The sequence below is a fragment of the Suncus etruscus genome, assembly GCF_024139225.1.
Source record: "Suncus etruscus isolate mSunEtr1 chromosome X unlocalized genomic scaffold, mSunEtr1.pri.cur SUPER_X_unloc_4, whole genome shotgun sequence".
Classification (NCBI taxonomy): domain Eukaryota; kingdom Metazoa; phylum Chordata; class Mammalia; order Eulipotyphla; family Soricidae; genus Suncus; species Suncus etruscus.
Window position 1 is genome coordinate 79,275 of NW_026060324.1, and position 65,564 is coordinate 144,838.

At 43.6% G+C, this 65,564-nt stretch overlaps 1 protein-coding gene, 2 non-coding genes and 2 pseudogenes across 3 annotated transcripts; 2 read left to right on the forward strand and 3 right to left on the reverse strand.

Annotated features, from left to right (window-relative positions):
* Window positions 1-7,211: 7,211 nt before the first annotated feature.
* Window positions 7,212-7,336, reverse strand: LOC126000632 (small nucleolar RNA SNORA40). Its single transcript, XR_007492826.1, has one exon. It is a non-coding gene; the product is annotated as a small nucleolar RNA SNORA40 (small nucleolar RNA).
* A 3,691-nt stretch (window positions 7,337-11,027) lies between these two features.
* On the reverse strand, window positions 11,028-11,663 carry LOC126000625 (ribosomal RNA-processing protein 7 homolog A-like; annotated as a pseudogene).
* Window positions 11,664-28,904: 17,241 nt separating this feature from the next.
* Window positions 28,905-30,844, reverse strand: LOC126000628 (cleavage stimulation factor subunit 2 tau variant-like; annotated as a pseudogene).
* A 4,831-nt stretch (window positions 30,845-35,675) lies between these two features.
* On the forward strand, window positions 35,676-35,887 carry LOC126000631 (small nucleolar RNA U3). The gene has a single exon (XR_007492825.1). It is a non-coding gene; the product is annotated as a small nucleolar RNA U3 (small nucleolar RNA).
* Window positions 35,888-39,405: 3,518 nt separating this feature from the next.
* LOC126000626 (dolichyl-phosphate beta-glucosyltransferase-like) lies at window positions 39,406-46,202 on the forward strand. Its single transcript, XM_049767825.1, is given in 2 exon segments — window positions 39,406-39,460; window positions 45,168-46,202. Coding segments are annotated over 2 exon segments (987 nt in total). The 3' UTR covers window positions 46,100-46,202.
* Window positions 46,203-65,564: the final 19,362 nt, after the last annotated feature.

Genomic DNA, 65,564 nt, shown 5'->3' on the forward strand with positions numbered 1-65,564 from the left:
CCATGGTTGTAGGGGATGTGGGCGAGGCTTCAGTCAGAGGTCCTATTTCAACACACTAAAGAATCTGTCCCTGATTAAGTATTTCTGATCAGCATGTTGCATTCTTAATAAATTGATTCCTAGGCTTAGGCAGAATTATGTTTAAGAGGATTTATTTGCATGAAATATATCTCCTGGTAAATAAAGCCTTTTGTATATTTGTGTTTTGCTTTGCAATAACTCAGGCATTCTCCATGACTTACCTTTAACTTAGAAGCTGTATTATATGTGGGAATTCCTCATCTTGTGTTACGCCCTTCAGTATGTGTGTGTTATTGCCTGCATCAACGTTTGTTTGGCCCTGTGGTCCAATGCCCTACATTTGGGGCATGAAGTTTCCACTTGAGTTGATACCATATTTCTTATAGTTAATCACTCAGCATATACATCTTTTGTGCAGCAAAATCTCACACTTTAGTTGTATATAGGATTCTTGGAAATCATTTAAGCTAACAAGAGAACAGGGCTGTTAAGGAGTGGGGTGTGTGGCAGGGAAGAGAGATTTAAAAAGCATTCATGTTAAAACCAGAGCCACAGGAAATTTTCTTTTCACATCGCTGATCTAGGATAGACCTTGGTTAGATCCCTAGCATTCCATATAGGACCCAAAGCAGGTTTTTTTCAAAGCTGCCTATATTCTCAAAGGGCATTTGGAAAATAAGCTTGTACTCAGGCATTCGGACCCTGAAAAGCCTTGATTGCCTATCCATGAGACATTTAGGATAAAAGGGGATATAGCATAAAAACGAAGACATGACTTCAGCTGACATTTCTTTTTGGGTTTTTTTTTGGGGGGTCACACCCGGCCGCTCAGGGGTTATTCCTGTCTCTACGCTCAGAAATCGCTCCTGGCGGGCTCGGGGGACCATATGGGGATGCCAGGATTCGAACCACCGTCCTTCTGCGTGCAAGGCAAACGGTTTACATCCATGCTATCTCTCCGGCCCCTCAGCTGACTTTTTTTTTTTTGGTTTTTGGGCCACACCCGTTTGACGCTCAGGGGTTACTCCTGGCTATGCGCTCAGAAATCGCCCCTGGCTTGGGGGGACCATATGGGACACCGGGGGATCGAACCGCAGTACTTCCTTGGCTAGCGCTTGCAAGGCAGACACCTTACCTCCAGCGCCACCTACCCGGCCCCCCTCAGCTGACATTTTAAAGAATACTCAGATATATAAACACAGCTTATTAGGGATATTCGCATAGATTCAAGTATTTTCTATTTAGTCTTACAGAACAATTACTCTGAATTCTAACTTTGCTGTTAGCCTACGTGCTAAGTTCAGAATGTAGGCCTGAGAGATTGCGTGGAGGTATGGCATTTGCCTTGCATGCCATGCATGCATGCAAGGAGGGTGGTTTATATCTCAAAATCTCATATGGTCCTCTGAACCTGTCAGGAGCAATTTCTGAGAGTATAGCTAGGAGTAATCCCTGAGCACTGCCAGGTGTGACCCAAAAACCAATAATCGGGGAAAAAAAAGGAATAAAACTGCCCTGCATCAGAAATATGTCTGAAAAATTTGCCTTTTTTGGTAAATTAGTTTTGTCTGAAAATTACGACTTGTCCGGGCTAGAGAGATAGTATGGAGGTAGGGCATTTGCCTTACATGCAAAAGGACAGTGGTTCAAATTCCAGCATCCCATAGGGTGCCCCAAGCCTGCCACGAGCGATTTCTGAGCATAGACCTAGGAGTAAACCCTAAGTGCTGCCAGATGTGACCCAAAAATCAAATAAATAAAATTAAAAAGTAAAGAAAGAAGTCAAGTTCTCAGTGAGTGCTGATGACATGGTTCTATGTTTAAAAATAAAGAAAAAAATTATGACTTGTCAAGAAATCCAGGGTAGGGGCCGGAGAGATAGCACAGTGGTAAGGTGTTTGCCTTAGATGCAGAAGGACGGTGGTTTGAATCCCAGCATCCCATTTGGTCCACGGAGCCTGCCAGGACTGAATTTTGAGCATGGAGCCAGGAGTAACACCTGAGCGCTGCTGGGTTTGACCCATAAAAAATATCCAGAGTAATCCACCTTTCCTTTGAATAAATGGAACCGAGCTCCGCCCCAGTTTGAGTTTATGACCTCTATCTCCCACAGCCACTGTACCCACCTGTCAATAAACCCAGAAGGGCCAGGAGAGATAGCACAGTGGCGTTTGCCTTGCAAGCAGCCAGTCCAGGACCAAAGGTGGTGGGTTCAAATCCCGGTGTCCTATATGGTCCCCCGTGCCTGCCAGGAGCTATTTCTGAGCAGACAGCCAGGAGGAACCCCTGAGAACCACCGGGTGTGGCCCACAAACAAACAAAAAGAAACCCCAGAAGATTCCTTAGTGTCTGGGCTAATCCGTCTGTGACTTAAGGATGCACAGGTGAGAAACCACAGACTTGCAGGGACTGTGGTTGAGGCTCCAGTTTGAAGTCAAAATTACAAAGCTTCAGTTAGAGCGGTTTTATCATACGCAAGTGGAAACGGGAGAAACCCCATGTGTGCAGAGAGTGGGCAAGGCTTCGGTGAAATATCAACTCGTCCAACACATGAGAGAAGTTTGCGTACAGTGTAGGCGAGACTTCAATTGCACCATTTATGTCACACACCAGAGGACACATCAAGGGAAAAAGCCCTGTGTCTGGGGAATTGTGGACGAGGCTTCAGTGTGAGTTTAGTTCTCATCAGGCATCAGAGGATACACACGAGTATATTTTGTGTATATTGTGTGCCCTATGTCGTAGGAAGTGTTGGCAAGGCTTCAGTGTAAGGTCACATCTCACAAAACTACAGAGGAAACACAATGGGAGAAGCCCCTTGTTTTCGGGTCGTGTTTGCGAGCTTCGGTCAGAGGTCAGGAGAGCAGAGGACCCTCCCTTTCCTCAGCATCAGCAATAACCCACCTTGCTAATGTGGCCACAGCTTTGAGGGTATACACAAAGCCATTTCTGCAACAACAGTCTCTAGAAAAAGTGTGACTCGGGGGCCGGAGAGATAGCATGGAGGGAAAGTGTTTTCCTTGCACGCAGAAGGTTGGTGGTTCGAATCCCGGCATCCCATGTGCTCCCCTGAACCTGCCAAGAACAATTTCTGAGCACAGAGCCAGGAGTAATCCCTGAGCACTGCCAGGTGTGACCCTAAAAAACAAACAAATGAAAACAAAACAAAAATGTGTGACTCGGAAGCTGAGTCATAAAATGTAATGTTTTTGTTTGGTGTTTTGTTTTGGGGTCACACCCGGCAGCGCTCAGGGTTACTCCTGGCTCTATGCTTAGAAATTGCTCCTGGCAGGCTTGGAGGACCCTATGGGATGCTGGGATTCGAACCTCTGTCCTCTGCATGCAAGACAAATGCCCTGCCTCCATGATCTCTCTCCTGCCCCCCATAAAATGTATTTTGGCTTCAGATTACCTATTCATGTTATGACCACCGCCTCCCTCCCACTCCTGCTTAGCGGCTTGATCCTCATCCTGCTTCTGAATGAAGCTCAGCAGAGACAACTTAATGAAGAACCGAGTCCTATCTCCAGGCCAGTTCTAGCCATCCACACCCAATGCTGATCCCAGCACCTCCGCCAAAAACTTATTTCCAGTGGGACAGGACTAGATTCTTGGAAGCTATTAAGCAGGATTTGACGTAAGAGGGCACACCAAGTCCCTCCCATTCCATTAATTTGTCATTTGGTCATAGCAAATGCCATAGAAAACAGAGTGATCCCTCCTACCTTGGAAAGGGCATCGCCAGCATTCTAGGAACCGTAGCTGCCATGCAGAGGTGACCAAGAGTCAAGAACAAAGCTGTACACCGCTGTTTTGGGGTGAGCTTAGAGCAGAGATGAGTCAAGGTTTCTGAAATTGGCTCCATTTGTCTTCAAAGCCACATCTCAGCAGTGTCTGAGGAAGGACTCAATCCCTGTGTGTCCTGTGTCTGAAGAAACTTGTAGAAGTTGTCTTCAAGGAGAGATACTACTCAAGGACGCTACCACAAGATAGCATACATGATCCGGGCCGGAGAAATAGCATGGAGTTGGGGCTGGGAAGGTGGCACTAGAGGTAGGGTGTCTGCCTTGCAAGCGCTAGTGTAGGATGGACAGCGGTTCGATACCGCAGCATCCCATATGGTCCCCCCAAGCCAGGGGCGATTCTGAGTGCATAGCCAGGAGTAACCCCTGAGCGTCAAACGGGTGTGGCCCAAAAACCAAAAAAAAGAAAGAAAGAAAGAAATAGTGGCCCCACCATGAGAAATTGTGAGTGCTGCCTGTGTGTGTCTGTCTCCTGTCCTGTCACCTGAACCTCTTGGGAGTGGGCCGAAAAGAGGCTCCAGAAAACTCGCTGTCCCAGAGGCTCATTCAAGGGCGGGCACACCAAGGAACTGCTTCATAATGTGAAAACCGGCTATAAGCAGTACTTTGCAGAAGTCAGGTCCCCTGTTGGTGACGTCAGGCTCGGGAAAATCTACGAAACTACGCCTGCCCAGTGGGACCCGACTGTGAAAAATTGTGAGTGCTGCCTGTGTGTGTCTGTCTCCTGTCCTGTTGCCTGAACCTCTTGGGAGTGGGCCGAAAAGAGGCTCCGCTTCGCTACACGGCCATGTGCTCTTTCTAAGGAGAGAACGCCATTGAAACAAGAAGAAAAAAATTACACTAAGAACTGTGTTGGAAGCTGAACTCTGCTGGAAATCAGATGCCAGAACCCCTATCCGCCTGTCTTCTTGCTGTGCTCCTTTTTCAGCCTGATTTCATCCTCTGTGTGGCTCATCTGAGGACAGCTCGCCTTCCCTGAAGCCTTCCTGGAGGTGAGTTTACAAGCCTAGAGACAGTGAAGCCAGAGGAGTACGGACACTCTCGCTTCGCTTCCCGGCTGAGCACATCATTTAGCCAATGAATATAGCCACAACATGTAGAAAAACCCACAATACAAGTGTGACAATGGGGAAAAACGCAGGCCAGTTCCAGACATAGAGAATGACGATGGCAACTCTGATGACTTGAACATGACCAACCAACTAGTCAGATTTTCAGATGAGGAGTTTAGAGTCGCAATATGGAAGATGTTCAAAGAAATCAAAGAGATAGCATGGAGTTAGGGCATTTTCCTTGTATTCAGAAGGACGGTGGTTGGAATCCCAGCGTCCCATATGGTCCCCCATGCCTGCCAGGAGTGATTTCTGAGCGTAGAGACAGGAATAACCCCTGAGCATTGCCAGGTGTGACCCCAAAACAAAACAAACACAAAAAGATAGAATAGATTGATCATGGAGAGCACATTGCAGTGCGAGGTCCTAAATAAATCTCTGGCATTTCATGCTTCACATCCAACATTGCTAGGAGTGGTCCCTTGGTCCACTAAGCATCGCTCGTTTTGGTACCTAAAATCTTTGAAAACATTTAGGAGCCTGGAGGAACAGCAGAGAGATTTTCATTACCTGCCTTGAAAGCTGATGGCCATAGATTTGTCTTTATAGTTCCGATTTCATAAGTCACGACCCTGTCAGTCTTGGTATTATTTGCTTTTTTGTTTTTATTTTGGGCTCATACTAGGAAATATTCATCACATTTTTGGTTCTGCACCCAAGGATCACTCCTGGGATCATAAGGCATTTCAGGGATCCAAACTGGGCTTTTGCAATCCCCACTTCTCTTCTTTTTATATTTTGATTTGTGGAGGTGTGTTTGTTTGTCCCTCTCCTGGGAGAGATCAGGGGTTACTCCAGCTCTGGACTCAGGAATTACTCCTGGCAGTACTATCGAGTGCCAGGAATCATGTCCAGGATTGACATATTAATACTCTGGCATGAGTTTAAAATGTTTTAAAGTCCCCACCTTTTTTTTTGTTTGTTTTTTTGGGTCACACCTGGCAGCACTCAGGGGTTACTCCTGGCTCTATGTTTATTTTTTTATTTATTCATTTATTTATTTATTTTGGGCCACATCCGGCAGCGCTCAGGGGTTACTCCTGGCTGTCTGCTCAGAAATAGCTCCTGGGAGGCACGGGGGACCATATAGGACACCGGGATTCGAACCAACCACCTTTGGTCCTGGATCGGCTGCTTGCAAGGCAAACACCGCTGGGCTATCTCTCCGGGCCCCTGGCTCTATGTTTAGAGATCGTTCCTGGCAGGCTCAGGGGACCATATAGGATGCTGGGATTCGAACGACTGTTCTTCTGCATACAAGCGAAATTCCTTACTTCCATGCTATCTATTTGGCCCCCGAACCCTGTTGGTTTTTTTTTTCGGTTTTGGGTTTGGGATCACACCCAACAGCAGCGCTCAGGAGTTACTCTTGCATCTATGCTCAGAAATCGCTCCTGGGGGCCCGGAACGATAGCACAGCGGATTTTGCCTTGCAAACAGCCGATCCAGGACCTAAAGTGATTGGTTCGAACCCGGTGTCCCATAGGGTCCCCCGTGCCTGCCAGGAGCTATTTCTGAGCAGACAGCCAGGAGGAACCCCTGAGCACTGCCGGGTGTGGCCCGAAAAAAACAAACAAACAAAAAAAAAAAAGATTGGGAATGAACCTTAAAGCAAATAATCAGACAATGGAAAAAACATCCTCAAAGAATGTGAACAGACAAAAATAGAAATCACATAATTCTAAATATAGATTCTATAAAATATAAAATATCTAGTTGAGGGGCCGGAGAGATAGCATGGAGGTAAGGCATTTGCCTTTCATGCAGAAGGACAGTGGTTCGAATCCTGGCATCCCTTAGGATCCACTGAGCCTGCCAGGAGTGACCCCTGAGAGCTGCCGGGTGTGACCCAAAAACAAAACAAATCAAAATCTAGTTGAGGTCACTTAGGTCAAATTGTTAATAAATTGATTCCTAGGCTCAAACAGAGAAGTCTCGCTTTTTTCTACAATTTTCATTTTAGACTAGAACAATAATGTCCTTTCTCAAGAGTGTTTTTTTTTTTTTTTTTTTTTTTTTTTTTTTGCTATCTGTATAAATTTTCCTCAAGTTTTATGTGTTCTAATTTTTTTGTTTTTGGTTTTTGGGCTCCACCCATTTGACGCTCAGGGGTTACTCCTGGCTATGTGCTCAGAAATCACCCCTGGCTTGGGGGGACCATATGGGACGCCGGGGGATCGAACCGCAGTCCGTCTTACGATAGCGCTTGCAAGGCAGACACCTTACCTCTAGCGGCCCCTTCCTGAACCCATGTGTTCTAATTCTTATTTTTTATTATGTTCCCTGTTATATATACCAGAACTCATTCAGAACAATGAGTCCTGAGTTGCAAAATAGAATATTGTGGGCCCGGAGAGATAGCACAGCGGCGTTTGCCTTGCAAGCAGCCGATCCAGGACCAAAGGTGGTTGGTTCGAATCCTGGTGTCCCATAGGGTCCCCGTGCCTGCCAGGAGCTATTTCTGAGGAGACAGCCAGGAGGAACTCCTGAGCGTCGCCGGGTGTGGCCCAAAAACAAACAACAAAGAATATCGTTTTTCTACCTGTGTCAATAAGTTTTTGTTCACACATCAGATAAAAATCTATGTGCGTGATCGGTGTTCCAATTTTTATATAGCCTACTGTTATGTTATTGTGTTGTAATTTGTGCCTCATCCATCAATTTATGAATAATGATTTTATGTTCTTTTTAATGGTCACTCACTAGAGATGAAGTTTTTAGCTAGCCTCTGGGATGGGTCTAATAAATATTTATGGGGCCAGAGATGTGGCTTGGTGGTAAGGCACACGCCTGGTATGAAGAAACCATGGGTTTTATACTCAGAATCACAAGAGAAGATAAAGAAAGATTTACGGATCCAGGTGGTGGCGCTAGAGGTAAGGTGCCTGCCTTACCTGCGCTAGCCTTGGACGGACCGCAGTTCGATCCCCCGGCATCCCATATGGTCCCCCACGCCAGGAGCGACTTCTGAGCACATAGCCAGGAGTAACCCCTGAGTGTCACCAGGTGTGGCCCAAAAACCAAAAACCAAAAAAAAAAAAAAAGAAAGATTTACAGTGGAACTGGCTTCCTTTGGGGGCCTATGACCTCTTTGGTGCATGGGGGGCCTCAGTGTCAGCTAGGATAAACTTCCCTGTTGCTGTAAGAGTGTTGAGTAGGGGCCACGAATCCTTCGGCACTTCAGGATCCTATTTCTCTTGCTCTGATCCTTTATTATTGCCAATGGAAGGTTTGGGAAAGAGGGTCAGTAGATCTTAAAGGATCACAGACAAGTTTGGTCTTAGCTGAGAAGAACAGACTGTGGCACAGACATCCCAGGGAGAAACAGGAGATCCAACCAAGGCAAGGAGGCACATTGATTGTGTGTCAAGAATTCTGACTTTACAAATATGCAGTTGGGGGCCCAGAGAGATAGCACAGCGGCGTTTGCCTCGCAAGCAGCCGATCCAGGACCAAAGGTGGTTGGTTCGAATCCCGGTTTCCCGTAGCGTCCCCCATGCCTGCCAGGAGCTATTTCTGAACAGACAGTCAGGAGTAATCCCTGAGTAATGCAGGGTGTGGACCAAAAACCAAAAAAAAAAAAAAAGTACCATACTTAGTAGAAAATTAGAGGCTGAATTAGAGGTTGCAGCCAGAAACTGGTCATATATTCCATCATATATTCCATTAATGTAACATCCAGTATATCCTTATTGAAAAATATCTATGAAATCATATATCTATCATACATAGTCATACATACATAACTAATAACATTTTTGTTTGGTTTTGAGGTCACACAAGCAGTGCTCAGGGGTTCCTCCTGGCTATTCACTCAGAAATCGCTCGTGGCACGCTCGGGGAAGCATGTGGGATGCCGGGATTAGAACCACCGTTAGTCCTAAATCTGCTGCTTGTGAGGCAAACTCCCTACCATCGTGCTAACCCTCTGGTCCTAAGAGCACAAATTATTGATTAATAATAACCAATGGCATCAAATTAATATGGATTAATGACAAAAATTAAAAAAAATATCAGGATACCAACATTCCAGAATTCTAATATTCCATCATCTCAAAATTTTACTAGGCCTGGGCCCGGAGAGATAGCACAGTGGTGTTTGCCCTGCAAGCAGCCAATCCAGGACCAAAGGTGGTTGGTTCGAATTCTGGTGTACCATAGGATCCCCTGTGCCTGCCAGGAGCAATTTCTGAGCATACAGCCAGGAGTGATCCTGAGCACTGCCAGGTGTGACCCAAAAACCGAAATAAAAAGAAATAGAATTATCTTCTTTGTGGGGGGGCGGGGGTCACACCCGACAGCGCTCTGGGGTTACTCTGGATCTAGGCTCAGAAATCGCTCCTGGCAGGCTCGGGTGATCATATGGGTTGCCGGGATTCAAACCACCGACCTTCTGCATGCAAGGCAAACACCTTACCTTCGTGCTATCTCTCCCACCCCAGAAGTAGAGTTCCTTTTCCTATGCACACTTAGCCATGTGCGCATTATTGCCGTCATCAGTATTTTCTTCCAGACCCATGTTTGCATGTGCCCTGTATTTGGGACATGAGGCTTCCATTTGACTTCATATATTTTAGATAGGTATCCACTCATTATATGCAGCTTTTTTTGCAGCACAAAATCTCAAACTTGAGATATCAGTGAGTCTGGGGGTTCACATTTTGAGCTAACAACTGAACAAGGTTGCTAACGATGAGTGTGGTGAGTGGCAGGGAAGAGAGTTTTAACAACACGCAGACTCATAAACCCCTGTTTAGGCTCCTTGAAATACAAGGTTAGTAGAGAGAACACTTCAATAACCTGAAAGCCAATCATTTCTAGTTTCAAAAAGGCAGAAGCAGGCCCGGAGAGATAGCACAGCGGCGTTTGCCTTGTAAGCAGCCGATCCAGGACCAAAGGTGGTTGGTTCAAATCCCGGCATCCCATAGGGTCCCCTGTGCGTGTCAGGAGCTATTTCTGAGCAGAGAGCCAGGAGGAACCCCTGAGCGTCGCCAGGTGTGTCCCAAACCCCCCCCCCAAAATTAAAAAAAAAAAAAAGCAGAAGCAAATGTAGAGAGAAACTCGATGAAACAACCCTCTCTCATTCTAACCAATAATGCTTCCTATTTTAGAACCAAAACAATCTGGACAAATTTCTCAAGGGAGGAATACTACAGCATGGCATTCAGTTCTTGGGAATTTCCCAAGAAATATATGTAGACCCCACAGAACTCAGCATCCCACGAAAAGGGAGAAAGTTGAGTGAATCGGTCTTCTAGAATTGAGTGACCAAAAGTTTGGGTGGGAATTTTGAGGTCCTTGCGTCATGGAGGTGCAAACTGAAACTCAGTGCGGTGTGATTTCAGAAGATGGATACATGGGGGCTGGAGAGATAGCATGGAGGTAGGGCATTTGCCTTGCATGCAGAAAGTCATTGGTTCGAATTCCGGCATCCCATAGGGTCCCCGGAGTCTGCCAGGAGCGATTTCTGAGGGTAAAGCTAGGAGTCAACCCTGAGCAGTGCCGGGTGTGTCCCAAAAACAAAACAAACAAAACCAAACCAGGGCCGGAGAAATAGCGCAGAGGTAAGGCGTTTTGCGTTGCATGCAGAAGGACAGTGGTTCGATTCCCAGCTTCCCATAGCCTGCCAGGAGCGATTTCTTTTATTTCTTTTTTCTTTTTTTCCTGGCAGTGCCTGTGTTTATTGTCCTACTTCCCAGAGCAGATCGTGCCCCCATTCTGCCTGGGGGGCACGGGACACTGCCCCCCAAAGAAAACAGCTGCTCTCCAGCATGGCCCCAGGGTTCTGCTCTCACGTCCAGTGCCCTGACTACAGCCTCCCCCCCCCACAAAGGGTCCAGTCTGTGGAGGTTTCGGGGAACCACTGCATACATAGGAATGGCCGAGGCAGTGCCTGCCTTCTGACAGGGCAGGGGGGGAGGCAGGATCACTCGGCCCCCCACCCGCCTGAAGCCTTCCAGGATGTCCATCAAGCACCGTGGTCTGAACGGCTTTGGGGGCTTCGTGTCGAGTCCTCTCGCCTCCTGCAGGGAACTGGGGGGCTCCGGCTTCGCTCACGCCTCCTTCAGGACTTGGGGGTGGCGGTGGGGGCTCAGGACTGCCGGAACCTCCTCTGGGCCCGCATGAGCTCGATCTGCTGCTTGCCCTCCTCGGATTTTTGGCGCAGCTGTGCCAGATGCTCCGTCTTGGGCTCGCGGTGCTGCTGGGCGTCGAAGCTGAGAAGCTCCTTGCGGGCGCGTCGGCGCTGCTCCCGCTCCAGCACCCGCAGGCCGGCAGCCACGGCGAGGCCCCTTCACCCAGCCCTGGGCGTCAGGGACGCCCTCCTCGGCACGCGCCCGGCTCTCCTCCTCGGCCGTCTTCTTCTGGTCCTAGGCCTCCGTGAAGGCATCCAGCTCAGCCCGCAGCGCCTCAGGGGCGGATCCACCTGTGAATTCCGCTGGGCGCGGGGCAACTCTCGGTGGAGACCATCAAACAGCGGGGCCCTCAGTGTCAGGGCGGCCTGCACCCCCTGGGGCTTCTGCAGCTGCCTCTGGGCGACCCGGACACCCGGGCCGGGCCTGGGGGGTGGAACACGGACTCTGCTTCCTGGGGGCGCTCGGCCAGGTCCGGCTTCTCCCGGAGCTGCCCTCGCGGACTGGCCCCAGGGCGCAAAGAGGCGGCCCAGATGCGCTTCTGAGCAGTATGGGGGCACACTGAGGACAACGAGTGTTGTGTAATTGTTGTAATAATGTTTTTGCCTGTCACCCCACCTGGATCTTCCAGGTGGGGGTGATTAAGGAAACAAATAAATAACTTGTTGGGGAGGCATAGGGAGCTCTTTTGCCAGAACTGACGGCTTGTTCGGTTTGCTTTTTGGAGCTGGCTGCAACTGACAAAAGACTTTCTTTGCTGAACCTTTGGTCCCCTAATCTTTTGCATTCGTTGATTATTTACTCCGGATATTATTATCAAAGTCTCCCCCAAAAGAGGAGACGGAAGAATGGGATTCAATTTATTATTCTGGGAGTCATTCTTAGACTTGGAGACCATCAACATGGTGTTTGACCTCCCCCCACATTTGGCGCCCGGAACAGGTGATTCTGGACCCTCTGGAACTGTAAGGGACATGTTTTATTGGAAATTACCTCTGGAGATTCTTGGCTGGTTATTATGGATACTCACGCTCACTATGCCATCTGTTATTAAATACATCGGTTTGGCATTACTCAAGTGCATTACTCTGCTTGGATATAAACCACTTGGTTTGACACTAGTAAATATCATTGTCGTTGGATGGTTGCTGCTTACAATTCAATCAAAAATTTCTACTCCTATATTTGCATTGCTTGTGTGGTCTCCATTAGTCATAGTTTGTGGAATTTCTGTGTTGGCTAATATGACTATCATATGCATAGGCATTGACTGGTGGTTAGGAAATAGACAATGTGGAAATTGTAAAGTGATGACCAGTATGGACAATAAAAAATTTTTTCCTACGAAAATTCAGACTAAAGGTACAGGCTGATAAATCTAACACTGGCAGCGAAAGTATAGGTATTTTTGCCGGTAAAAAATCAACTCGGACACGTAATTTAGATACTCATAATCCAAATCAATATCTTGACACTGATGATCAGCCTCCAGTGCTAAGTCCACAAGAGATTCCTGATTCTGTTCACAGTATGGACTCACATGTTAGTGCCAACTCAGATAATGAACCACATTCTAGTATCCCACACCTCAGAAATCAGAGTCCTGTGCAAGGTACTTCTGCTAATCCGGCCTCAACGCCATTTCAAACAGTATATGTTTCAAATTATGAACCTCTCAAAATGGAGGATGTGGAACGGTTTAAGAAAGCATGTAAAGAGTTTGGGGCTACCTCTCCATATTGTCAGGAGGTACTAAGCATGTGGTGTCGAAAATCAATTTGGACTCTGCATGACTTTAAAAAACTTGCTGAAATATGCCTACCATCTAAACAGCGAACTGAATGGGAAATGTTATATTCAGAGGGTGTGAAACCCAAACTATATAGTCCAGATGGAACCAAAAAACGAGTGGCAGCGGTTAATCTCTCATATGAATTATTAATGGGAGAAAATCAATATTCAGACACAAGCAGCTTTACCAAAGGAAATCTCAAAAATAATTAAAGACATTGCATTATCTGCATGGGAAAGAATTGATACTAACAGTACTGGTGAGGGAACCTTTTTAAGAATCATCCAAGGTCCCCAAGAGCCTTATGTAGAATTTGTAGCTAAACTCAAGGATGCTTTAAAAATACAAGTTAAAAATGATGAGGTGAGGAAATTTATAGAAAATGTTTGGCTTATCATAATGCTAATTCAGCTTGCAAATTGGTATTGGCTCCGTTGCAGGAAATAGCTGATTTAAATGAATTTTTATATGCATGTAGGAATGTTTATGATATACCCCATTCATTAGCAAATTCAGATCAGGTGCAAACCTTTGCAATTACTAAAGGAAATATACCTCTTTACCAAAGGGGACAAAAACTTGCCCAAAAACCAGGTCTCTGCCCAAAATGTAATAAGGGTTACCACTGGGTTAAAGACTGTAGATCTGGAAATCCCCATAATAATAACATAGGAAAAACTTTTAATACAAACCCTAGGAGACAATTTGCCTGTTACCATTGTGGAAAACAAGGGCATATTAAAAGGAATTGCCGTTTTTTGTTAAATTCAGTTCCTCCAGGATCTACAATTAAAAAACAGGGAAACGCCTACAGGGCCAATCCCCAGGCCCTTACAAATCAGGGACAAAGTCTTCAAACCATAATTCTCCCCAGCCCAGCTCAAGAAGATTAATCTCAATTAATGAATTAACACATGCCACTGTGGGCAGTGCTGGGCTTGATATAACTTGCCCAGTGGACATTACAATTTACCCAGGAGAATGCCCTTATATGTTACACACAGGCATAGTGAAACCACCACCCCCATATACAATGGGTTTGATTCTGGGCAGAAGTTCCCTTAATGTAAAAGCTATATCAGTAACCAGAGGTGTTACTGATTCAGATTCAAAGGGAGAAATTATTGTAGTTATCAATGTGCCAGTTACTTGGACTTTCAAAAAAGGGGAGACAATTGCGCAAATAGTAATAATACCTTATGTTATATTTGGGACTTCAGACAAAATAAGAACTGGAGGTTTTGGAAGCACAGATCCAGGGGCTGCAAAAACCCATTAGTGGCTCTGATTACTAAATGTAAAGATGAAAATCCAATGATTAAACTTAATATAGAAGGGCAATTCTTCAATGGCATGATAGACACAGGTGCTCAGGTCACTATAATTTCTGATAAAGAATGGCCAAAAAATTGGTCTCTGCAAGAAATTTCATATTCATTAAAAGGAATAGGAGGCCTGAGTTCTTGATTGTTAAGCACAAGAACCATGGTATTTTATGGCCCAGAAAATCAAAAGGCTATAATCAGACCTCATGTGGGCCCATTCTCACCATCCCTATGGGGCCGTGATTTGCATAAACAATGGAAGGCAGAATTCCATATTCCATTAGCTCAAGGTGAGCCTGAACCTTCTCCTGAATTAAAAACCAAAAATTTTTGGTAGGGGCCACTGCCAGAAAAACCCCAGCACCAATAAAAATAAAATGGAAATCTGATGAACCAATTTGGATAGGCCAGTGGCCCCTTAAAACTGATAAATTAAAGGTGCTGACAGAATTAGTGGAAGAACAGCTAAAATTAGGACATACTGAGCCTTCGTTTTCTCAATGGAATTCACCTGTATTTACCATAAAAAAGAAATCTGGTAAATGGAGGTTGTTAATGGATCTGAGAGCTGTGAATTTATCTATGGTACCTATGGGAAAATTACAGGCAGGTTTACCATCACCTGTAGTAATCCCTAAGGAATGGCCACTATTTATAATTGACTTGAAAGACTGTTTCTATCATATTCCTATTCACCCAGATGATAAACACCGTTTTGCATTCTCAGTTCCTTCTATTAATAATACTCACCCTTGCCGGCATTTTCAATGGACTTTTCTCCCTCAGGGCATGCTAAATTCACCAACTATGTGTCAAAATTTTGTGGACAAAATTTTGAGCCCTGCTCGTGAAAGATTTCCACAAGCTATAATTTATCATTACACTGATGATATTTTAATTACAATGAATAATGAAACAGATTTACAGAAATTATATGTTTATGTGATCAATTGTTTGCAAATGGCAGGACTGAAAATAGCTTTAGAAAAAATACAGACCATGCCACCATATCAATACTTGGGCTTTATTTTGGACAGAACATCAATACATCTACAAAAAAATTCCATAAATAAAGAGAACCTTAAAACGCTTAATGACTTTCAGAAACTTTTGGGTGATGTAAATTGGCTCCGCCCAGCGCTAGGAATCTCAAGTGCAGAGCTGTTTAATCTGTTTAAAACTTTGGAAGGTAATTCTGCATTAGATAGTCCCAGAAATTTAACACAAGCTGCTAAAAATGAATTGGACATTTTCTTGAACAGACTGCAAACATTTCTCTTAAGATTTATCCCTGGAGAGAAGGTATTTTTATTAATTTTCCCTACAAAAGAAACACCTACTGCGGCTTTAATGCAACAGGCTGGTCCTTTGGAATGGGTGTATTTACATAACAAACAGCCTCAGTCTGTGATATCTTACCTGCAACTAATTTCAGAATTGATTATCAAAGCAAGACTTAGATCAATATCTTTGTTAGGTTTTGATCCAGATATAATAGTATTGCCAATACCAAAAAAGGAAATTGAGTTAATATTGCCTCTTAATGAATCTCTACAAAGGGCTCTCTCAGATTTTACAGGAGAGATTTCTTCTCATTATCCAAAAGGAAAGACCTGGGACTTTTTGAAAAAGACTCAGTTTGTTATCTCTTCAATTGTGAGGGATTCTCCTATTCCCAATGCAAAAGTTTTCTATGTAGATGGATCAAGTGGGGGAAGGGGCAGAATAACCGGGGAAAATATGAATATAACGATAGAAACCAAATATAAGTCTGCACAGAAAGTTGAATTAGCAACGTTAATTTATCTATTAGAAAATGTATCTGAAGCCATGAATGTCGTTTCTGATTCTTTATATGTTGTAAATTTATGCCCGGTGATAGCCACTGCCTCCCTCAATTCTCATAGTCCTATTATACAAAATTTATTTAAAAAGTTACAACACATTATTCAAAAAAGAACTGAACCTATCTTCATCACACATATTAGAGCTCATTCAGGCTTTCCAGGGCCAATGGCTCAAGGAAATAAAACTGCTGATTTGTTGGCAATGCCTATATTTAAATCACCTGTAGAGGAACATTCAGCCTTACACACAAATGCTCGTCGTTTACATGTAAATTATCAAATTCCATGGAGGCAAGCGAGAGAAATTATAAAAAGATGTAACATATGTGCCCCGCTAGCACAAAAGACTCATATAGCAGGAGCAAATCCAGAGGATTGCAGTCTAACGAATTGTGGCAAATGGATGTAACCCAAACAGACTTATTTCCCAAAAAACCATAACTTCATGTGGTAGTGGATACATATTCTCGATTTATTTGGGCAATTCCTATGTCTTCCCAAAAATCTAAGGCAGTTTGCAGTTTTCTCATCCTTGGTCTGCAGCTACAGACAGACTTGGTGCTACTGAGGGGTGCTGGGCACCTGCACAGGCAGTGGCGCACATGGGGAGGCCTGGTGCTCCCCGCAACCTTTTCCTGTCAATATATAGAGTCGGCTCTTCTGTTGCCTCCATACTCTGCTGGCCTGCACAACCTCAGGTGCGTCTGACCCTGGATCCTGACACTGACCACCACATTCTGTCTCCCAGGACCGGAAAACAGTTAGTTTTCACCCCCTCGGCAGAGCAGATGGATCCATGCAGGGCAATTGCCCCAAGGTCCTCATCTCCCTAGAAGCCATCTTGGGCATGCAGGGCTTTGAAGGGGGCTGGCACTTCTGGCAGGTAGAAATCCAAGGCTCGGGCATGTGGTCCTTAGGGGAGTGCAAGGATTCGTTCCCCCGAAATGCTCCCAGCACTCCATCCCCTGGTTACGGCTGCTGGCAACTTCAGAAGCTCACTGGGGTCCACCAGGCACTGAGCCACATTGGCGTGTTTCTGGACTATGACTTGGAAAAAGTTGTCTTATACAATTTGGCTAACTGCTCCCACTTTTGCACACTCAATGGCAACTTTTCGGGAAAGTTGTCCTACTTTGGTCTTGGCTCCTCGTCCGTAGAGTTTTCCATGAACATTGTCTGAGCTAATGGTAAGTCCCTCAAGCACTCCTCTGCCTTGTTTTCCCTGTGTAACCCAGTTGTGTTAATAAAGTCAGAGACCTTTCTGCAGTCTGAGTGCTGGTGTGTTTTCACAATGACAACCCTACCCCACCTCTCTAACCTGTACCCACTTCCGGCCAAGTTTTGAGCAGAGTCCTCTGTGCCCTTGTGGTTTGGGGGGAGGATATCACAATCAAGTCTCCAGGATGTATCTTCACCAAGGCCCCCTGCTAATACCTGCTAATACCATGCTAATATCTCCTTGCTCTGCTCTTCAGGCCCGTTGGCAATATCTGGGCCTCCGGAGTACTGCTTGGGAAATCCCCAAACAACATAAAACAGCCCCCAAACCCAAATATATTTCTAGGTCTTTTAGTGGGGCAAAGTATTCAAAAAGGTGGTGTACATAGACAAAACTTTAAAACACCCTTATGGCGTTGGGTCAATAGCCTTGCAGTGAGGGTGTTTGCCTTGCATGTGGCTGACCCGGTTTCTAGCCCCAGCCTCCCATAGTGTTCCATGAGCCTGTCAGAAGTGATTCCTAAGGTCAGATCCAGGAATAACACTTCATCACTGCCAGGTGTGGGCTAGTAACAGAGCAGAGAGCCAGGAGTAACCCTGAGCTCCACTAGATATTGCCCTAAACAACCCCTCCCCAAACACCAAAACCAAAAAACTTCCATTCCTTAATTAGAAGTTTTTCATTGATGGAAGGCTAAAAAAAGTTGAAAACACATTATTAGTCAATGGAATCTCTAGAAGATTTGGATTGTTCGAGTTGGCACTGAGAGTCAAAGACAACCTATAATGCAAGGTGCAAAAAGAAGTTTATTTGGTTAACCAAGGTCTGAGCTGCATCCTACTAGGAAGTCTTGGCAAAGACCATGAGTCAAATCTTCAAGCAGTTTATATAGAAATTACAAGTAGTAACAGATATTAAGAGAGCAACCATCTCATTATATAGTTGTCTTAATCACGATTTTTTCTGGCTCAACTTCGGTTGTCTAGGGATACTATAATTCGAACCCAGGTTGTTGGGGGGATCTTTGATTCAAACCTTGGTCATCTAGGGATATTCCTGGTTGTCAAGGGTTCTCTGTCTCAAAATTCAGTCCTCAAGGAATATTCTAATAGGGAACCTGGTTGTTGGGTAAATACTCTGATAACGAACTTTGTTGTCGAGGAATACTCTGATACAGAACCTGGCTGTCAAGGGTTAATTTGATTCAAACTTTTGGTTGCTAAGGATGTCTTTTTCCAAGCTCACTCAGCCCCTGATATTCCTGGAGGGCACTAACTTTGATTTTATTTCTTTTTTTCATTTTTCCACACCTGGTGTTGCTCAGGGATTACTCCTGGCTATGTGCTCAGTATTTGCTCTTAGCTTGGGGGACCATATGGGAAACAAGGGATCGAACTTCTGTTCATCCTAGGTTAGCATGTGCAAGGTATAGATGCTTTTACCACTTGTGCCACTGCTTTGGCCCCATTATTGAGTGGAAAAGTAAACTTTAATAGGGTTAGGACTTGTCTTTCTCTAGAGTTCCTTATCATGGATTTAGGGTGGGGAATCTTTGTTTTTACAGGATATGAAGTTGTCCCAGTCCTTCAATTTGTAAAAACATCATTTAGTGTCTATCAAGTTTAGTCAACCAAGTACAATACAATGACACAACCCGAAGGCAAACATTTCCAAGCAGTATGGAGACTTTGGAATGTTATGAAAATTTTGTTGCAGATTTATATTAAAAGAAAAAAAAATTTTTTTTTTGGTTTTTGGGCCACACCCGGTAATGCTCAGGGGTTACTTCTGGCTGTCTGCTCAGAAGTTGCTCCTGGCTTGGGGGACCATATGGGACACTGGGGGATCGAACTGCGGTCCTTCCAAGGTAGCGCAGGCACCTTACCTTTAGCGCCACCGCCCGGCCCTTAAAAGAAAAAATTTTATATAAAAAACAAACACGAAGGGCTGGAGTGATAGGACAGAAGTAGCTCATCTGCCTTGCATGCTGCTGAGCCATGGACCAAACTAGGTTCAACCTGGCATCCCATATGGTCTTCAGAGACTTCCAGGTGTGATTTCTGTGCCCAGAGACTGGAGTGATCCTTGAGTGCTGCCATATGTGGCTCTAAACACCAACTAAACCAAAGCAAAACCAAACTATGAGATCATTCCATCTACATGAACAGCATGAAGATTTAAAATTGATGAATAGAAAAGCAAATATAAAAGAATGTAAGAAATCTATTGATGTCAATGACAGAACCAGGAAGAACCAGAGTGGTATCAGCCCAAGAATATGGAAACTAACACTGGAACTGACAACACTCAAAATGTTGAATGTACTTGTCTATTTTCTTGTTTTGGGTCCACACCCAGTGGTACTCAGGGGCCATTCCTGACCCTGCACTTAGTCATTCCTGGAATTTTCAGAGGACCATATGGAATGTCCACAGTTGAAACCATATCAGTTGCATGCCAGGAAGGCGCCATATCTCTGTGTTATCTCTCCAGTCCTGAGATAGTTTTCCTCATGTATTTTTTTTGGTTTTTGGGACACACCCGGCTTTTCTCAGGGGTTACTCATGGCTGTCTGCTCAGAAATAGCTCCTGGCAGGCACAGGGGACCATATGGGACACCGGGATTAAAACCAACGACCTTTGGTCTTGGATCAGCTGCTTGCAAGGCAAATGCCGCTGTGCTATCTCACCGGGCCCTTCCTCATGTATTTCACACATTAAATTTTTATTTATTTTTTTGGGTCACACCCAGCAGGCTCAGGAGCTACTCCTGGCTCTATGCTCAGAAATCACTCCTGGCAGGCTCAGGGTACCATATGGGATGCTGGGAGTGAACCACCGTCTTCTGCATGCAAGGTAGACATCTTACCTCCATGCCATCTCTCCTGCCCCCACACATTAAATTTTATTAGAATATTTTCTCTAAACTTTCATTCAGATAGTTATTTGGTTGTTTTTTAGCCTAGAATATGTCAAGTAGTGGGGCTACAGTGATGACACAGTGGTGGGGCATTTGCCTTGAATGAAACTGATCCAGAATGAACCTGGATTGTATTCCTGGCTTGCCATATGGTTCCTGGTACCTGCCAGTAATGATTCCTGAGCACAAAGCCAGAATTAACTCCTCAGCGCTGACTAGTGTGGCTCCAAAACAAAAACAAACAAAATAGAAAATGCCACATGGTACAGTAGGATTTCCACAGAAACCTACAATACATTTCACAGAACCCCACACATCATTTCTCCTTTGAAAATAATGGAGATATCTATTTAATAGCTGACAGTCAAGAGTGCAGACTTGACTGAAAAAAAAAACCAGGAGGGATTCCTAGTCCCTGGGGAAGTTGACAGGATTAGTGAGGGGAGAGGTGGGGCCAAGAAAGTCCCCATCCTATGCAAATGATAGAATCAAGGAGTGCCTTCAGGAGCCAATCAATTCCCTGGAAAGAATGCATGTTGGAATCTGACCAATGGGAGAGGGAAGGACCCACCCTAATTGCCTGAGTTCCATCCTCAGTTCATTTGCATCTCTAGAGTTGGTGGCTTGGCCTGAGCCTTGAGCCCTGAGCCTGCAGGAGGGGTGTACAAATCCTCCCTGCTTTGGACCCAGCTCTGAGAACCCACCTCACAGTGGGGAGCAACCACAGGATCCAGGTGAGCTGCAAGCTGCCACCAGGGGTAGGGAGGACCTTCAAGCTAAAGACACAAAGGGCGTTGGGGGAAGCAGCAAGAAAGGGCATATTTGAACCTGGCTCCATAGCAGAGTACAAGATAATGGGCAACTGTCATAAGTAAGAGTTTAGACATTGATTCATGGCTTAGGGTCTGTCATCTTTTTGGGAATCTCGTGGTTTTCCACAATCTGTATTTTCATTTCGATTCCAAGATTGCCTTAGGTTTCCAACTCTCCTTTGAGTGGCGCCTTCTACCAACCAGAGGACAAATTGCAGATTCCTCTCCAGGCCCTGTGGAAGGCTGAAACAGCCCAGAGCAGCTGAGGTCAGAGCTGCAACAACCTGCTCCTGCTTCATAGTCTCAGGCCTGCCTTTGCGCGTGGCAGTGGGTGTGACCATGACCCTGGTGGCCTCCCTGACTGAGCTGCAAGCAGCAGCCCACTGCCCCATGTGCCAGGCTTTCCTGCAGGAGCCTGTGACCCTGAAATGTGGCCACAACTGCGGTGGCTCATGCCTGCAGCAGTACTGGGAGCACCTGCACGACGTCCTGCCCTGCCCCGCCCCATGTGCTTGCACCCCTGCACAGGTGGGCACCCCCAGAACATGAAGCTGGGGGACATGATTGATGTGGTCCAGCAGATTCTGTGCATGAGGGAGAAGAACAGTGAGAAGGAGCAGGAAGAAAACGAAGAGGATGAGGAAGAAGAGGGCAGAGGCCACTGTGAGAGGCACCAGCAGGCCCTGAGTCTGTTCTTCAAGACGACCTGGAGATGCTGTGTGGCCAGTTCTCTGCCTCCCCTGACCACCAGGCCCAACACCTGACTCCCGTTGCAGAAGCCACTGCTCATCACAGGGCGAAGCTCAAGAGTTGCCTATGGCAGCTGAGAGAGCAGGTGGAGGAGGCAGTAAGGGCCTTGGAAAGGAACGACGACGAAGTCACCGCGTTGAAAGGCCAGTAGAAGCTGCAGAAGCAAAATATGACCCAGGAAGGCAGCCAATGGGCGCAGTTCTTGAGGAAAAAGGACCGTTCCATCGGGAGGAAGCTGGTGCACCAAAGGGCCGGTCTTTACATACAAATGCTGAACACAGAAGAGCAGTTGTCAGGCCCAGAGAGATACCACAGCGGCGTTTGCCTTGCAAGCAGCCGAGCCAGGACCAAAGGTGGTTGGTTCGAATCCTGGAGTCACATATGGTCCTTCATGCCTGCCAGGAACTATTTCTGAGCAGACAGCCAGGAGTAAACCCTGAGCAATGCCGGGTGTGGCCCTCAAAAAAACAAAAACCAAAACAAAAAAAAGTAAGGACAGCTGTCCAGGGAGGCCTGCACCGGGAAGGAGCTGCTCATGGCGCTGCAGAAGGCCTGTCTGCACGCCGACGCCCACCTCCTCCAGGACGCTGGAGCCCTGAACCTGGCCTGGAGCCATTGCCAGATTCTGGGATTTCCTGCGGCCTCTTCCTGGGAGCAGAAAGGGGAGAGTCCCTCTCTGCCCCCCAGCTACATCGGCTTGGGCAACATGAGGGCCAAGTTCCAGGTGCACCTGACGCTGGACCCTGAGACTGCTCACTTGGATCTCTGCATTGCTTGCCAGACAACTGCAGCTACTGCCAGGAGGGCGCACAGGCCAGCCCTGGCATGTGTCCCCGTGCATTCACCTCCCATGTGGCGGTCCTGGGGGCCCTGGTCTTCGGGATGGCCAGCACTCTGGCAGGTGGAGATCTGAGGCGTATGAGTCTGATGTCTGGATGTCTGCACCGAGGACTTCTCCAGGGCACTCGGGCCACACAGACCCAGCACAACAGCTGCTGGCAGATGCCCGTGACCATGTCGCTGACCCTGCCGCACTTCCCACGGGGAAAGCTGCAGTCGCCTGCTTCGGGGTCTTTCTGGACTACGAGTTGAAGGAGATTTCCTTCTACAACATGAGCAAGAAGACCCACTTACACACACTCACTGGGACCTTCACCGAGAGACTAGTGCCTTATTTTTCCATCAGAGATTTTTTCTTCTCTTCGTCCTTGAGTGTCCTGTGGGAATAATGTTGAAGTATTGGGGACTTGTGGTTGGGTCTTACAATGTAGGCTGTGCTGGTAATAAAGAGACTTAATTGCATTTTGATGTCTGGCTGTCAGTGAATAGGCCAAGGATGTTTTCTTTCTAATTTCCCAATACTTACTGTGCCTATGCAAAAACAAACAAGCAAACAAAATAAACCTTGCCACATCAGCCGCCTCTTTTTTCTTTTAAAAATTATATATTTTGTTTTGTGGTCAAACCTGGCTGCATTCAGGAATTACTCCTGGCTCTGCAGCTGGCTCTTGAAAATCACTTCTGGTAGGCTCGTGGGTCCATAGGAGATGTCAGGGTTCAAACAAAAAATAAAACAGCTGTAACAAGAACAATAATTAAAAGTTTAAAAGTTTGGGGCCGGAGAGATAGCATGTAGTTAAAGCATTTGCCTTGTACGCAGGTCAGTGGTTCAAATCCCAGCATCCCATATGGTCCCCTGAGCCTCCCAGGAGCGATTTCTGAGCATAGAGCCAGAAGTAACCCCCGAGCGCTGCCGAGTGTAACCAAAAAACCAAAAAAATAGTTTAAAAATTTAAAAAAATTTTAAGGGGTTGAAGAGATAGCATGGAGATAGAGAATTTGCCTTACATGCAGGGTGGTGGTTTTTTTTTTGTGTGTGTGTGGTTTTTGGGTCACACCCGGCAGTGCTCAGGGGTTATTCCTGGCTCCATGCTCAGAAATTGCTCCTGGCAGGCACGGGGGACCATATGGGACGCTGGGATTCGAACTGATGACCTCCTGCATGAAAGGCAAACGCCTTACCTCCATGCTATCTCTCTGGCCCAGGGTGGTGGTTTCAACCCAAGCATCCCATATGGTCCCCCGAGACTGTCAGGAGTGATTTTTGAGCATAGAGCCTGGAGTGTCCACTGATCACTGCTGGGTATGACCCAAATAACTAAAACAACAACAAAAAAATTTTAAACATTTTAAAACATTTAAAATGGGGCCAGAGTTGTAGCACTGCGGTAGGGCATTGGCCTTAAGTGTAGCTAACCCAGGATGGATGCACTTTTGATCCCCGGCATCCCATATGGTATCCGGAGCCAGAAGCAAATTCTGAGCCCTGAGCCAGGAGTGACCTCTGAGCACGGCTGGTTATGGCCCTCAAACACAAATGAAAAAAATTCAAAATATTTTTTAAATATGAAGTTGGAGAGATGGTATGGATGTAGAGCATTTGCCTTGCATGCAGAAGGATGGTGGTTTGAATCCCAGCATCCCATATGGTCCCCTAAGTCTTCCAGGAATAATTTTTGAGTGCATAGACAGGAGTAACCCCTAAGCACTGCCAGTTGTGGCCCAAACAAACAAAACAAAAAGTTTAAATAAAAAATATTTTAATATAATTTAAAATAAACTCTTGAGTGCTTCTTGGTGTTGCCCAGAAACCAATGAACAATCAAATCAATAAATAAATAAAGCTTAAAAATGGATTTTTAAAAAAATAGAAAACAACACATTTATATGCACTTTCAACATATTATTTTGAAGAAAAATGAACCAAATACAATATTTAAAACGAGGAAAAAGTACATTTTAATCAACAATCTTATCAGAGTTGAGAGAGAGAAGTGGGGAGTTGGAGAGTGCAGCACACATCTCACACATGAGCACTGCAGGCTCAGGACGAGTCAGCTTCTAAGTAGAACAGGCAGCAGCAGGAAAAACACCCAACCGGCTGGATAAATGTCCTAAGTAGGTCTCAGGTGACCTGTGGGCAAGCCATAGTTTGGGGACCCATAGTTTGGGCTAGAGCAAATGTCTCTAGGCACCCCTCAACTGAGTCATTTGCGTATCATTTCTAAAGGGCTGTCCAATGACATAAGGACCCAAATGGTTCCCACCAGTAATGTAGTGATGGGTCTCAAACTCCTGTCCCTTGTAGCTCTAATCTCTGTTCATGTCCTCTGGTTTTCTGCCACCCATGTCACTATTGTCATCTACAATTCTTGGGTTGAACTGCTGATGTTCCGTTGACCCCAACCTATTCCAATGACTACATTGGTCAAGGTTTCTGAGCCGCAAATGCCAGATCCCAGTAGAGTCTTAAGTATCACCAGGTCCAGCTGAGCCCATCAAGACTACAAGAATGCGAGTGCAAGTCAGCACTGCCAAGAATGGTCTGGATGTTCCCTAACTGCCCTTGAGTATCCTGGGTGCAGTGGTTGCGGAGTCTGCTGATATAGTAGAGCATATGCCGAATATTGAAGGTGCAGCAGATTCTGGGTGCACGTGTTCCCCTGGTGCACACTGTGCACAGGTGCCCTGGCACCACTACGTGTGGCCAAAAAAACTTGAATGGAGTAAGTAAATGATTCTTTAACCTTCCCCGTGAAAAATGAAGCATTGTTAATAGAACATGTCAGGTATTTCTTTTCCTGAGGAAACTATCTTATGCTAGGAAAAAAATAAAAATGCTTGTATTAAAAAAGAAAAAATTCTCAAGATTTCCATCAAAAGTGTGCATAGGCTTTTCTGCCCAAGACAGCCCAAAAGAAGCCACCAAACACAATCTCCTGGGCCCAAACCCGGAGAGCCATTATAAAAGACTGCTGCCTGGCTCCCTGTTGCCTTTCTGCCCAAGGCAGCCAAGAAGATGCCATTGAACATAAACTCCAGTTACCAGTCCCGGTACAGGCCCCACCCAATATGGTGGAGCCAGAAGAGTGCAGCAGCTCCGCTTAGCTCCGTGCAGTCCTCATCTTCTAAACCAGGGGTCTTCAAAATACTATTGTATTTGTTCCTTTTTGTTTCTTCACTTCAAAATATGATATATGCAGTGTGCATAGGAATTTGTTCATAGTTTTTATTTTCACTATAGTCCGGTCCTTCAACGGTCTGAGGGACAGTGAACTAGCCCCCTGTTTAAAAAGTTTGAACCATGAACCCAGCACAGCAAATAGCAAAAACCACTATAGAAGTGTTGCAGTGGAGAAGCAATGCATGATAATACCACAATAGAGAATGAAGATGATCTGAAAAGCCTCTCATATAAATTAGAGTATTAATATGGAGGATGCTCAAAGAACTCAAAGCAAGCATAGATCGATCTGAACAGACCATAGTGAAGAACTCACAACTGAAATAAGAGGTCTAAAAATCTCAGTGGATGAAATGAACACCTCAATGAAAACCCTCTCCAAAGGCATAACTGCAGCTGAGGATGGACAGATGCAGAACCACTGCATACAGCAGAAGACATTGGAAAAGAACCTTTAAAGCAAATGATCAATGAGTTTACTACTCAAAAATGTGAGCAGTTGAAAATAGAAGTCTTTGATAAATGCAACAGGAACAACATAGGAATCATTGGAGTCTCAGAGACTCAGGAAGAGAATATTAAGAAGAGTTGGAGAAAGTGTGAGAAGAGGAAGAGGAAGAATATGAAGAAGAGGAAAAAGAAGGGGAAGAAAAAAAGAAAAAAGTAGAGGAAGGAAAAAGCAGAGGAGGAAGAAGAATAAAAGAAGTGGAAGAGGAAGAATAAAAGGAGGAAGAAGTGGAAGAGAAAGAAGAAAAAGAAGAGGAAGAGGAAGAATAAAATGAGGAAGAAGTGGAAGAGAAAGAAGAAAAAGAAGAGGAAGAAGAGGAGAAAGAAGAGAACAAAAAGAACGAGGAAGAAGGGGAAGTAGACTAAGAAGAAGTAGATGAACAGGAGAAAGAAATAGAAGAGGAGGAAGAAGGGAAGAAGAGATGACCAAGAGAATGAAGAAAAAGAGGAGAGGTAAAAAAGAAAATGAATTGAAGATATTTTAAATTGATTTTGTTTTATTTTATTTTTGGTTTTTCAGTCACATCCTGCAGTGCTCAGGGGCTACTCATAGCCCTATGCTCTGAAATCGCTTCTGGAAGACTCAGGAGACCATAATGGATGCCGGGATTGGAACCACTGTCCATCTCCATGCAAGCCAAATGGCCTACGTCCATTCTATGTCTCCGGCTTCTGAAGATTTATTTTTAATTTCGTTTCTTATTTTTTTTTTGTTTTTTTCGGGCCACACCCATTTGATGCTCAGGGATTACTTCTGGCTAAGTGCTCAGAAATTGCCCCTGACTTGGGGGGACCATATGGGATGCCAGGGAATCAAACCACAGTCCTTCCTTGGCTAGCACTTGCAAGGCAGACACCTTAACTTTAGCGCCACCTCACTGGCCCCTAATTTCTTTTCTTATAATATTGTCTTTGTTTAAGAACTGTGATTATAAACATGTCTGTAGTTGGGTAAAAAGAGAGAGATCTTAAAAAAAGAACAAAGGTGCATAGTCTTTTTTTTGTCTTAAACATTTTTATTTATCCACATTAAACAATGCAAATATTGTACAACACTTTTTTCCTTAGAACCCATAGATAAAACTTTGGGATAAAGCATTTATATTACAAAATACCCACATCAGCTCTGTGACTAGTATTAATGAAGACTAGCACACTCGTAAAGCAGAATTAAACCCTTCAATTTGGGGGAAAGTATATAGAAAACCTGGGACATGGTATGAACAGCAGAGATAATACAACAGTGGCAAAACAGGAAGTAATCAGGATATAAAGTAAAATTTTGTAAATTACCCATTTAAAATGGAAAAACCTTAAAGGGGGACAATATTCATCTGCTATCTTGTTTCAAGTGACTTTTCCCCTTTTTGTAATGGGCTTTTCTTCTACAGAGAAAGAGTACTGAGTTAACTGGGTATTTATGCTTCCAATTACTATTTGGTCTTTTACAGATTTTGTTACCATTTTCTCGAGGCTTAAAAATAATCTAATAACTCGAAGGGAAATACTAAGCCCCTACCTTCCTATTTTTAAATGCCTCATGGATTATTTTTATTAGGACTGCCTTTACTATCTGTAAGAAAATAACAACTGTGCAGAGAATTTATACCACTACAACAGTATCTCTGCCTGACTGGGCCTCAAAATTATTCTGCTAATGTATTAAGTGACCAGAAATTTTTTGGGGGGAATTAAGAAAAGTGAAGGACATTTTATTAAATGTTGCTTTAATACTTGTAACTCAATTATGATTAACCTGGTGGATACCATCTGTATATATAGAAGCTAGTTACCAGGAACATTTGTACTTTACTGAATGAAGCCCTCCGTTACTTATTAAGAGCTCAAAGCTGTATATACTATTCAGCAACATTAACTAGTAGTCCTTAGGCAGTAATGTTTACAAATTACAATGTAAGGTAAGTACTCAATTCAGGTTAAGAGTTTAAAAACTACTGGGAAATATAGTGTTTTATAAACTGAATCTCATCAGAAGAGACTTAAACTAGTTGTTGATCCCAGACCTGGGTCAGCAAAACCATGACATTTACGCCAGGCCACAATTCTTATGCTCTCTAGTGGGGGAGCAGGGAGAAAATGGACAGGGACATGGGACTGGAACCAGACACATTCCTCAACTTTTCAGGTAGCAGTTTTAGGGGAAAAGTAATCAAAAGCACAAGTTTAGACTTCTGCCACCAGGTCTAATATTTTAAAATAATTTCAAAGAAAATGTTTAGCCAGCACAGCATTTTATCGCCCTAAAATAGGATTTTATATTTTAAATGGCTCACCAAAAAATGTATCTTAAATATTGAGGTAAAAGTTCTTACACAACCACAAACAACTGTTAACTATCTTAGCATATTACCATTTAAAAGATGACCTTAATCGTTGCATTTTCATTGTTTTAAATTCTAAAAATGCCATTAACAATGTACATTTTTTGACTGCATGTTTTTGTAATCTTTAGTATAAAGTACTCTTGTTATTTTTGCACCTACAATGAATCAGTGAACAGGCAACCCCTTCCTCCCTCAATGTAAACCAGTTAAATAAAATGAGATTAAGTTTTGAACTGTGGAATACCACTAATCATTCAAGTTAGCTATCTGCGCCCATTTTCCATACTACAGAAAAACTTTGGGGCCTACTGTCAAGTATTCTCTAAGCCCTTTCAAGAAGCCCCAGTGGACTTCTGGATCTGCTCCTTTAAGATCAGGATACTCTGCCTTTGTTCTGGAGGCAGCATGGCAATCTGATCAGCGGTTAGTTGTAGAACCTGCATGATCAAAGCTGCCTTTATTGATCCTGTGGAGTTACCTGGCTCTGCCCGGGGCTAAAACTGCTGGGCTGGCCTCCACCTTGCTTACCAGCTCCCTGCATACCAGCCCCCTGCATGCCTCCTCCTTGCATGCCAACTCCCTGTAAGCCTGCTCCCTGCATACCAGCTCCCTGGATGCTTGCCCCCAGCATGCCAGGGCCCTGCATGGCAGCTGCAGGATTGCCCACCGCAGCAATATTGGGGACCTGTCTGGGCCCCTGAGGACCACCTGCCCCCATACTAATGGGTCCAGGACCCTGAATTCCACCAGTCATGGGGCCTCTTGAAGTGGGAACAGGGCCCCTGATCTCCATTCCTCTGGCTTCCATCGCTCGTGCTTCCATCGCTCTGGCTTCCATCGCTCTGTTCTCCAGGGCGCAGGTCTCCATTCCTCTTCCTTCCATCACGCGGCTCTCCAACACCTCAGTCCCCAGAGCCCGCGCCTCCAGACCTCTGGCATCTCTGCCACCTGTGCCATCCATCGGTAGACCTCTCTGATCGAGCATGGGCCCACGGGGCTCCCCAATGAGCAGCCTGGGATCTGCCATTGGGCCTCCTCTCATCTCATGCACCGAGGGGCCTCGGCCGTCATGCCCAGAGGCATGGTGCATGGGGGGCCCCTGATGTGGGGGGCCCAAGTAGCCTCGGGGCTCCACTTCTCCGGTGACGGAAAGCAAAGTCCCTCCACGGGGGTCATTGGGCGCATCTCCCAACAGTCCTCGAGGTGGGAGGCCGCCGGCAGCCATGGGCCCACGGGGCATGGGGGCTCGGGGATCCGCCATCTGCACCTGCACTTGCACTTGCCCATGCTCCAGGGGCACCGGCCCCACCACCCCTGGCATTCCAACTTGGGGTTGCATCGCCCTGCCAGGAGTGAGGGCGCCGGGACCGGGTCCAGGCCCGGGTCCGGGGACGGCAGCTGGCATGGGCCCGGGAGCGGGGATGCCTCCTTGAATGGGGGTCTGCATGAGAGGCGGAATATCCTTCACAGGCCTTCGAGCCAGATGTTGGGGCTGAGGCGCAGACGGATTCGGTTGACTCAGCAGCACCCCAGGAGCCTGACAGAGCCCAGGACTGGGCCCAGGGCCAGGGCCAGGGCCGGGTCCGGGTCCAGGGCCGGGTCCGGGCCCGGAGACGGGCTGGTTTTTGCCTGGGATGAGAGGCGCGACGTGGACCTTGCGGAGCAGGATCTTGAGGGCGATCTCGGGGTCCACGATGCGCATCACCACCTGGGCCTGGAGCAGGGCGTAGGCCAGCTGCGGGTTCTGCAGCAGCATGTTGCGGGCCTCCTGGTGGCTGTTCTGCACGCAGAGCTTCATCTGCTTCATGAGCTCGAACATCTGCTCGGGCGGGAGGCTGGCCACGGCGCGCGTGATGGACTCGGGGGCGTCCTCGGGGGCGATGGGGTCCCCGTAGGGCGAGTCGAGGACGGGCGCGGCGGGGCCCAGGCTCTTGAGCTCCTCCTTGTTCTTCTCGCTGGCCGCGTTGTCCACGCGCAGGGCGCGCCCGCTGAACTCGCGGCCGTTGAGGTTGCGAATGGCGCTCAGCGCCGTCTCCTGGTCCTGGTACTCGCAGAAGCCGTAGCCCTTGGGCTTGCCCGTCTCGCGGTCGGACACCAGGCGGAAGCTCACCACCGAGCCCACCTCCGAGAAGATGTCCTTCAGCTGCTCCTCCGTCGCCTCGTACGGGATGTTGCCCACGAACACGGAGCGCAGGGAGCGCTCCATGGCGGGGTCTCGCACCGCCAGGCTCGACATCTTGCCTCCGCGAGCGGCTTCCTCTCGCCCGCCCTCCGCTTCCGGTCTGCGGCGGAAGTGGTGCTCACCGTTCGGGTGGGAAACGTGCGTTCCGGTGCTGCGCCGAAATGGTTCCGGCTTCTCCGAGGACCGCGAGAACTTTGGTTCCGCACGTGAAATTCGCTTGTAAAAGACTCCCCGGTTCTGTTGCTTTCGCGGTTTTCAGCGCATCCCTGTCAACATCTTTATTTCTCTCTAGTTCCTCATTCTTCTGACTGTATTTAGCGAACTCAAGGCCGCCCGGGAAGGGTAGGTGGGGGTTTGTCCTCAGTAAAGATGGCGGCGCCGGCTTTACCGCGGGAATCTCGGAGAAGCGGTCTCGCGAGATCTGGCTGAAGCGTGCATAGTCTAAGTACTGTTCAGGCCTGCTCATCTAGGCAGTATGGAATCTACCAAATTTTAGTTCTTTAATAGACCAAGAAATTATTCAGGTCATCATGTGGGACCATGGTGGGTGCTAGAAAAAGAATACGTTCGGTTACAGAAAATGGTAGGTTCTGATGCTAAAATTCTTTTCATTTTTATTTTGTTTTGTTTGGAAGCCACATCTACTGGTTCTCAGAGTTTCTTCCTGGCTCTCAGCTCAGAAATCATTCCTGGCAGGCTCAAAGAACTGAGTGGGATGATGGGGATCAAACTGGGTCAGGTACATATGGGCAAACACCCTCCTGATATGCAATCTCTCTGTTCCTAAAATTCTTATTTTTTTAAGTTGAAATGAATAAAGCCAGATAAGGTCAACATACACTCACAACTCAGTTCTGTTGCCATGACACAGAAAAAGAGGACGGGGGTGTCACACCTCACTTTGTTACACTACAGGGCAGAGGAAGGTAACTACATAGACTAAAGAGGTAAGGGGCAAAGCCACTCTTGGGTGTTGGAGAGAAGACGACCAGGGTGCAAAGGGGTAAATAGTGGGAGAACTTATTGCCAGGACATGCTCGTGGGACACTCCCCAAAATCCCTTGAGAGCATCTGACTTTCCTCACATCTTCCACAGATGTGGGGTCTATGGTGAAATGAGGGTGGGAAGAAAGATCCCAAGCAGCCAGACATCTGACAAGACTCTTATTCTGTTCCCAGCACTCAGTATTGTGGTAACAGGCATTCTCTTTTTTTTTTCGGTTTTTGGGCCACACCCGCCGATGCTCAGGGGTTACTCCTGGCTATCTGCTCAGAAATAGCTCCTGGCAGGCATGGGGGACCATATGGGACACCGGGATTCGAACCAACCACCTTTGGTCCTGGATCGCCTGCTTGCGAGGCAAACACCACTGTGCTATCTCTCCGGGCCCAACAGGCATTCTCTTAATCAAGCACCCTGAGACGATCCATGGTGGGCAAACATGGAGGGTTTTTATTTACACTACTTAGTCAGACGAGGTAAGTACCCTAGACCAAGATTAGGGTCTAAAAGTCGGTTTTAATAGAACAATACTGAAAGGTCATGATGAATGGACTTCATGATCAAACTATGGGGGTGCATACCTCAAAGAACCTTATCAATATGGCAAGTAAGGTTCATCCATAGGCCAGACCAGAGGGCATACCTATCAACCTTCCCATCCACATGCTAAAGCATCTCTCTATATTTTTTGTTTGTCTGTTTTGGGGCCACATCTGGTGGTATTCAGGGGTTATTTTTGTCTCTATGCTCAAAAATCACTCCTGGCAGGCACGGAGGACCATATGAGATACTGGAGATCAAACCCGGGTCTGTCCCAGGTCACCATGTGCAAGGCCAATGCACTACTTTTTTTGTTTTGTTTTGTTTTTGAGCCACACCCGGCGATGCTCAGGGGTTCCTCCTGGCTGTCTGCTCAGAAATAGCTCCTGGCAGGCATGGGAGACCATATGGGACACCGGGATTCGAAACAACCACCTTTGGTCCTGGATGGGCTGCTTGCAAGGCAAACGCCGCTGTGCTATCTCTCCGGGCCCGCCAATGCACTACTGTTGTGCTATTTCTCCAGCCCCAGCGTATCTTTATAAATAAATTAGTTTATATGAATACCATGGTGAAATGGCTGTTCATAATACAATTTGGTACGTTTTTGTTTGTTTTTCACAATTGCAAAATTGTTCATGACTGAGTTTCAGTCATCCAATTTTCAACACCCTTCTTCAGTGCATGTTACAAATCCAGCAGAACCCCAACAATACAGGCACTACATTTCCAACTCAACAGCTACTCAGGAAAACAGAACATCAACAAAGCATCCCACACATGTCTCTGATGATGCTCATGGAGAGTTACTTGGAGGAGCTTCCAGGGGTGAAATAGGTCAGATATATTAAATAGAGCAAATGGGTCCCCGTGAACGAGGCAGAGATTATTTGGAAGTGAGATCTGTTTCTCAGGTTGTAAAAGGTGACTTCTTCCAACTCATAATCTAGGAAAATGCCAAAGTGGAGCTTGAGAGTGGGCAAGAGGGAAAACGTCTTGCTCACGAGTGGGCACCTGTGACAGGCAAGTTTCTGCAGAACACAGCCTGTCACACGCCTAAGGACCATCCACTCAAGCCATCGATTTTGACTTGCTAGGAGCATTGGCTGCCATCAAATCCCTCAGCACCCAGGATAGCTACATGCGCTCTGTATGTGTTGGCAAGAAGACCAGGGTCCCAGGCTGGTTTTCCTGGCAATAGAGAACCAATCTCTTGTCCTGGGAGACAAACAGACCTGGATGTGCCGTCTCAGGATTCATGGTGACATCCATCTGAAATCTGCTCATAATATTCTGCAACCAAAGGCATGTGGGAGGAAAGTGTGGGTGAACGTGGGGTGCTGGCAGAAGTTTTGGGGGAGCTTGGTCCTACTGCAGCTATGCATTCCTGACCCCCTTTAGAAGTGTCGGTCAGCCTTCAGAGAGAGCAGGGTGAGGGTGCTCAGGCTGGTCTTGAACTGGAGCCCAGCCCAGACAGCTTTTCATGTTTCAGATCACTTTTTGGAAAACAGCCCTCATTACATCCAGTTGGATCTTAGCCAAGGCACCCTACTCTGATCGTAGGATATGCTTTATTTCCTGGAAATTGCGGCACAACTCCTGCCTTTGACTCTCCGTTGTATCTCTCCATCTTTGTCCCTCCCACAAAATGCCTTTCAAAGACCATTTATGCCTCCTCCAGCTGCTTCCCCATTCACCCAGGCAGCTCTTGAATCTCTGCCCTGTGGTGAACATCACTTCCTGTGATGGCTGTCAGGAAGTGGCCTTGTGGTCAGGGGAGGCATCGCACTGGCCACATAGCAACTCCAGATCGTCCACACATAACAGGCTCATGACATGCTGGTGCCTCTCACAGTGGCCTCTGCCCTCTGCTTCTGCTTCTTCTTTCTTTTTCTCCTCCTCCTCCTTCTCTTATTCCACTTCTGTAACATTCAACCTTTTGCTGGGAAGATGCTGGATCAGGTCAGTCATGTACCCCAGCTGTGTGTTCTTCTGGGGGTGCCCGTGATTGCAGGGTTGCAAGCACACAGGGCAGGACAAGACATCCTGAAGGTACTTCCAGTGCTGCAGAAAGTCTGAGCCACAGCAGTTCTGGCCACATCCCAGGAGAGCAGCAGCTCTGACCTCCTGGTTGGAGAGGAAACTGCAGTTCGTCCTCTGGTTGGTAGAGAGCACCACTAAGAGGAGAGATGAAAACCTAAGTCAATTATGGGATAGAAATCCAAAATCCAGATTGTTGCGAATCCTATGGCAAAATCCACCTGTGTCCGAAGGGGGAAAAAATATATGTACATATATATATGAACATCCTTATAAATGACAATGTGCAGGGCCGGGCGGTGGCGCTAGAGGTAAGGTGCCTGTCTTGCCTGCGCTAGCCTAGGATGGACCGCGGTTCGATTTCCCGGTGTCCCATATGGTCCCCCAAGCCAGGAACGACTTCTGAGCGCATAGCCCGGAGGAACCCCTGAGCGTCACCGGGTGTGTCCCCCCCCAAAAAAACCCAAAAATAAATAAATAAATAAATGACCATGTGCTACTTACATATTTTACTGTTATTCTGTCCCAGGTAAGTTTCCAGACAAGATACAGCTGCAGTCATTCGGTACAGTATGCTCAATGTGCTCATAAAAAGATACATGGTGAATTATTCTCTGTTTTGTTTTGTTTTGGAGGCTATATCCAGCAGTGCTCTGGGATTACTCCTGCTCTGCTCTCCATTCTCGGGGCTCAAGGGACCATAAAGAATTCCTGGAGTCAAACTCAGGGTGGCCACATCATGGCAAACCTCCTACCTGCTATGGTATCACTCCATGCCCATATGTTGTTTGAATTATAGTTAGAAATTATATGACTTCCTTCACACGAATGACAGGAGTGGTAGATGGTCTGGTCAGTGGATCTATATGAGGGGAGTTGCTTGCAGAAAATTCTGGTAAGGGAGATGGAGAGATAGCCTGGAGGTAGGTCGTTTGCCTTGCATACAGAAAAATGGTAGTTCAAATTCTGACATCCCATATGATTCCCCTGAGACTGCCAGGAGCGATTACTGAGAATAGAGCCATAAATAACCCTTGAGCTCTGCCGGGTCTGAATTAAAACCAAAAAGAAAACAAAAAAAAAAGTAAAAAGAAAATTCTGGTGAATGATGTCATAGAGTCCCCAAACAACAACTATATGTTAGAGCCAGGGGAATACAACAGATAGGGCATTTGCCTGACATGCAGTCAACACAGGTTCAATCCCTGGCAGCCCATATGGTTCCCTGAACACTGACACGAGTAATTTCTAAGTGCAGAGCGAGGTTGTGTGCTTCAAAAAACAAAGTAAAACATAATTGCAAAGACTATACTTTCTGGGAACATTTCTACAGTGTGTAACTAGAGAAGTTTCTCTGATCATGTAGAGCACCTGAAACCACGAGGAGGATCCAGAGCGTCCTCTTCTGAGCGTGAAGCCAGGTCTAGGTGTCGCTTCTGCTGCTGCCTTTGGCCATCGATGATTGTTCTTCCTTTCCTCTGGAAGGGGAAGGTCAGGGGTCTCAATCTAGTGGCCTGTGGGCCGTTTGCGGCCCTCCGTACAACATTTTGTGGCCATGCCCTAGAGGAATCTTTTTTTGTTTTGTTTTGTATTAGTTGTTTGGATCACACCCCCTAATGTTCAAGGCTTACTACTGACTTTGTACTCAAGGATCACCCCGTTTTTGCCTCATGAGTCCCTCAGGTAAATTGAGTTTGAGATCCCTGGGGTAGAGTGAGAGGATGCAGTCTGAGTGGTATTTAAAAAAATTCTTTAAAAACTAAAAACATAATCGCAAGTGTTTGTGTCTCTCATTTTGCTATGCTTTTTTAGACTTGCTAATTATTTTACACACTCAAAACAACTTAAAAAAAGTCCTGAAAAGTCCCAGTAGTTCAAACCTGTGTCTAAAGTGAAAACCCAAGGTCTGAGACAGAAAGAAAGAAAGAAAGAAGTAAGGAAGAAAGAAAAAGAAAGAAAGAGAAAGAAAAATGAAAGAAGAAAGAAACGAAGAAAGAAAGAAAGAAAGAAGAAAGAAAGAAAGAAAGAAAGAAAGAAAGAAAGAAAGAAAGAAAGAAAGAAAGAAAGAAAGAAAGAAAGAAAGAAAGAAATTTTCTGCACAGAAGCAGGCTGGGAAACTGGGATAATTGATCATGACATTCAGACACTGTTAAAGGAGATATATAGAGAAAAAAGTAGATAGGACACTTCAAAACTGTCATGGTCACATTTACAGTGCCCCTTGTGTTAAAAATCGGTGCGTGTCAGAGATCTGTGAAATCCTGATCTTAGGTTTATCTATCCCTTTGCAAGGAGACGATCATGGCCCATCACAAACACAATCTTCGAGGTGCCCAGAAGGGCCAGTAACATCCAGAAACAGGCTGTTGAAAATCTCAAGATTTTCTTCCCTCAATAAATCCAGGATCGATCACTGCAGATTGAGGCTACTTGGGATCTTATATCTTCTTTCAAACTTTACTAAAAAAAATTTGAGTGATATATCCCTAAGTTATGGGGTACTTTAAAATCTGGAAGTAAAGGCATCAAAATAAATGACAGTACCCATGAACAACTGCAGAGATGAGTCAGAGAGTTAGCCCAGATGATAGGACCTTTCTCTTGCAGACAGTCAATGCTGGTACAATGCTTAGCATACCATATGATCCCCAGGAAATTAAAATTAATCTCACAATTCAAAGCAGCCTAGGAAATGCCCCTAGAGAGCTGGCCCATGTTTGACGACTTCAAACATATTTGTGTTCTATTTTCTTTGTGTGTGTGTGTTCTGTTTTCTTGCTTTAAGTATCATTACAATATTAAACCTCTTTTATTCACTTACATTCTAAACAAGGACAGTTTGTTAATAAAAAAACCTGTGTGGGCCCGGAGAGATAGCTCAGCGGCATTTGCCTTGCAAGCAGCCAATCCAGGACCAAAGGTGATTGGTTCGAATCCCGGTGTCCCATATGGTCCTCCGTGCCTGCCAGGAGCTATTTCTGAACAGACAGCCAGGAGGAACCCCTGAGCAATGCCAGCTGTGGCCCAAAAACCAAAAAAAAAATGTGGAAATGTTGAGGTTTTCAGGGAAAAATCTCCAGGGTAACAACAACCCGAATGCACCAGCACACACTTCAGCGTGGTTTTCCTGCTAGACTCTGGGAAGTTCCAGTGGACTTTACAACATGGAAATAGTGGGTGAAAAGATACATTCCAGGGAAAAATCTATCCTTCTATAGGCTGGTGCAGAATAATTGAGAAGTACTTTGTTATATGCTTCAATAAATCATGAGTTATAAGTTATCATATAGGCAAGGCACTTGGCTGCATATAGATAACCCAGTAGTGATCTGCTACCATACTATATGGTGCCAATAGATAATAGTGATTCTTTGGTGCAGAGATCAGTTGAGTAAAGACCAATGGACCCACAGATTTGAAGAATTAATAAAAACATATATAAGCCCTATACTCCCATCCAGAAAATTCATGTGGAAGTCAGGAGGCATCAGCAGTCCTGCCATCTTCTCACCAAGTACAGTTGCCTCTCCCTCCGGTTTATTAAACACTCAGGATGTGAGATGTCACACTGTTTCACACAGTTATAAAGGGCTATGTCTTCAGGTCTCAGACTGTTCATCCCATATGTCCTGTGATGGTGAACCAGACAGCAGTGAAGGTGACTCTACCTTGGAATTTCTGTGCATAGACAAAATGACCATTTCTGCTGATATAATGGCAGTGGAACACGCCCGTTGGAGACCCCTGGACCTGCACTCAGGAAACATCACTTAGATATGATCACTGTCATGCCAGGTATAAAAAGAACAACATCGGCCACTGATGGAGCCAGATAGTGAGCAGAAAAGCACTGTCCCATCCATTGAAGTCTTGATAAAGCATCTATCCCTCTATTTGTATTTCTCCCTCTATTTATATTGAAACTGGATCTTTCCCCAGGCACTTCTAGCTAGTGACTCTCTCTCTCTGACCTTGGTTGGGGAGTGACCTCAGACTTAAGTGAGAATAAAGATACTCCCTTTTTCTCTCAGTTTCTAGTAGACAATCATTAACAAGTAGAAATCTCTGGATTGGCATAATGCTCCTGGCAGTTTATTCCCATGGACCCTTTGAGCCTTGTAGCACCAGATCCTGAAAGACTGGGAATTCTGCACCATGCAGTTCTGGCAGCTTTGGGGCTCTGCAGCGTTGCTGCACCTGTATACAGGCTGACATGCAGCTTATTGCAATCTCCTAAAGAAGCCTGGATAGATGTAGGTAACCAGAGTATCTGCAGGCTGAAAACCATTGATTATTCTACAAAATTCAACATTACCTGAGTTTATAGCTCCCATCTACTCAAACCTTTTCCACAATTCTGCTGCTTCCGCTCTCCCAGCTGTGATTCAGGTGGTTGACTTGGATTCAGAGCTCGAAGATTGTGTGGAATGGAAGAAGCTGCAGCCAAAAATACACTGCATGCCTGAGCACAATGCTCTGTGTGGGTCCTGACACCGGAGATGCAGGCTCTCCTCTGGTCATACAGGAAGGCACTTTCCACTATGTTCAGCACCTCAGCCTTCATTGGGAAAATGCAGCGTCTGCAGGAGCTTTGGGGTCTCATAACTTAACCCCAAGGGATTGAGGAGAATCGGGTCTTGAAGCAAACATTTACTATGGAAATAATCCACTCAGATAGAAGGGAATAAAGTAGACTGAGGAAAGTTCAACTACCACCCTTCGACCGCTAGCAAGAGATTTAAGTCAGTCAGCCCATCTGTAAAAAATATTGCAACCCATTTTACCCAGCTATGGAGTCTTTATTAAAAAGAGAAAGACAACCCTCTAGGGTGGAGAAAAGGGTAAGGAAACAATCCAAAAGATGCATCAACACAAAGTTGCTCCCTTCCAGTGAATGACAAGCACCAACAAGAAAACAGAATGGAAACCTGGTTATCCCAACAGTGGTAGAGCAGTTCACCCTTGTGTATCTCAGTCTCTCAGGACACCTCCAGGCAGCGACTGCTGTGGACTCAGCAGATCTCCAGGCTAGATGGCGGAAATGGTCATTTCAAGAGATGGACACGAAGATCCAGCTTCTCAGTCAGGTGGCTGAGGTCACAACTGCGGTTTACAAAGTCATTTCTAGTTGAGTTTTCAACATAAAATGTTGAAGAAATCAGATGTGTCCTGTCAATCCATCTTTTGAAATTTACAAAAATTGTGCTATAATGATAACCATGAAGTTATTTCTTGTACCAATTTCCAAATAGAATAAAATATTCGTAACAGCTCAGAGAACATGAACAATTACCTTCCCCAGATGCTAATTCTGAATATTTTACCCGAAAATTGGATATTCCAGATATGAAGGAAATCCTCCCAAGCCTCTGAGATTCTCTTGGGTGGTAGCAAGGAATGGTGGGTTGCGAGTGTCCCCTGCTGCCCAGAACTGCCCTACAGAAAGAATCCTGTCTGGGTTTCCAAGCACTATCATCTTCACAATCCTGCTTGAAGTATCATAGGGGACGCTGAGGTCTGTCCTAACTCAGTCGTGTGCAAAACAGACACCCTACCATTCACACCCTGCTCCAGCCTCATTTGGAAGTTTGAAATTTTCAACCTGACTTCAGTATTCTACTACAGACATGAAATTTTATAATTTCTCAGAAATTAATACAATTATGAGGTCGAAGAAATAGCATGGAAAGAGGGATTTGCCTTGCATTCAGAATGACGGTGGTTCAAATCCCAGCATCCCATATGGTACCCCGAGCCTCAATGCCCCACATCCAACCCCGGGTGTGAGCCAATGGCTCTTTCCAAACTCACCTGCAAACACACCCGTTGGTAGCCTCCCCAATGCTCCACCTTCCAACCAGGAGATCAGTTCAGGCTTCAACCGGCAATGGCCTGCCAGAAGGAAGACTATGGGGTCAGACACAAGGAAACATAAGCCAGTGCATGAGTCTGAGTACAAAATGAAATTGGACAAATAACAGAAGATGAAGAACAGATTCTTGGCTCTCTAAACACATGTTATTTATTGTACAGATGAGACCAGGTTGAATGAGAGTCAAATTAAGGGAGCAGGTCACACAATGAGGGATGGGAGAGCAATAGTTCAGTGTTGGCGTTGCACCTGGTTGAACTGTATTTTATCTAAACATCCTCAGGTTGAGTTCCTCTTAGTCACCATTTGAGTGACCGAGCTCCCTGAGGTCCTCAGGGACAAACCACTGAGTGAAGAGCCAGGCACATGCACCAAGCCCCAAAGGTGTCTTATAAAGAGTCTAGAGGGGCCAGAGAGAGCAAAGTTGTAGCGCATTTGCCTTGCACACAGTGTATCTAGGACAGACCAGATTTATTCCTACCATTCCATATGCCCCCCCCCTCTGAGTCTACCACAAGCAACTTCTAAGCACACACCAATTACTATATCCTGAGCACCACCAGATGAAGCCCAGAAATATAAAAAGGCTACAGTGATATTATGGTAGTTATGACACATGGCATTTTCAGGGTAAAAAATGAACCATACTTCATCCATTCAGCCTTGTGTGAAGTCATTCCTGGGTGCAGATGTGTGCATAATCCCTTGGAATCCCTGTATAGTTCAACTATAAAATCAATCAGAAAAATGAAACACTTCCTAGCGAGGGTTGAAAAGAATTGGAGAAAACGGTCTGCATGCAGGAACATCAGAATTCAACTCCATCAAGAAAATGTCCCCAAAACCACTGGATAGTTTGATACTGGGTGGATGTTTTGAAATCATGAAAAGAAATTAAGTCACTTATAAATTGTGCACTCTTGGGGCTGGAGTGCTAGCATGGACGTAGGGTGTTTGCCTTGCGTTCAGGACATTGGTTCCAATACCGGCATCTAGTATGGTCCCTTGAGCCTGCCAGGAGTGATTTCTGAGAGTAGAGCAGGAGTAACCCCTGAAGGCTGCAGGATATGACCCTCCAAAAATATCCCAAAAAGTCTTTGGGTCCTGAGAGATAGCATGTTGGTAGGGCACTTATCTTGCATGCAGAAGGACAGTGGTTCAAATCCATGCATCCCATACCGTCCCTCATGCCTACCAGGGGTATTTTCTGAGCACAGATCTATGAGTAATCCCTAAACACTGCCGGGTGTGATCCAAAAACCTAAATAAAAAAAGAAAAAAATGTTCAGTGTCGTAATGATCACTAGAACTCCAGATGATCACCAGAACATAGTTGGGAGTGAATCTTGAACTAATAATTAGAGTAAGTCCTGAGCTCCCCTACAGGTGTGGATGAGAAACCCTGGTTCGTGAAATTACATCACTTTTGACAAAACACACAGTGATCAGGGCAGACTCCTTGCTATGTGCTGAGGCTGGACACATGGAGTCTTAGGTAACTAGAAGAAGATCTGGGGATCAAACCTAATTTGGCCCAAATATAGCAAACCCAGGAAACAATGTATGATTCCTCAGGTCGCTAAAAACCCATTTAAAAATATAAAGCTGGGCCCGGAGTAATAGCACAGCGACGTTTGCCTTGCAAGCAGCCGATCCAGGACCAAAGGTGGTTGGTTCGAATCCGGGTGTCCCATATGGTCCCCCGTGTCTGCCAGGAGCTATTTCTGAGCAGACAGCCAGGAGTAACTCCTGAGCAACGCTGGGTGTGGCCCAAAAACGAAAAAAAAAATACAAAAATAAAAATATAAAGCTGACTCCTCTAAGAAATAAAGCCAGGGCTGGAAAGTGATAACTATAGAGACGGGCTTGACCTTGGGATCAGCTGAATCTGCACACCTTCCCACTGAATCCATAAGCAGAGGCCCCAGGGCAGCTTCTCACCAGCTGCCTGCAGGTGTTTCTAGGTTTCCAGCATCACATCTTTATAGTTTCCTCTGAGAGGCATCCAAGCATGGCCACTCCTTGGTAGAGAAGATTATAGCTACATCAGCGAAGGTCACCATGTCCTAAACACACAAAGAGGAAGTCAGGGCCATGTTCACCCAGGGCATTGGGAGATGACAGGATCCCCTAGATTCCTAGGAGTAATGGCCTCTCTCTTCTGCCCACTTAGAGCACCCAGTCACCATAACCTTCTCCTTCATGGCACCCAAAGGGAAGGTCCACAAATATCAATCTAGAGAGCCAGATCAGCGAATATTATGTGGGACACTATTCTAAGTTTTTGGAGGTGCTGCTTTGCAGACAGATCACTCGAGCCCAATCCATAAACCAGATTCACAGAACACTGGTGGATGAAATGTCTCAGTACAGAACTCAAAATAGTTAAAAGAGGAACTCAGGATGTGGCCCCTAATGCTAAAGACACACTGGCCCCTTCTGTCACCAGAATCCATTTCTATTAGAGAAGGGAAATTCCAATCCGATCCACTGAGTGAATCAAACCTGGGCTTGGCATTATTAGCACTCCCAGTTCACTAGCAAATCCTTTCTGGTACAGGTCAAAATGTCATGACACACAATAAAAATGCTTTTTTGAAAGGTCCTTTGCTTCTTTTTCCCAATTAGAACCACAACTTACAGGACTGCAGACAAGGAGGCTTTGGAATCGCAACGGATTAACTGAGGTGAAATTCGGCAGCAGAGACTAATCTTACTCTGCAGAGTAAGGGACAAAATGGTCGAGTTGTGTGTACTGGATTTGAATAGGAAGGGTGCTGAAAGGGACAACCCTGGGTCAATCTCAGGCACAGGCTAGTGTCCCTTCATGTTGTCAGGGTTGAACCTTTTGTGTAGAGTCAGAGGAGGCTTTGGAAATGCAACTGGTATACTGAGGAAAATGTGGCTACAGGGGGGGAAGATGACTCTGCAGAGTAAAGTACAAAATAGTTGACTTGTATGTCCTTCACCTACGCAACAGAGCCAGGAAGGATGCAGAGAAGAACAGCTCTTGGTCAATTTCAGGGACACTACTCAAGGAAAATCCCTGAGCATAGCCAGTAGCTCAACTTTCAACACAAAACAAAGGAACCATTGACAATAACAGCACTAAGAAATTGAAACTAAAATCAAACAAACTCCACAGGGAAATGCACGGGTAGGAAAGGACCATGCCGTGTTTTTAAAGATAGGGCTAAAAATTATTCATCAGGATTCCAAAGATAGGTAACCCATGGATATTTTACAAGACATAGAAGGAGGGTCTTGAGTGAATACATGGAGACTTGGGCACAGTTGCAGTCCTTCCATAGGAAGCAGCTGCACATTAGAAAATACAATTGTGACAGAACCAGAAGAATATTTACTGAATGCTTGTCATAGAAGAGTGCTGCCCCAAGCTGAAACCCCAAAACATCTACAGTTTCACCATCCAGAAGGTATGATTCTAGAGGGTAAAGCCATATGAACTACGTTTGGGTATAATGCCATAAAGTAGAAATAAATCAAAGAACCTATCCCCAAGACAGTTCGAAATGTAATTTATGGCATACTTTCTGGGCTCAAGGTCTACTTCCTCACTAACACTCTGGTCCCTATTACAAGGAGTGCAAGCCTCACATCCAACAGGGTCTTAGGTTCATCATTGGTGACTCAGAATGAAGCCACAGGAATGCCTGAGCACTGAATGGCAAGCCCCCAAACCAAACACAAGACAACAAACAAGGACAAAGGCAGCCTCAATCTGAAGTGAACAGAACCCTTGCCAGGAGTGTCAGGAATCACAACCCCTACCCAGATCCCTTTAAGAAAACATCTCTGGGCCACACAGTTCTGAGAGGGTTGTACTCCTTGGCCTCTCCACTTGATTTTCTTAGAGTGCACACAACACCTTTACATGGGGAAGGAGTCACACTTTGAGGCTCCATCATCTCTGGCTTGGATCATTTCCGAAAAGGAGCAGCAAGGCCCCTTGCACAATGCCTAGAGAAATGTCAAGCTTTGAGTAAGAAGGATGAGCACAAGCCCTGCCCAGCTGATTCCTCTGGGTCTTGCTTGACCCTGTCCCAGCACAGCACATCTGAACCTGGCATCCAGCCTCTACTTCTAGTGAGAGACCATGTGGCACGTGCCCAAATAGTGTGTTCTTCAGCAAATTGTCCTAATATCCACATAGCTTATAAAGGAACAGGATGTGCCGGTGTCTGCACTTGAAGTTTCTAGACAAATACCTACCTTTACAATCAATTGGTCTTTGGGGGAGGAGACAGTAGTACAGCGGGAAGGACATTTGCTCTGCAGGTAGCTAAGCCAAGCTGGGCCCTTGAGGATGTGATCCTAATCTTGCTGAAAGAGGCCCAACACTCCTTGCAAGAATAACTATTTTGTAAAAGTTCCCCTCTTAAAAAATACATTTTCCCAAAATACTCCAACCAAAAGTCTGGAGTCAACAGGCCACAGAGAGATGGAGACCGGGATGTGCCCAGCAACTTATACAGAAGAAAGATACATTTTCTGGGGGGAAACAATCTCAAGATCTGAACAGCAATAAGAGGTTTTTTTTTTTTTGTGTACACATTTAGTTTTATTGTAACAAAGCAACTTGTACACTTTTTAACGTTTAAAACTGAGCATCTTTTCTTTCCAGTGAAACAAAAGAAAATTTAAAAATAAACAGGAACAAAATTACAATAGAGAATGTCAATTCCAAATAAGTTCCTACAGTTTTCTGCTGATTCTCCCATCGAGTGGCAGGGCTCAAGTCATCATTAGGAGAGAATTTTATCTTTAAAAGTGTCGTTTTAAACTGCAAGGATGTCCGTCAAACATCACAATTAAACATGCCAAAGGAGAAGCCATGTTGTCAAAATGATTTCACACTCTAGTGTTCGGTGCATCCTTTTCCCAGCTCCGCCTCAATTGAGAGCTTAGGCGCTGCCTCTCCCAGGTTTCCTTTGTTGCATGTATAACTGCTGGAGAAATGCCCCGCCTTCATCGACATGAACAAGAGAAGTTCTTCATAAATGCCAAAGGCCAGAAGGAAGATTTACCCAGCATATGGGACTCACCTACCAAACAGCTTTCTGTTGTTGTGCCTTCACACAAGGAAGAAAAACGGTTGCCTGTCATGATGGATGAAGCTCTGGACTATCTAGAGAACAGACAGAAATAAGATTCTGCGTTCACTTATGAAGTGATAGTAGTTGATGATGGCAGCAAAGACAAAACTTCAAAGGTTGCTTATAAGTATTGTCTGAAATATGGAAGTGACAAAGTACGAGTGATAACACTGGTGAAGAATCGTGGGAAAGGAGGAGCTATTAAGATGGTTATATTTAGTTCTGGAGGAGAAAAAGTCCTTATGGCAGATGCTGATGGAGCCACAAAGTTTCCAGATATTGAGAAATTAGAAAATGGATTGGATGACCTGCAACCTTGGCCTGATAGAATGGCTATTGCTTGTGGATCTCAAGCACATTTAGAAAAAGAATCAATTGCTCAGCGTTCTTACTTCCGTTCTCTTCTCATGTATGGTTTCCACTTTCTGGTGTGGTTCCTTTGTGTCCGAGGAATCAGAGACACACAGTGCGTGTTCAAATTATTGACCCGAGAAGCAGCTTCGCGGACATTTTCATCTCTACATATTGAACGGTGGGCATTTGATGTAGAACTGCTTTATATAGCACAGTTCTTTCAAATTCCAATAGCAGAAATTGCTGTCAACTGGTCTGAAATTGAAGGTTCTAAATTAGTTCCATTTTGGAGCTGGCTCCAAATGGGCAAGGATCTACTTTTTATACCACTTCGGTATTTGACTGGTGCCTGGAGACTTGAACAAAACAGGAAAATCAATTAGGGTATTTGCCATCTTTGATTGTATTATTGCCTATTAGTGTCACATTTTGTTTTAAATAAAGTTGAAATATATCTATAAAAACAAACAAACAAAAAAAAACAAATGTGGGGGGAAGTCAAACCCCTTGTTGATGGTCTCCAAGTCAAAGAATGATTCCCAAAAAGATAAATTGAATCCCATTCTTCCATCCCCCCTTTTGGGGGAGACTTTGATAATAATGTCCGGAGTAAATAATCAACGAATGCAAAAGATTAGGGGACCAAAGGTTCAGCAAAGAAAGTCTTTTGTCAGTTGCAGCCAGCTCCAAAAAGCAAACTGAAGAAGCGGTCAGTTCTGGCAAAAGAGCTCCCTATGCCTCCCCAACAAGCTATTTATTTGTTTCCTTAATCACCCCCACCTGGAAGATCCAGGTGGGATGACAGGCAAAAACATTATTACAACAATCACACAACAATTCCCCCTTTTTTGTAAGCAAACAATAATAGTATACAATACAATAGTAATATACAATACAATACAACACTACATAATTACAATTACAAAACTTTAATGAAATATTAAATACTATAAAATTAAAAACATTAATTTCAATTAATTAAAACATTTAATTACTTTAATCATAAATTAAATATACTTTAAAAGATTTTAATCATAAAAAATACAAGTATATCAGTTAAAAATTTTTTTACCAGGTTCAAAGTTACTCTAAAAAAATAAGGAGTATAGAACTCCTAAAAGTCCAAACAAAGACATTTGATGAATCAGGAAAGACGAGTTATAACTTGATATAGGACACAGCACTGGAACAGTTAATGATGTATTCCTCAGTTCGATATCAGGAGGCTTGCAATTGTGGTGAGATTCCTACAAATAAAACGTTAAGAACTAGGAAGAAAAGATGAATTGTGAGAAATAATAAATTAAGGCATAAAGTGTCAGGAAAAGAAAACCATAAACAAAAATTACAAAACTGATAAACATGCAAATACATACTATACAAAATTATGGGAATAACACTCATTTATAATTGCCAAAAATATCTATTAGACAGGAATCAAAATAAAGCCAAAGAAAAAATTTGAACTGAATCAAAAAAAAAACACTTTGAAAATACAATAATAAAAAAAACTATTTAAATGAATATTTCAAAATAACAAAAAATTATAGTAACGAAAAAAATTTTTTAATCAAAGTCGAATTCAGATGATCAAGAATTTCATATACACCATAACCATAAAATTCTATAATGCAAATATGAAACAATAAATGTATTATAATCAGTCATCAATAATGAGCACTATGAACAGAGTCTACCCAAAATTATGGTTATATCAAAACTATGATTATACTTTCATCTCAAAATCTATGTTGAGAGCAATAAAACACTGATGTTACAATGAAAGTCAAAAGTTGCCAAATGAACATATATCGATACACAATCATAAAGCAACATTAACATGATTAAGAATCTTTCTTTCATATAGGTCTTAAGTAACATCAATATATTGCAAAATCTTCTAATTAATAGTAACCTAAAACAATACTGAAATTGAGGCATAAATACATCATACAAACAACCACAATGAGAATTCATCGTATTCATTCCTATTAAGAAATCATACCTAAAAAATGACCAGTAAATCATCAATGATAATTGACAAATAAAGGAAATGATCATTAAGTATTCATAGATCTCTGAGAAATATAAAACAAGATATATGCTGCTGTAGATTTTACCGATGCAATAGGGATCTTCTTCATCTTCTTATCATAAAAATTGATCCAATACTGTTCTGTGGCAATTTTACAATATGAAGTACAATGTCCATAATGAACTTGACCAAAATGATTTGATACTGATGATAAATTATATTTTTCAATCTTGTTATTATCTTCTTGAGTGAATTCTGCTAAATTGAGGTCTTCCAAAGGAAAATCCACATAAGTGTATAATTTTTTAATCTGTTTTCCATCAAAAGCAAAACGTTTCAAATGAATTATCAATACGGGAGGTATTTTCCATAATTATGTTTTCTTTGAAAAATTCCTTTTAGTGTTGCAATTATAACAGTGAATTCTATTGTTATCTCTCAAATCTTCTTCTTTAAAAAATTAACAAGGCATTCCTCTAACATTAATAATTCGTGAGGATCCTATTGGTTGTGTCCAGCAAATTGGTCATTGAGTAAACTTATTGTTACTTTGAAACTTTCAGGATTGAAATACTTATGGCATTCATTTCCCATGATTTTGATAAGCTGACCAAATTCATCTGCTAATTTACCTTTATGTCCCTTTGGATTTTCTCTGTTAATATCTTTTTTATAATGATCTTGATAAAAATACTGAGTCAAGTCTGTAATATTATACAAGCATTGCAATATTGAATTCATGTAACATGAGTTACCCAAATTTTGTAATCCAGTGAAAACAGGTTTCTGTTTTTCTTTTTGAAGTCCAGACTGTAAGGATTTTTCACTTTTGTCAGATTCACTGAGAATATGAGGTATGAAAGTTAATCTCTCACTTACTTTCCCAGTCACCTCAGCAGCACCACAACTGTCAATATCTTGAGCACTCTGTACTTGATGTGGGGAGGAATCTATAGTCCCAGCAACCTGACCTTGATCATCAGTGCCAGTCCGATTTCTAACGAGACGCAAGGGGACCCAAAATTTCTTAGGAGGGTTGTCATTTGTAGAAACATATGCATAACCCCTCCCTCTCAAGAGGAGAGAATCAGCAATCCATTTTTTATCCTCTTTTATCCAAATTGGAATATTTGTTGTTTCTTGTCTCTGATTATCTTGTTTAAAATGTTTTTCCCCTGCTGTATAGCTCTCTGCATGAGGTAATTTAGATAATTTAGTGTAATGAGAGTCAAAGATAACAGCTCCGTTGGTATTAAACCTCTTTTTCTATTATTTTGCTATTGAGTTTTCAGAGTTCTTTCACACTCTAGTGTGTTCACAATGCTCATTATTGATGATTGATTATAATATATTTATTATGGTATTGTTGGGCATGAAATTCTTTTTTTTTTTTTTTTTGGTTTTTGGGCCACACCCAGTAACGCTCAGGGGTTACTCCTGGATATGTGCTCAGAGGTTGCTCCTGGCTTGGGGGACCATATGGGACACCGGGGGATCGAACCACGGTCCGTCCAAGGCCAGCGCAGGCAAGGCAGGCACCTTACCTTTAGCGCCACCGCCCGGCCCCCGGGCATGAAATTCTTGATCATCTAGATTTGCTTGACTTTAATTTAAAAAGTTCTTTTTGTTACTATAATTTTTTGTTATTTTGAAATATTCATTTAAACAGTTTTTTCAGGGGGCCGGAGAGATAGCATGGAGGTAAGGCATTTGCCTTTCATGCAGGAGGTCATCGGTTCAAATCTCGGTGCCCCATATGGTCCCCCCGTGCCTGCCAGGAGCAATTTCTGAGCATGGAGTCAGGAGTAACCCCTGAGCACTGCCGGGTGTGACCCAAAAACCACACACACACACACAAAAAAAAACAGTTTTTTCATTATTGTATTTTCAAAGTGTTTTTTCTTTTTTCTTTTTGATTCAGTTCAAATTTTTTCTTTGGCTTTATTTTGACTCCTGTCTAATAGAAATTTTTGGCAATTATAAGTGAGTATTATTCCCATAATTTTGTATAGTATGTATTTGCACCGACCTTCTGCATGCAAGGCAAGCTCCCTACCTCCATGCTACCTCTCTAGCTCCTACTCTAGTTTATTACAATTTATATCAAATTGGTACAATAGTATTAATAACATAATGTTGATATTCTAACAGTTTTTCGATGCAACCTCTAGTCCAACTCCTAATTCTACTCCTTTCCCTTTTCTACTTCGTAATATCAATTATTATTCCACCTTCAATGCATGTCATTGTGTAATACTATATATTCCATTTTTTATTTCTCTATATTACACTTGATGAAATCATAAATGTGTGACCTCTGTGGTACATTTACTGAACATGACACTTGTAAATTCAGTTAGGTTGCAAGGAAGTACAAGGTATCTTTTCTTCTCTCCATGTAATTATTATTGGGTCGTATATATAAGCTAATCTTTTTCATTCATGAACATTTGGGTAGCTCACACCTGAACATTGCAAAAAGCATTAACATAGGTCCTCATACTTTTTAATTTTTTAAATAAATTTTAACTTTTGTTTAACACAAATGAAATTTTATTCTCCACATTCTAAAACCACAGAGCGCACTGTTTTAGTTTGCACCTCCATTACACAAGGACCTTAAAATCCACTCTGCCTACTTCTGATTACTCAATTTATAGGACCAAGTCGATCAACTCTACGTATATCCTTGGTATGCTGATTTCTGTTATCTCTGTGTATTGTTCAACTAACATTACTTAGGCAGTGTCGAAGAACTGAATGCCAAGCTCTATCATTCCTTACTTGATACATGTCCAGATAGTTTTAATTGATTCTGAAATAGGCAGCATTACTGTTACAACGAGGGAGTGTTATATATCAAGATATGTACCTTTGCTTCTGCCTTTTTGAAACTAGAAACAATTAGCTTTCACACAATTGAAGCATTTTCTTTACTAAATCTCTATACTCTTCAAGGAGACTCAACAGGGATTTATTAATATGTGTGCTTTTTATTTATCTTGGTTTTTGGGCCACACCTGGTGACAGTCAAGTGTTATTTCTATGTACTGAGAAATATTTCCTGCTTTGGCTCCTATATGGAATGCTGGGGATCTAATCAAGGTCCATCCAAGATCAGCGATGTGAAAGGAAAATGTCCTGTGGCTCCAGGTTTAATATGCATGCTTTTTAAATCTCTCTTCCCTGCCACACACCCCACTCGTTAACAGCCCTGTTTTCGTTAGCTTAAATGGTGATTTCCAAGAATCCTATGTACAACTAAAGTGTGAGATTTTGCTGCAAAAAAGATGCATATGATGAGTGATTAACTATATGAAATATGGTATCAACTGAAGTGGAAGTTTCATACCCCAAATGTAGGACATTGGACCACAGGTCCAAACAAATGTTGATGCAGACAATAATGCACACATACTTAAGGGCGTAACACAAGATGAGGAACTCCGAAATATAATACAGCTTCTAAGTTAAAGGTAAGTCATGGATAATGCCTGAGTTATTGTAAAGCAAAACACAAATATACAAAAGGTTTTATTTACCAGGAGATATATTTCATTCAAATAAATCCTCTTAAACATAAGAATTATGCCTAAGCCTCGGAATCAATTTATTAAGACTGTAACATGCTGATCAGAAATACTTAATCAACGACACATTCTTTGTATAAAATTGTTGATAGTATGAGCCTATCCCCTACATTCAGGGGGAAGGAAATATTATGGATGAGAAATATACAGAGAAAAAGTTTATTAGTGAATAAGGCAAAATATAAAGGAAGATATTGGAACATTTTCTAAGTCAATTTCTTGTACATGTCATGCTGTTGTGTTGTATGACTGTTCATTAGACATTTTTGCTTCAACCATAAGGATTCTCCAGTGTGACCTCTGGAGTTTAATGAGACTTGACCTCAGTCTGAAGCCTCTCCGAAACTCTCTGCAATCATGAGGTATCTCTCCAATATGTCTTCTCGAGTGTGATGACACCAAACGTCTCACTCCCCGCAAACATCTGGTTTCTCCTCCATGTGAATCTCTTGTGTGTGATGATACCTGACCTATCTGTGAAGCCTCAACCACACTCCTCACAAACATGGGGTTTCTGTCGTCTGGTGTTGGATGAGACCTGATATATCTCTGAAACCTCGCCCACACTCCACACAAACTTGGGGCTTCTCTCCTGTATGTGTCCCTCTGGTGTTTGATGAGACCTGACATATTTCTTAAGCCTTGCCCACACTCCTCACGAACATGGGGCTTCTCTCCTGTGTGTATCATTTGGTATGCATTGAGATATGACCTCTGACTGAAGCCTTGCCCACATTCCCTACAAACAAATCGGCTTCTCCCCTGTGTGTGTCATTTGGTGTCTGATGAGACTTGACCTACGACTGAAGCCTCGCCCACATTGCCTAAAAACATGGGGCTTCTCTCCAGTGTGTGACCTCCAGTGTCATGAGACTTGACCTCTCACTGAAGCCTCGTCCACACTCCCCACAAAAATGGGCTTCTCTCCTATGTGTATCCTTTGGTGTGTGATGAGATGTGACCTCTGATTGAAGCCTCGCCCACACTCCCCACAAACATGGGGCTTCTCTCCTGTGTGTATCCTTTGGTGTCTTTTGAGATGTGACGTCTGACTGAAGCCTCGCTCACATTCCATACAAACATAGGGCTTCTCATCTGAATGTGTCTTCTGATGTGTGGTGAGACTTGACATACGACTGAATTCTCGCCCACATTCCCTACAATCATGGGGCTTCTCCCCTAAATGTGTCCTCTGGTGTCTGATGTGATTGACCTATCTCTGAAGCCTTGCCCACACTCCCCACAAGCATGGGGCTTTTCTCCTGTGTGTATGCTTTGGTGTTTGATGAGATGTGACCTCTGACTGAAGCCTCGCTCACACTCCCCACAAACATGGGGCTTCTCTCCTGTGTGTATCCTTTGGTGTGTGATGAGACTTGACCTACGACTGAAGCCTCGCCCACATTCACTACAAACATGGGGCTTCTCTCCTGTATGTGTCCTCTGGTGTGTGACAAGATTTGACCTCGAACTGAAGCCTCGCCCACATTCCCCACAAACATGGGGCTTCTCTCCTGTGTGTATTCTTTGGTGTATGATGAGAATTGACCTATGACTGAAGCCTTGCCCACATTCACTACAAACATGGGGCCTCTCTCCTGTATGTGTCCTCTGGTGTCTGACGAGCTGTGAGCCGTGACTGAAGCCTCGCCTACACTCCCCACAAACATGGGGCTTCTCTCCTGTGTGTAGCCTTTGGTGTGTGATAAGACTTGACCTCTGACTGAAGCCTCGCCCACATTCCCTACAAACATGGGGCTTCTCTCCTGTGTGTATTCTTTGGTGTGTGATGAGACTTGACCTACAACTGAAGCCTCGCCCACACTCCCCACAAACATGGGGCTTCTCTCCTGTGTGTGTCCTCTGGTGTCTGACAAGATTTGACCTCGAACTGAAGCCTCGCGCGCACACCCCACAAACATGGGGCTTCTCTCCTGTGTGTATTCTTTGGTGTCTGATGAGAATTGACCTATGACTGAAGCCTCGCCCACATTCCCTACAAACATGGGACTTCTCTCCACTGTGAGTCTTCTGGTGGGTGTTAAGTTTTGACTTTTGACTAAGGCCTTGCCCACACTCCCTCAAATCATGAGGCTTCTCTTCTGTGTGTGCCTTCTGGGGTATCACATTTGATACAAGAGTGAAATCTTTTCTAGGCCTCACATTCTTATCTCTTAAAAATCTTTTTATTCCTATTCCTTGACCTACCTTACCTGTGTCCTCTGTATTTAATATATGCCAGGTGTTATTTTTTTCCTCCTTTGAAATCTCATATTTAATAGAGCTCCCTATTTGACTGTCGCATAATGTAGATAACGCCGTTGAAATTTTTTTATCTAAAGGTATGGAACATTCTTCTTGCTTTTGACTTTCAAGTATATCATTTCTAGTTTTGTCATTGTAAGTATTAGAATGCTTTTGCCATTGGTTCTGATTCCGAGGATAGGAGTTCTCTGATGAAGCATTCTCTCTTGGCAATGCTCCTGGGACTATCCAAGAGGGATGAATTGGGTTCATGTGATGATTAAGGAAGTTCTGATTGGAGAAAGTCCGACAGCAGAAGGCACATGGGTAGATTTCTGGCTTTGTTTCTGCTGAAAGAAGAATTTGGTCAGAGTAGAATTACAAGGCTTTCTGGACCATAGCTCTATCTCCTGCTAAATTCTGTTCTCATGGCTTTACTTATTTTGTGGATAAAGCAAGATAAGACTTCATATTCTTAAATATTCTAATTTCTGTTTTTGGAATTAGAAGGTATATGCAGAGTTGCCCACAACTTATTCCTTGCATGTATGCAAGGTACCTAACAGTATTTTTTTTTGCATCCCCACTGCCATTTTCCCTTACAGTATGTTTTATCTTACCATTTATAATTATTCTCACTTGTAAAGTTAACAAACACATATTCAAAATCTTTTATTAGTTTTTGGGTTCAGCATTAAGGGCAGTGAATGGGAGCAAGACAGATCCTACACCAATGATCTGGGAGCAGGACGCCCCAGTCCAGGGCCCCCTTTCACACAGACCCACAATGTTCTACTCCCAATCCATGACTTGCTCCCAAGAACATCATCCCACACTCACCTGCAAGCATGCCTCTTGGCAGCCTATCCAGAATTCCATCCTTCAGCCAGGAGATCAGCAAAGGTTTCACCTTGCAATGCCCTGCCAAGAAGAGTATTTTCTGGGGTTAGATAATGGGAAACCGACTGAAGCCTGTGCATGAGTCTGAGATTCTATTGAAAGCTGACAAACCAAGGAACAGAGGAAGAATCTGTGCTCTCAGTATGCATTTTGATATTACACAGTTGAAATCAGGATTAAATGAAAATGAAATCAAGAATATAATGGAGGGGGCCAGATAGGTAGCATGGAGGTAAGGCGTTTGCTTTTCATATAGAAGGTCAGTGATTCTGGGCCGGAGATAGCATGGAGGTGAGATGTTTGCCTTTCATGCAGGAGGTCATCGGTTCTAATCCCGGCGTCCCATATGGTCCCCTGTGCCTGCCAGGAGCGATTTCTGAGCCTGGAGCCAGGAATAACCCCTGGCACTGCCGGGTGTGACCCAAAAACCACAAAAAAAAAAAAAAAAAAAAAAAAGAAGGTCAGTGATTCAAATGCTGGTATCCCATAGGGTCCCCTGAGCTTCTCAGGAGCGATTTCTGAGTATAGAGACAGGAGTAATCCCTGAACGCTGCTGGGTGTGACCCAAAAACAAAAGAAAAAAGAAGTTTAATTGAGGGGGCTGTATTATACCGAGGGAAGATGGGTGAGCACTTGGCTCACATGCATTTTACCAGTGTCCCTCAGGTAGTGAGCAGTGAATGAAAACCCAGGAGTAAAAGCAAGTGCCGCCAAAATCCATGTTTCTTAAATAGAGGAAGCTGGAGGTTTCTGGTACTGAGCACCAACTGTCCTGCAACCAATTTCATCAGGTCCCTGTCTGAGTAGGGAGAGTGACCCTTCGATCCCTCCCACAAACTCTTCATTCCCCAAACATTCGGATGCCGGTGCTTTTGTGTGAGGGTAATTCAATTTAGATCATGTATTTCCAGGCATATTGGACCTAGCATTTCTTTCTCTTGAAATATGTAATAGCTTAAAACCCGGTTCAGCAAATGTAGAAATTACTTTGAAATATTATTTATCATAATCAGATAACCTCATGTTTTTAGGGAAAAAAGCAGGTATACCTCTAGACACATTTTATACAATCAGTTCAATAGATCAATTTCTTAAACATCCTGAAACTCCAGCATTCAAATCCATTAAAAGAAAAATGAGAAAACTCCTGAGCTAGGAATAGGGAGAGAAATCCTGGCAAATTTTCAAGTCCAACAATATTCCTGGACCTTACAGATGAGGATCGAAAATAAACACTTAATGTTTTAGCAATGAAATAAAGAAGTTATTGGCCAGCAAACTAAGAAATCTAAAGCTGGGAAAAAATAAAAAATAACATAACGCTGGACAATTCAACCAACACAAAGAACTCTTTTGGAAAATGAGACTCCAGACAAATGAAACTGAAGGACTGAAAAACATGTCAGCAAACCACTATGGCTAGAATTATAAGGTAGAATATCACACTGAAAAACTTGAAGACAAATTACAAACAAGAGCTGATTAATGAAGTCAAGAAAGAAAGGAGAGCTGGGGGGGCAAGGAGCGGTGGCACAAGCGATAGGGTATTTGCCTTGGAAGTACCTATCCTAGAAGGAACTGTGGTTAGATCTCCCAGTGTCCCATGTGGTCAAACAAAGCTGGAGCGATTTCTGAGTTTAGAAACAGGAGTAATTCCGGAGTGATGCTGGGTATGACAAAAAAAAAATAGGGCCAAAGAGAAATGGGTAAGAAAGTGGTAAAGAAATTTCCCTTGCAAGTGGCTGACCCAGGACCCTCAGTGGCTCAAATCCCATATGGTCCCCTGTACCTACCAGAAGTGTTTACTTAGCAGAGAGTAGGAGTAACTCTTCAGGGCTGCCGGGTGTGGTACAAAATCCAAACACAGAGAGAGACAGATAAAGAGAGAAAAAGCAGTGAATCAATTTGAAGGGTACTTAATGAACAAAGAGAAGAGAAATAATCTCCAATTTATAGGAATACCAGATGAGAGGAAAATGGGAAAAGAGAAGAACAAGGAGTTATAGCAGATAACTTTCCTACTCTCTGAAAAGAGACTTCTATACAAATGAAGTGGGAAAAAGAGAAAAATAAACAGTGACATAGATTGAATCTTTAAAGCAGTTAAGAAGAAACATTTTAAGTAGAAAGGAAGGACATACGAAAAAAAATCATATCCCTTTTCAAATAATTCAAGCAAGAAATGGAAGACTGACCTAATTTCTACTGAATAAGATAAGTTAGGGGCCGGAGAGATAGCACAGTGCTGTTTGCCTTGCAAGCAGCCAATCCAGGACCTAAGGTGGTTGGTTCGAATCCCGGTGTCCCATATGGTTCCCCGTGCCTGCCAGGAGCTATTTCTGAGCAGCCAGGAGTCACCCCTGAGCAACGCTGTGTGTGACCAAAAACCAAAAAAAAAAAAAAAAGGGCCGGGGAGGTGGCGCTAGAGGTAAGTGTCTGCCTTGCAAGCGCTAGCCAAGGATCAGGACCACGGTTCGATACCGCGGTGCCCCATATGGTCCCCCCAAGCCAGGAGCAATTTCTGAGTGCTTAGCCAGGAATAATCCCTGAGCACCAAACAGGTGTGGGCTGAAAAAACAAGCAAACAAACATAGAGATGCTTAACCTTTCCTGGGGCCGGGAAGGTGGCGCTAGAGGTAAGGTGTCTGCCTTGCAAGCGCTAGCGTAGGACGGAGGGCGGTTAAATCCCCCGGTGTCCCATATGGTCCCCCAAGCCAGGGGCGATTTCTGAGTGCATAGCCAGGAGTAACCCTTGAGCGTCAAACGGGTGTGGTCCAGAAAACAAAACAAAACAAAAAAGATAAGTTGTCAGGGGCCCAAGCAGTGGCACTAGAAGTAAGGCGTGTGCCTTGCAAGCACTAACCTAGGACGGACCACGGTTTGACCCCTGGCGTCCATATAATCCTCAAAAGCGAGGAGCAATTTGTTTTCTTTCTTTTTTCTTTTTTGCTAATTAGTCATTTTGTTACTTTGTTTCTGAACATTCAATCGTTTCAGTAGAAATTAGCATCTAAATTGGTATGTTTCTACAGAGGTGACAATTTTAAACATAAAATGAAGTAATAAAGGAATTTCAAAAAATAGTGCTGAGAAATAATAATATTTATATATTCAAACTTTTAAAAAGAGGAGCCAGAGAGATAACACAGCAGTAGACATTTGCCTTGTGCACGGCCAAACCAGGACAGATGCTGGTTTGATTCCTGGCAGCCCATATGGTCCCCTGAGCCTGCCAGGAGTGGTTTCTGAGAAATATTTATTTTTATTTTTTACCACAGTGGATTAAAAATATGTCTCAGTAATATTTTAGGTAGTGACATTCATTGAGTCAGGGTATTCCCACCAACAATGCTGTCCTCTCTCCACCCAAGCATGCATCCCATATCCCCCTCCTTTGCCCCGGGGGCTGCTAGTTTGGGTGGTTTCCTCTGTGTGTAGCTTGTTGTAGATTGTGTATCGACTCTGTTGTCATTGGCTTTGGTGTTTAAGTAGGATCATTTTTTTATTTCTACTTGATGTTCATATGACTATTTGGTCCTGGTACCCTCCATTATTTCTCCTCCAATATGTGAGTTAGAATAAGGTGGTTCAAGTATGGTTCCGTTAGAAAAAAAGAAGAAAAAAGGGGGAGCCAAAAATCAAACAAGTAAAAAGTGGGAGGAGTCCTTCTAGAGAGTATACATATCAATTTAAGAGAAAAAAAGGGAAAAAGGAAAAAAAACATTATAAGAATACAAAATAGGAAAAAAACAAAACAAACAAATAACCAACCCAAAAAGCACCATAGCAATACAGACAATAACCAAACAATAACTATGGTCCAGAGATAAAAACCACACAAAGCTCAAAACAAACAACAAAAAAACCCATCAATAGAAATACCAAGAAAAATTAATTTTTGCCTTTTTTGTAAATATTGAGATTAGAAAGGGAGTTCCCTTTTTTACTGTCTGTGGATATGTTTAATACCTGAATATAGAAACAATGATCGGAGAGGGATGATCTCCCCCGTGGCCGAGAGAGAGCATGAACTAAGGCGTTTGCCTTTCATGTATAAGGATGGTAGTTGAAATCCCGGCATCCCATATGGTCCCCTGTGCCTGCCAGGGGCAATTTCTGAGCCTAGAGCCAGGAGTAATACCTGAGTACTGCCTAGAGTCAGGAATAACACCTAAACACTGCAGGGTGTGACCTAAAAAAAAAAACAAAAAAAGAAAAGAGAGTTCCCCTGGCCTAAGAGATAAAGGGTTTATCTATGCTTGAAATATACTGCCAGAGGGATATCCACAGGCTCCGTACATGCTCTTTTTCTCTCCCCTAGGTTTCTTGTGACATCTAAGAATTTCTGCTCAGATATGGATATAAAATCAGGCCTATGTAACTAGAGATTTTGGTATTTGCACAGGTCATAGGATGGAGCCTAGGGTGGAGTCCTTTATGGTTCTAGAAGTTCTGTTTCATCACTGTTGTTTTAATCAGTCTTTTGTAGTTGGTGGTCTTGGTTTTTGTACCACTCCTAAAGCAAAGCCTAGAATAGAGTCTTTCATTATGTCTCCAGAAGTTATGATTAGTTGTAGTCCTCTCAGTCAGGTTTAGGAATTAGAGACCTTGATTGCTGTACAGGTCGTATACAAAGCCTAGACTAGAATTTTTTTATTTTTATTTATTTGGTCCCATGATAGGTTCTGGACAGGAGCGACTTTTTTATTTAAATATCTTGATTAGATAAATGATTGCGATTACGTTTAAGTCATGTAAAGAACACCCCCTTCACCAGTGCAACGTTCCCACCACCAATGTCTCAAATATCCCTCCATCCCATCACACCCCTACTGTACTCCAGACGTCATTCCAGTTCCGTCATTCATTCACATGATTATGGTAGTTCTCTGTGTAGTTATTTCTATAGCTGCACTCACCCCTTCTCTGATGGGTGTTGGGTGAATAGTTTCTCCCACTCAGTGTGTGACTCTTGTATCCTTGGCACTATTTCTTTGGAGGTGCAGAAGCTTCTCAGTTTAATGTATTCCCATCTGTTGATCTCTGCTTCCACATCTTTGGAAAGTGCAGTTTCCTCCTTGAAGATGCCTTAATCTCAATGTCATGGACTGTTTTACCGACATGTTGTTCTTTATACTTTATGGTATCTGGTCTGATATCAAGGTCTTTAATCCATTTGGATTTTACCTTCGTACATGATGTTAACTGGGGGTGTATGTTCGTTTTCTGCAAGTGGCTAACCAGTTCTGCCAGCACCACTTGTTGAAGAGATTTTCCCTGCTCCACTTAGGATTTCTTCCTCCTTTGTCAAAAATTCGGTAATTGTATGTCTGGGAGACAATGCCTGAGAACTCAAGCCTATTCCACTGATCAGAGGGTCTGTCTTTATTCCAATACCATTCTGTTTTGATAACTATTGCTTTGTAGTACAGTTGAAAGTTGGGGAAAGTAATGCCTCCCATTTTCCTTTTCCCTAGGAGTGCTTTAGCTATTCAAGGGTGTTTATTGTTCCAGATGAACTTGCTAATTGTTTGATCCACTTCTTTGAAGATTGTCATGGGTATTTTAAAGGGGATCACATTAAATCTGTATTATGCTTTGGGGAGTATTGCCATTTTAATGATATTAATCCTGCCAATCCATGAGCAGGGTGTGTGTTTCCATTTTCGTGTGTCCTCTCTTATTTCTTGGAGCAGGGCTTTATAGTTTTCTTAGTATAGGTCCTTCACGTCTTTGATCTTGCTGCTTTCAGTATTCTATCTCTATCTGTGGGCTTTTTTTCAATGTAACGAGGATGTGTCTTGGGGTGTTCTTCTTTGGGTCTCTTTTCACTGGTACTCTTCAGGCATGGAGGATTTGATTGCATGTAGTCTTTAACTCTGGGAGTATCTGGGATGATGTCTTTGACAGTTGATTCTTTCTGGAGATCTCCTACCTGGGTCTCTGGGACTCCAATGATTCTCATGTTGTTTCTGTTGAGTTTATCAAAGTCTTCTATTTTTATCTGTTCGCACTCCTTGAGTACTTTATCCATTGCCTGTTCGTTTGTCTTAAGGTTCTTTTCCAATTTCTTCTGTTGTGTTGAGATTTTCCGCATCACGTATTCCAGTACTCTGATTCTCTCCTCAGCTGCTGATACCCTGCTGGCGAGGCCATTCATTGAGGTTTTCTGTTGAGCTAATCTGCTATTTCAGTTTGATGTTTTCTGATTTCTGTCTTTTTGTTCTGTTCAGATCGATCTATGCTTTCTCTGAGTTCTACAAACATTTTCCATATTGCTATTTTAAGTTCCATATCTGAGAGTTTAATGAGGTGCTTCGAATTTTTTAGTCATCCAAGCTATTGTCTTCGTTCTCTGTGCATGGTGTTTGCCTGCACGGTTTCCCTATTGTCACGCTTGTAGTATGGTTTTTCCTGTGTGTTGTGGTGGGGTTCATTGGTTCGAAAGAGTGCAGCCGCTAAGGTGCACTCTTCTGGGCCTCTAAATGACAGCTTTTGAGGTTCACTTCCCATGGGGAGAGCTTCAAGAATCCAGGAAAGACAGAGAAGCACAGGACAGAGCTCCCTGCAGGTTCTCAGTTTCCTCAGAAGAAGCACAACAGGGCTGCGTCTCCGCAGGTAGAGCAATAAGCACTATGTCTGGCAACCTGCACAGGCAGCCATTTCTTACTCGCTCACTGGGCAGCTTCAGAATGCAGTTTTTTGAGGGTTCGCTTCCCAGGGCTCTGAGGAGTACTTCAGGGATTCAAAAACACAGGCAGACAGGCACAGGAGTCAAGAGCGATTTCTAAGGGCACTGCAAAGAATTACCCTCCAGAGTCTACAGTGTGTCACCCAAAAGCCTAAAGTTCAGGACAGACACAGGTTCAAAGGAAAAGGATAGAAAAAATTATACAAGCTACTTAAATACAAACATAAGGTGGGACAGCTATATTTCTATCAGACCTTTCTTGCATGCAACTGCAAGAAAGCATTTATGACCAAGATGGACAAAGTTGTGAACAGAGAAGCAACAGACCAAGAAGTACTAACTCTGATCAACTTTTATGCATCAAACATAGAGCCAGCAATATACGTAAGACTTTTTGCACACAAACCTAGAGAAACGTAGGAATGGAAACATGATATAATGGGAGACTTCTGTATGCCATTATTGCCAATAAACAGATCCATTATGTGAAACACTAGCAAAGATATGAGACTTCATTAGACACTAGTAAAACTTGCATCAATTTGTTCCTTTAATTAATTTAATTCATTTTTTAAAAATGTTTGTTCTACATATACATAGGTGAGCACATATATTTTTATTCCTATTTTTATCTTTTTTGGGTGTGTGACCTGTTTCTGTTTTCTTCTCTGTCCACCCCAAATGCACTGAAAATATAATGTAGCACCATTTCTCCCTGCAAAGGCACACTAATAAAAGGGGAAATCCTACATATGAAAACAAGCTCTTATCTACTAGGGATAAGAATTCATACTTGTTTACAATACAGGGATATCTCCCACCTTGAAAATATGTCATGTGGACCCGACTTAGACCCCAGGTGATTAGACACTATCCGTCCAGCCTTGAACCCTGGATCCCAGACATAGAAACGACAAAGTTCTTCACAACAGGAATGGGAACAAATCCCAACCGGGACATCCTTAATAGTGCTGGGCCACCAACAAGTGCCAGCTCTAATATGATATCCTGACAATGAGGAAAATTGGAAGAACTTGACATAAGAGCAGGTTATCCTACCTCACCAGCTAACGATAAGACAAAATAAGAAGACTTGTCACCGTTTGGTCGGTCCAAAAGTCAAGATCGCGATTTAGAGATGACTGGCTCCTAGAACCATGACTGGACTGTATATATCTTGGGACCAATAAAAAACCCCAGTCTAGGGTTTTAATTACACCTGTATAACAACCATGATCCCCAGTTACAAAGGTCTGTCTGAGACAATTGCAACGGAATGGGGTTTCTGGAAACACAATGAAAGACGATATCCTAGGTTCCATTAATATCAGTGCAAAGACCAAGTCCGCCAAGGACAGAAGATGGATTAAAGACATTGAGGAACAGAACTTCTAGAACCACAAAGGAAGACTTCATCATAAATCTCACTCCTGGACCTGTGAAGATGCTGAGATCTCAAGATACAGAGGTCTGATTTTATAACCCAGGAAGAAGCAGAACCCTTCCAGACACCACAAATCACCAAGGGGAGAGTAAATGAATCTGAACGGAGTCTATAGTTAATCCCATGACAATATACTCCAAGGGTGGAGAAACCCCATATCTCTTAGGCCAAGTGAATTCCTTTTCGAATGACCTCAATATTTACTATGCTATTGCAGGAGGGAAAAAAGGCAAAAAGCACAAAACATTTTTTATTTTTTATATATATTATTTTTTTAAATACTCATTTTTTACTATTCTTTTTTTTATTTACCTATCTACTTCTTGTCGATTTCCTTGTTTTAGTGTTATTATTGAAGTGGTTGTCCCCATTTATATTTATGTTTTTTCCTTCTTTTATTTTCTTTCTTTATATGCCTTGCCATGTTTTTTATCTCAAGACCATGGCTATTTTTGTGGTGCTTATCGTTATTAATGTTGGAGTGCTCTCTGGATATTTGACACTTCTTTTTGTACTGTTGGGGTGTTTGACCTTATATTTCTCCTTTGTCTCTCAAACTGATGATGAGAGCCTCTAGAAGTATTCTGCCCATTTTCAGCATATTATACTTTTACCTCAGTTTATTACTTTTCTCTTCTTTAAATAAAAGTACATAACTTGAACAATCTAATCCTGCCTCCCAGTTAGAGGGGGAAATAAGGGAAACACCAAGACCAAACAAGTGCAGACGACTAAGTAGTAAATTAAGTACAGAGGGAACCACATTTTCTAGCAGACCCGGGGGTGAGGAGGATTTTGGAGATAGGACGAAAACGGAGGTGAAGGGAGGAACAATCGGTTATGAGAATCCCCTTGATTTTATGTAAACATGTACCTAAAATATTATTGTCAACAATATGTAAACCACTATGTTCAAAATAAAAATTATATTAAAAAATAAAAAATAAAAGACAGAGTGGCAAAATGGGTCAAAAAGATGAATCCAACCTTCTGCTGCCTACAAGAAAAACACCGAATAGTCAGAACCAACAGACTCAAAATCAAAGGCTGGAGGAAAATCATCCAAGCAAACAACACCCTTAAAAAGATGGGGTGGCCATATTAATATCTGATGACACCAACTCAGAGAAGTGGTAAAGGACAAAGATGGACACTATGAACTAATCAAGGGATATGTGCAACAGGAAGAAATCAGACTATTAAACATATATGCACCCAATGAGAGACCAGCAAATTATTTAATACAGTTACTGACAACTCTGAAGAAGACATCAATAACAACACAATAATTGTGGGAGACATCAACAAGGCCCTATCAACACTTGAGAGGTCAACGAGACTGAAACCAAACAAAAATATATTAGCCCTGAAAAGAGTAATGGAAGAAAGAGGACTAGTATATATAAGATACTCCATCCCCAAAAACCTGGATACACATTCTTCTCCAATGTACACAGTCAATCTCCACGATAGACTACATGCTGACACATAAAACATACCTCCATAAAATAAGGAGGATAGAAATCTTGCAGGCTACCTTTGCTGACCACAAGGCTCTGAAATTAGATGTGAACTACAAAGGCACACAAAAGAAAAACTTTAACAATTGGAAATTAAACACCCTGCTACTGAACAACCAGTGGGTCTGAGATGAAATCTAAAAGGAAATCAAAACTGTCCTGGAAACAAATGGTAATGAAGACACAAACTGTCAGAATCTATGGGACACATCAAAAGCGGTCCTGAGAGGAAAATTTATAGCTCTACAAGCACACATCAGAAAGGAAGAAGGGGCATACCTGAATAACTTAACGACGCAGCTCATAAAATTAGAAAATGACCAATGAAAGGAACCAAAATTAGGGAGACAGAAGGAAATAACAAAGGTGAAAGCAGAAATCAATGAAGTGGAAAACCAAAAAACAATTAAAAAAAATCAATGAAAGCAGAAGTTGGTTCATTGAAAAAATAAACAAGATTGATAGACCATTGGCAAAATTCACAAAGAAAGAGAGAGAGAAACCTGATAACCTGTATTAGACATGAAAAAGGTGGGTCTGGAGAGATAGCACAGCGGTGTTTGCCTTGCAAGCAGCAGATCCAGGACCTAAAGTGGTTGGTTCGAATCCCGGTGTCCCATATGGTCCCCTGTACCTGCCAGCAGCTATTTCTGAGCAGACAGCCAGGAGTAACCCATGAGCACCAATGGGTGTGGCCCAAAATACAAAAAAAGAAAGAAAGAAAGAAATGAAAAGGGAGATCAAGACAGATATTGCAGGGATCCAAAGGGTAATCAGAGACTTCTTTGAGAAAATTTATGCTACTAAACATGAGAACCTAGAAGAAATGGACAAATTCTTGGACACTTATAACCTTCCACATTTAAATAAGGAGGATGTAGCATATATAAACACACCCATCACTACTGAGGAAATTGAAACTGTAATCAAACATCTGCCCAAAAAGAAAAGCCCAGACCCAGATGGATTTCCTAATGAGTTCTTTCATACCTCTCAACAGAAGCTACTATGAATCCTAGCCAGGCTCTTCCATGAAACTGAAAAAAAAGGGAATACTCCCAAACAGCTTTTATGAAGCAAACATCACCGTGATATCAAAAAAAGCAAGAGATGATGCCAAAAAAGAAAATTACAGACCAATATCCCTCACGAATGCTGATGCAAAGATCTTCAACAAAATCCTGGCAAATAGGATCCAATGCATCATCAAAAAGATCATATACTATGACCAAGTAGGTTTCATCCCAGGAATGCAAGGATGGTTTAACATCCATAACATCGTACACAACATCAACAAGAAAAATAAAAATCACATGATCATATCAATAGACACAGAGAAAGCATTTGATAAGGTCCAACACCCATTCTTGATCAAAACTCTCAGCAAGATGGGAATGGAAGGAACCTTTCTCAATCTAGTTGAA